General features: G+C 41.3%; 1 protein-coding gene across 1 annotated transcript; it reads right to left on the reverse strand.

Annotated features, from left to right (window-relative positions):
* Window positions 1-1602: 1602 nt before the first annotated feature.
* On the reverse strand, window positions 1603-52205 carry ELOVL7 (ELOVL fatty acid elongase 7). Its single transcript, XM_077816290.1, has 10 exons — window positions 52136-52205; window positions 48577-48687; window positions 47331-47391; window positions 18447-18543; window positions 14170-14360; window positions 11024-11104; window positions 10173-10229; window positions 7887-7992; window positions 3292-3428; window positions 1603-1922 (listed from the first exon to the last, which is right to left on the reverse strand). The coding sequence occupies exons 4-10, from the start codon at window positions 18508-18510 to the stop codon at window positions 1713-1715; spliced, it is 846 nt and encodes a 281-aa protein (XP_077672416.1). The 5' UTR covers window positions 18511-18543; window positions 47331-47391; window positions 48577-48687; window positions 52136-52205; the 3' UTR covers window positions 1603-1712.
* Between the last annotated feature and the right edge of the window lie 19884 nt (window positions 52206-72089).

Consider the following 72089-nt stretch of genomic DNA (forward strand, 5'->3'; position numbering starts at 1 on the left):
AGCACTGCAGCATTGTGATCTATTTTGTTACAAGAAAACAGTATTAGAAATGTATGTCTAATAGTCCTCAATTAGCAACTAAGTCCCCACATGCCACTTTAACATTGTAGGGATACAAGGCAGAAAGACAAGAAGCAAATCCCTGTTTATTAGTTCAATAAGGAAGACTCAGATATGTTATTTTATAAGAAGTCACTTGCAACACTATTGTGGTAATCATGTCCATATAACAACAAAACATGCCTTTTTGGAGTTCTTCAAACACTAATACAAACAGGTGGGTCAGAAGACATGTTAGAGAACATCACAGCTCCAGCAGATCAGAGCAGAGTACAAGATAGATTTCAACCCATCACTTGCGGGAGTTGTCACAAAAACAAATCAATGAATCAATGCTGTATGGTGTGCATCTCAAGGCAGAATATAGCTCCTAGTTTAGTTCTGCATAATACAGTCATTCCTTGACCATCTCACGGAAGTAGAGAGATACTATCTGCATATAGCTCTAGGTCCTATAAATTGCTACTAAGCCAGCTGACATGTCTCCCTGACCAGTCCCTGGAGATACCTTATCAGTTCATTCTGCATAGTTCAGAGTTAACTATACTACACAATCATCTGTCCTTTCTCCCTCTCCATAAAACTGTGTCGTTTCTAATCTCTTTAGACAGTTCATTTAGTACCACAGGGCAAAAACAAGGCACTAGTGCTATTAACAGAGAAACTTAACCATGAATTATACAAAACAATTTCTCATTAGGCACCATTCATTTCCACAGGCAGTGGAAAGGAGAAAGAATACAGCAAAATAAAGTAATGAAACTGCCATTTGTATTTTACACAAAACCTGTTCTAAAAATGTAGTAAGGTTTTGGTTGTTGAATTGCATGGTGTTTTTCCCAGTAAAAACATTCCTATTTGCTGATATCAAAATACATCCACAGACAATTTTGAATATTATTCTACTTCAATGAATCAATCACTATTTTTTTGACTGGGATGTTAAATCAAGAGACAGTTTTTATGATTATAATGTTCAATTAACTAACAGCAAACATTTTTAAAAGTTCATTAACTTAAATCATTTTAGTAAAAAACACATTATAATCCAAAAATCCATCTTTTTTAAAAAACACATTCTAATCTGCCAAGGTTTTATTTAACTTACATTCTTTAATATGGTACAGTTTGTACAAAAATATGAATGTTTACAGGTATTAACTATATTAACAATGTGTTTTAGTCTCTGTAAGTTATGCATGTAACAATGATTTTTCATTATTTTAATAAAATTAAAATATAGTTTCAACATCTTATGATATTAAAATGAATGCTCTTTATACCCTTTCTTAGTGCTCAAAGTATTCTGTACTTATCATAACATTTTCTTAAAGAAGATCTTTTTATTTATATGCATCTCACCTGTAAGAATGCAATTAAATATTCATTTCTTCTAGGCACAAAGAGAAAAATTTCTTTAGATACGTGCAGCAAGTTGCTGAAAACCTGCAAATCTTTAACCAGAAAATTACCCCTCCCGCACCCCTCTGCAACATCAGAAACCCAAATAACTTATTGTAAAAATACAAGCTCTTTGTTTTGGAAAAACATATAAAATGTACACATTGTAGTGTGCATCTAAATATCTTGATTGTCAAGTAGTACAAGTTACTAATCTGAGATGTACACATTCATATAGATGAGACATTGCTTCAGTGATCTTTGCTTTTGCTGATTCCGTTTTTCATAGTCTTTGGTGGTCTCTGGCCCCTTGTGTAAGCATGATACCAGAAGTGGAGAAACAGGATTAAAAACACAGAGCCATAGAGCCAAATAATGAATATGAAAACTGGATACTGGTATGGACAATCATCCATAAAGTAGATTTGTCCTATGTGAACTGTAACCATAAGAAACTGAACCTGGAGGAAACAGACAAGGAAAAATATGCTCAGTTATGCATTACAGGTTTAAAAATGTAAAAAGATATACTTGAGAGAAGTTTAAATAGTTATCAGCATAATGTGCGCACACACAAAAAGGGAAGGTTGGTGAGAAATAGAATTTGTGTAGTCCTGCAAAACTCCACTCTCCTACTTGGCCAGGGAGAGGTGTTTTTTTGATGAAGTAACTTTTTGTTTTTGTTTAAGTTATAAACATTATCATGGTGCAAGGATAGGGGAGCAGATCCATATCAGGGAGACCAGGGAAGGAACTCTCCCTAACAGTCATTCTCTTGATAAAAAAAACAGAGGGAAAGGCCTGGCTGGAGCTATTTACAAGGTGGCATATTCTCAGAGGGATTGATTCTGCCACCCCTTAAGTTGACTAGTCCCACTGACTACTTGCATGATAATGTGGTAAACTAAAAGTATTAGGCCATTGAGCAGAGGCATAAACAAACTTCTCTTCCTATACAAGATTTTAATAGTTAGGGATTACATCTGTTCAGTTTAGAGAAGAAACAAAAATGGTAACGTCTAAAGTATATAAAATGGAACAGAAGATCAGTGGGGTACTCTTGTTCAGTGCAAGAGCAAAATGGCAGCCAAAAGAAATTTAAAGGGTAACCAAGTTAATAATGGTTAAAAAAAAAATTTACTTGCTTTCCCCTTTCCACACGCTGATTTATTTGGAGAACTCAGGGCCAAATAATATTGAGGCACAGAATCTAGAAGGGTTTTTTAAGAAAAAGATTTTCATATGAAAATCATAATGCACAATTACAATAGCTATGATAAAAATGCTTGAGATAATTCAGTTATTTCTTCATAAGGCCAAATCCAAATTAAAAGAGATATCATCAACTTCTGTAGACCCAAATGTTTACCTTACTTTAAAGTAAGATAAATCCTAAGAAATAGTCCTTGTAACCTTTTGTTTTTAAATTTAAACTGTTACTCTATTTAATACTGTTTTGCAAATTTCTTTTTAAAAAAACACTTTGTTCCTAGTGTAAGTCCATACTCCAACAGTTCTTAAATGGACAAATAGTTCTTTATCAATACACTTAGAGTACAAAGCAATTAAATACACTGAGTACCTACAACTCCTACTGACTTCAGAGAGAACTGTGGGTTCTCAGAACCTCTGGAAAACAGGTCAACAGATTTTATTTACACAGTTGACTGGTCTCATGATTTCTGCTGAGCTCAGTTGAAAAATGAAGGTAAAACTCTTCTGTGCCATTGTAAAAATAATTCTTAACCACGTTCATAGAAGTGACATTAAAAACTCACTCACATACAGCTTGACTAACTGCAAAAAGTCTGGCACAGACACAATACTCACAAGCTGTATAGTTGTCATGTGTTTTTTCCACCACAGGTATTTATAATAGGCTGGTCCCAGTGAACAGAGTCCATAGTAGCTGTACATGATGACATGCACAACACAGTTTAACAGAGCATGGAATGTTCCTAACCCACCTGTAGAATAATAAAAATAGTTCAAGATTGTTACACCAGTGATCCTAAAAAAACCCAACCCTGTATCTAGCTACCAAACAAGGTTTTTGCCTTGCGTTAGTTAAGTAGAAAACTAGATAAAAGCATGAGGCTCTATTTGGAGGGGTCTCCAACTTTCACTAGCACATAAAATACAAAGATTCAAGTTAAGCTCTGTAGTCACCAACTCTGAAGGATTTCAGCAGTTCCCTCTTTTCTCAGCAAATGCTTATGTAAATATTTTAGCCAATACCCTAGTAAAATGCTGCAATGTTTTAAAATCAATTTTCCAAAGCTGTAATAAAAGTCTAATTAGTGTAACTGAATGCAAGTAAGTTTTTTGTTAGTGTGTTACATGAAGGGGACTCAAACACCTCTGCAGCATCACACCTCCTGCTCTACCTCTTTTCTAGATCCCATGATTGGCTTTTCATGAGTCCAGGGGCTGCAACCATGTAGCAATCCTCTAGCCCTTAGAGGTTCCTAGTAAAAGTACTACAGCTCAAGGCTCTACTCTCTATTCTTTTGAGTCACTCTCTGGGGACAACAAGGAGTCCTTGTGGCACCTTAGAGACTAACAAATTTATTAGGACATAAGCTTTCATGGGCTGTAACCCACTTCATCAGATGCATGGAGTGGAAAATACAGTAAGCAGGTATAAATGTACAGCACATGAAAAGATGGGAGTTGTCTTACCAAGAGGGGGTCGGGTCAGTGCTAACGAGGCCAATTCAATTAGAGTGAATGTGGCCCATTCCCAACAGTTGACAAGAAGGGGAACATTACTTTTTGTAGTGCTAACGAGGCCAATTCAATCATATGGATGTGGCCCATTCCCAAACAGTTGACAAGAAGGTGTGAGTATCAGAGAGAAAATTATTTTTTGTAGTGACCCAGCTATTCCCAGACTTTATTCATGCCTAATTTGATGGTGTCCAGTTTGCAAATTAATTCTAGTTCTGCAGTTTCTTGTTGAAGTCCTTTTTTGAAGGGTTTTATTAAAAAAGCTGGGGACAGCTCCAGAGCATCCATGTTCCCAGGACCAGGGAAGACCCAAGGGGCAGAGGTGTGGGACCTCAATGTATGTGACCTTAGCTGCCCATGCAACCCTCAAGTTTGGGACCAAACCCATTAAACAGAATGATAATAAAGGAACTTGTTGTCATTGAGGGGATCCATGCAGATATTTCCTTCTCCAGAACCCTCTCTCCTGCTCAGTTTCCAATAGGGTTAAATTATCTTAGCCATAGTAGTAATATTTAAGAAGTGAACTGAGTTTTAAATATAGCTGGTCAAAAAATGGTTTAGAGAGAGAGACAGAGAGAAAAGCATTTTGATTATTTGGTGGAAATTCAAATACAAAACATTCTACATTTCCAGGTGAGAAGTGCATGAAAAAACTTAGCAAAAAAATAAATTTGGTTGAAAGCCCAATTAGATATCAAAACCAGTTTGAACTAGCCTTAATTTTAAAATCTAAATGTTTCTTTTATTACTGATTAGAGCAGTTAGTGGAGCTTTCCCCCTCCACAAATGACCATCATCAGTTTCACTTGCAAATTCTCTTTGAAAAGTTGTGTTTCTAGGTCACATATTCCCAAACAATTTGACTGCTTTTCTGAGACTAATGCATTTACTTTTTTAGGTTGCATAGTGAAAATTCATGGAAGAAGCCTCAAAATGAGTTACATTAGAAAAAAAAGCTACCTAGACATTACAAAAATACTGTTACACAAGAAAGTCACTGCACAAAAATGGTTTTCAATTCTCTATGTCAAGTCCTAAGAAGGAGAAGATCCCCATCTCTTCACAAACTCATTTGGATGATTTGGAGTAAGAACAAGTTCAGAAGGGTGGGCAGTAGACAACATAATGCCATTATTTAAAGGAAAAAAACAACTAGGAAATGAAATACAAGATAAACATCAGTTGTACTGAAATTCTTGGAAATTATTTTACGGCATCAAAGAGAACATTTGGAAAGATTAGTTTAAAGACAGGCAATAAAGCTTTGAGAAAGAAACACAATACGCTAAGATTACATGAGGGAATATTACTGACTCAAGCCAAAATGGATCTCTCACTTTGTGGAAAGCATTTGCCAGATTACTACAGAAGAGATTTAAGTCTGAGATGCCTTGTCATGGAACAAGTACATGGCAACTAAAGAGCAGGAAATTAACAGTATGGGTAATGTAATTTTTTTTTGGTGGGGGGGGGGGGGAGGCGACGATTGTTAAGTGCTGGGAATACCAGATTAATGTGTTTTATATTAACAGATCTAAAATGGTCTGATTTGTAAGCAGAGGAAGATAATTCCAATTTTAGTACTACCGTACCACTGATTTGGGGAAAAGGATGCCGTTCAAAACATGAGAGTTTCTTTATAGGGGGTTTCAAAGAGGATGGCTCTAGACTGTTCTCAGTGGTAGCAGATGACAGAACGAGGAGTAATGGTCTCAAGTTGCAGTTGGGGGAGGTTTAGGTTGGATATTAGGAAAAACTTTTTCACTAGGAGGGTGGTGAAACACTGGAACGCATTACCTAGGGAGGTGGTGGAATCTCCTTCCTTAGAAGTTTTTAAGGTCAGGCTTGACAAAGCCCTGGCTGGGATGATTTAGTTGGGGATTGGTCCTGCTTTGAGCAGGGGGTTGGACTAGATGACCTCCTGAGGTCCCTTCTAACCCTGATATTCTATATATTAGAAATTGGACTCAAAATACAGTGAAAATGTAGCAGTCTCCTTCATTAGCTAACTGCACATTAGACAACTTTTCATGGAATCCATGCAAAGCTTTTGTACCTCTTTCAGAACATATTTTTGTATGCATGCAACTAATATACACAGGAGGGATCAGGTAGGCAAAGGTTCAATCCTTCAATTAAGCATCAAAAGCTGTGGGGGAAAAAACAATGCCAAGGAAAATGGGTGAAATGTTACAGAAAAGGAAACTATGTCCAGACAAGTACTGCTGTTGTCTCCACTGATTTTTCAACTAGTAACCTCTTCCAGACACACCACCACTAGGAATACAATCCAGCACCAGGGGTTCCACCAGGTTTCCATTCTCTCTGCAGGTTTCAAGCTGTATGCTCTTTTTAGGCTATGTCTACAATACAAGCAAGGGGTATGATTCCCCAGCTCACGTACACATTCACAGTAGCTTGAGGAGAGCTAGCACGAGTATAAATAGTAGCGTCACTGTGGTACGATGGGCAGCAACAACACAGTTTAGCTAGTATGTACCCACTCTTTTCAGGAATGCTTATACTCTTCATGGCAAGCCATGCCCGACACTGCCTGTCTGGCTGCAGTAAGGTTACTATTTATATGTGCACTAGCGCTCATCAAGCTACTGCAGGTATATGTATGCAAGCTGGGGAATCATACTCCTAGCTCAAGATGCAGCCTTAAGTCCATTACACTGTAAAGCCCCAGGTTAGAAAGACCACGCATTCTACGAGCTTCTTATGCAAGGATCTCTCTGGATTTTTGTCATTTCTGCTCTGTGGAGAGATTATTGAGGAGAGTGGAGGGATTTGTAAGGCTAAGGTAACAAGAGAGTATAAAGACCAAGATGAGGGAAAAACAGCAGAAGGTTTTCCCCAGTTCCCAAACATTTGGATGCTATCTGGCCTGAATTTTCAAATCTTTTACGTTGCTGGCCCTTCACAGACAGATATCACTATATCTAACTAGCTCTGGAAAAGTTACAGCATTACCTCTGGCTACATTTCTGCTCCCAAAGGGCAGTCAGAAATAGTTGCAACAAAAACTAAAATAATTTCTAAATAAAATTAAGGTTAGAGAGAGAAACGATGAGAAAACAACTCTACCCTCTGATTAGATCGGTGTGTTCCAAGGGACAATGTCAACGTGAAATCTACTCTATTTTTTGACAGGTTTCAGAGTAACAGCCGTGTTAGTCTGTATTCGCAAAAAGAAAAGGAGTACTTGTGGCACCTTAGAGACTAACCAATTTATTTGAGCATGAGCTCTTGAGCTGTAGCTCACGAAAGCTCATGCTCAAATAAATTGGTTAGTCTCTAAGGTGCTACAAGTACTCCTTTTCTATTTTTTGAAGTAGTTTCAATAATGTACCTGCCCCATAATTCCCCTGCTGGGTTTTACAAACCACAACCTCCCGCCATTGGTATGCCATCCCCTCTGCCCCTAGCTGCCCCCCACCTCCACCCCCAGCAACAGGGGAAAATGACTGTATACAAAGTGTTTTCAAATGAGCCAACTGGAAGATTTCCCCCCCCTTATAATCTAGTTCAGGTACAGTAATCTTTGGGCATTGCTTGTAACTCTAGTAGATACAAATTATGACAAAGTAATTTTTTTTTAATTGATGGTGTCCATTTGAACATGTTTTTCATTTAGAGTATGGAGGTTTTACTACTACACGTAAAGTATCATTTCAGCTCTCGACTACCTGCAGCAAATTTGACTCCAAACCACCAGGTCCACGGCATGATTGAGTGATGCAAGACATGCAGGAATGTAATCTGGCCCTCTTTCTTTCGCAAAACAAAAAAGATCTGAAATAGTTTTAAGAATAAGAGATTAGAAAAGTCACATGTGAAAGTAGTTTGCAGTTAGTTGTACGCTCAAACATAGGTTGCTCAATACAGTACATTAAAATTCTTTGCACTTATGCTCATTTTATGTATGTGGAAATTGAGTGACAGATTGAGGGGCTAATTTTCAAAGGCACTGAATAATCTAAACTTCTGCTACAAATAATGCAAGCTGCAGAAGACCAGCATTTCTGATTAATCATCAGTTCAGATGTCTCAACTCCTAGCTCCATGCTCAAGCCACTAGACCACAACCACCTCTCCTAGGACTCTTCATCCACACTATTACAAAACTGTCTATACAAGATATTTCCAAAAAATATTCATACTAGTTCACTGTTTCATCACTGTAGAGAGGGTCTGAAAATCAGGCCCGGGTACCCCCACCATGCTTCAATTTCTGATCTGTATTAGGGTTATAATGGTATTCACCTTTTTAAAGTCCTTGAGATCTATGAATGAGAAACATTAAGTTCAAAATGGAATTGATGTGAAGCATATAGGCAAGGTTTAGAAAGAACTGTAAGCAAAAGAAGTGTGGCTTTCAACATATTTAGCAAGGAAGTCAATTCCAGATGCAGCAATCTAAATCAAAGTGACATCCGTTTTATGGTGGCTAATTACTGGGAAGGAACTTAAGAGGCCAAGACCTAGGAATGAGAGTGTGCCGGATGAAGAGGTGGATCTGAACTCAGAGGGTTGAATGAAATAAATCCATAGAGAGTCCTGAAAGCCAGAAAAGGCACTTAATACATTCAGGGATGGCTAAGAAGCCAGTGCAAGTGATGGAGGGTGCAGGAAAGATGGCCCCAATTCCAGGACCAAACTGTCCAGACAGAGTATTTTAGACCTCTTGAAGTTTGGGTATAACAGGTTGAGAAGAGTATCGGAGGCAACTGAAAAGACAGGATGATTTAAAGATCTGACTTTAAGGCACAGAAGAGGTACACAGAAGGCAGAAAAGATTAAATCAGAACCATCATGTAACTAAAGAAAGACTATCTAGCGCTTGACATGTTAAAAGCACTACAGAGACAATAACTGCCCAAAGATGTGAAGAGGAAGGTGGGATAGTATTGAGAGGGTTGAACGTGGATATTCTCTATGGACATAGTGCTGCCATAGTAAATGTCCATCAATCTGCTGAGGAAAACTGTTAAGGGAGAAAAGGGCAAAAACATTCTAAAAGCAGAATCCAATAGATGGGAATAAATGTGGGAATGAGAAGAGCAGAGTCAGATGGCAAGAGCAGATAGAAGATGGCACCCAGAAAGAGGGGAATAGAGTGGTCAGATGTGACAGAGAAAACATACATACGAAACTGTTTTCATATGGCTAGAAACAGTAAATTAAGCAGCACAATAGTAACACGTTAGAATGTTGCCAAAGTTCCAAACAATTAAACTTCCACAATCAAACTAAAAAGAAGCTGAGATATAGGTACCTAAATAATGAGAAGGCACAAGGGCAAGTATACAACTAGAAAGATTCAGATGAAGAAAATAACTTTTCAGGTCCAGGACTAATTCAAGGTCACCAGTCAGTAGATAGTAGAGATGACAGGAAGGTCACTCAACTTCCTTTTCCAGCATTCCTGGTCCCTCCAACAGGAGATCGGAGATCTAGTTAGTTGGGCCTTAGAAACAGTCCAGAGTGGTCAGGCTAACATTGTGTTATTACTCATGACTGCCAGGATGGGTACTTTAAATTGAGGCAGGTGGCTACTGTTGGCTATGCCATACCCCTAACTGCCAACGTTTGAGAAACAGGATGGAAAGTTGTTGGGGAGGAAGTGGAGGAAGACGAAGTATAACCAGCACTTGTTTCCAGCCCACCTACCCTAACAGAGTATTTCCCAGGACAGTTTAAAAGAGACATACCATGCTATCATTTTTAGATACTTCCCCTTGTAACTAATGGGGAGATATGCTTAAAAGTTTGTGGTACAGAAATGCCTGAAACATTTCTCCGCTCTCACTGTTCTCCATTACTAACGGATTTTGTTGATTGAATATATGAGGTCTGATTAGTAAGCAAACAGAGTAAAACTACTGTGTGATCCAACTGCTATAAACACCAGTGTCCTTTTTTCTCTATGGAGATCACAGTATTTTTACCAGGTTGAGTCACTACATACTTACAGTGTCTAATAATTCAATGAATTTGGAGAAGTAGTACAGCCAACAAGTCCGAACCATCTAAGAAATCCAAAAAATACACAGGGTCAAGTCTAATGAAGTCATTAGAACATCAGTCTAATTTTTGTTGGTTTTCTTTAAAAACAAGGAAGCAAAACAAATGCCTTTTCAGCATCAGGGAACTTTAAAATGTTGAACTGAATAAGCGAACACACTGGATAAATAATTTTTTTTTTTTTAAATAAACCATTTTAATGAAATCTGAATGTCACACAAGATATGTCAAGTCAACACTTCATATAACTTCTTAAAATATTTGAATAAAAAAAATAAATATGCTGAATCCATGAGTCTCTATCAAAACCTTTGAGTTAAAAGCTGCTTTTCCATAAAAAGAAACAATCTGGGGAAAAACTTTTGATTTTGAGGTCAAGCTTTATAAATATGGCACAATACATCATGTAATGTATAAAGGGCTTGTTTTGTTTACAAACTTATGTACTCCTAGGTAGAAAGAGATATATCAAATCTAGCATAAAGGTTCTATTTAGTTGTAAATCAACATGTTTTAAGGATTACATGAAGCAATGAAAATGTACCTTTAGAAAGCAACTGAAGAACAAATAGAAAAGTTGATTAATATTGAAGATTTAAATCAAGGCTTCCACTTGGTGATTTAAGTCACTGATTTAAAATCAAACCACCTTGCTAGCACAGGTTGCCTCCAACATCCCTTTCATCACCCTTTATAGTCACTTACATACTCTTCATTACGCATCAAGGCATTTTCATTAAAAGCATTTCAAAAATATAAGTTAATGTAGCATAACAATTAGCTTCATTTGGTTACTTACTCTCAGAGCTGTAGGTGACCTGGAGTAGTCAACAAGGTCACATCGGAACGAATAACCTGTGGCCCAACCAGACATAAGAAACTGTAACAAGGAGAAGGGGGAGAGGAGAGATTTAGTTGATCACTTGAGAAAATTCATTAATTTCAGTTGACCTTAATAATCATGTAATGATTAAAAAAAGCTTGTGAATTCAGTCAGCTTGTCAGCTATTATCTACTTCAATGTGGGATGGCAACACTATAAAAAACTCTGTTGCTGTAGCACTGTAGAGAGATTTGAATCTCATAACTTGACAATATGGATGAGAAACCCAACTATACCCACTTCAGGGTACCTAACCCTCAGTGCCACAAGAGAAGAAATAGTTGCTCCCCTGAACAGACTTTAGATCAGTGTCTCTCTTCCCACTATGGGAAGCAGGTGATTGAAACAAAAACTATCCCAAAAAAGTGAGTATTGGTATTGAATCCAGGCATTTCAATACATAAGACACTTTTAAAAAAAAGGGTCAAGTACTAACACAGAACCACACTTTTATTATTTAGAAGTTAAGTAACTCAATTCTTCATAGATTTTCTACAAATGGAAACACAGTATATGCAGGACCAGGGAATTCAGCTAATTAAGTCTTTGTATTACAATTTAGCCCGTTCACCATGTATTTGTGACTGACCAACAGTGTAATAAAATAATATCACACCATGATGAGGAAATCCTAACAACAAGAATTAACATCCAAAGCATTTTGGGCTCATTAGAAGTTACTATGTCCACATAGAATTAGAACTGCAATTTTTATGTTTGCCAGAGGTCCCCTATGCACTTAATGATTCTGGCCAATTCACATGCCAGGTTGAACTGCACATAGTTTCTTAGATCTATTTGCAACAAGTCCATAAAGGGGGACAAAAAGACCATAAAAGACAATCCAAAAAAAGTTTTAACCAAAGTAAATCATGTTCTGCCATGGGTTTTCCCCACCTCCATTTACAACATCCAGCTGAACTTTAGTGTATACACATACAACCTCTGTTTCAGCAACTGTTTTAATGAGTTTGATTGTCTGTAGCCCACAGAAGGGGCTTGAGGCTAGAGAAGAATCAGCACTGGACTTTTTATTTGGTACCATAAGTATCTCCATTTCTTGTCAAAAATATTTACTCTGTGATGCAAGTTAGACTATAACTGTCAGAAGAAATGGGGAGCTGTCTTCAGATCACATGCAGATGTACAGTATCAATGGATTGTAAGAGGCGTCACATCTAATACTCCTTCTATTACTATATTAAAACTCAGCCAAGAGTAGCACTGTAAATATTATATTTCATTTGCGTCTTCTCTCTTCCTCTCCCTACCCCAAATCCCAGCCAATACTATAAAAACTCCACTTGTGTTGAATGAGTATTCGTTAATTAATCATAATTATCCATGCATGATTAATAGGAAACCAAGTTTTCCTGGTAGGTGAAGAGTTGTAGTTTCAATCAAACATCACTTGAATAAGACAAGTAAAAGATTATCCATTTAACAAAATCAGACGCCGAAACCAACAGGATTTCAAACATTGTAAGTGAACATAATCCCAACACACCCACAAAATGGCTTATATCCAGTGAGGAAAAGAATTAATTCAATCTGGTATACAGTATCTGTGCATTCTTTTGCGGCATTTTAAATAAAGGCTTAATGATCGGCAAATCAAATATGTTAGCGTCAAAAGTGAAAGAGGCAAGTGTTTATTTTTTTAAATACTCCTAAAAAAGCACAATACTAACAAGATCTGTAGAAGCAGGAAGTGCAAAAGGAAAGCATGCTTTTCATCCTTCTTTGCATTTACGGTATTTGCACAACAATTATTAGCCAATGCATCAGTTTCTTTTTAAACAACAAATGTAAAGATCTTGGAGCACTGTTTTTAAAAGCAAAAGCTCAGTCTAATCCATTATGAAGGTTATGGGAACTGGGTCAACTGAAGTACAGCCAATTTGGCAGCAGTATCTGAACAATTCCCTAACCAGTATGCCAAAGATGAAAATAGCTACCACAATAGTGTTGTTTCAGCTGGCCAGTTGTAGAAAACTATCAGGCAGCTGCTTGTAGTATTGCTGAGTATCCACACTGTTTATTGCAACAGTGTCCCAATTTAGTCTCTTTAGACACTTAAAGAAATGCCAGTTTAAGAGTTAACTCTAAATGACTATTTGTAGGTGCACACCATGTACATATAATAATTTATTTTCTCGATCATTAAACCCAATGCATCTCACTTGATCACGGTCTAATAAAAACGTTCTTTTCTCCTAAAAAGCCTGGCTTTTTGTTGAGCCACAAGTTGAGGGGGGGAAAAAACAACACCCCAGAACTCTTCTAGGAAAGATTTTATTAATTATTCTAAAAACCTTGTTTTATATGGATTGAGACCCTAGACTAAATTTTGTAAATAAAAGTATCATTTACAACATTAGGAAAGTGTGATTGTGCAATCTGAAAACCAAAAACTAATTGAAGAGGATCTTGCACGTAAATATTCCCTGTGCAGTGTGAAAGATGTCAACATATTCTATCATGTGGCAGCCAAAAAAGTAAAAGACTATAAACAAAGCATGCAACCTGCCAGTCTAGTTCAACTTTCCTCACCCAAAGAAGTTCAAAAACTAACCATCTAAATACTTTCCAGACTTTAAAGCAGGGGTTCTCAAACTGGGGGTTGGGACCCCTCAGGGAGTCACAAGGTTATGACATGGGGGGTCGTGAGATGTCAGCCTCCACTCCAAACCCTGCTTTGCCTCCAACATTTATATTGGTGTTAAATATATTAAAAAGTGTTTTTAATTTATAAGGGGGGGGGGGTCATACTTAGAGACTTTCTATGTAAAAGGGGTCACCAGGGACAAAAGTTTAAGAACCACTGTTTTAAAGTGTTCTATTATGGTCTTTCTAATATAAAATATACAATCACCCTCTTGACTGTGTTCAACTTTCATTTACAGTCATTGTTAAATTTCTTTTTTGTGTCTAACTATATCTGTAATTCGAGGTTCTCTCTAATCTATTATGCTAAATGTCGCTATTACCATATCCAAAAAATTACATAATAGTAGCTGAGCTAGCTGAAGTTAAAAAAGTATTTATAGAAAAATACTTACTTCATAAGTCATATACACTGAAAGGGCTACTACACCAAAATTGTAAAATGCCATTATTTGCCTGAGTTCAAAAGGTTTTCTGTTTTCCATGAGTTTTGGTCCCAAAGAAGTGACAAAATAAACATAGGCTCCAATGATAATAGTCTGTGGCACAGGTGAAGACATGAGTAGGAAGCCTTCCACTCTTGGATCTAGAAGAAGGGGAAAAGTCACAGGTATTTCATAATGCTTTTTACATCTACATTAACTTAACAAGGATATTCTTTTCTTAAATTCCTGATTAAATTTGATTAAATTATTTTCTTAAATTGTTTCTGCTTTCACTGCTCAGGTTTTAGAATCACTTATTAGCTTCAGGTTCTTATAACTTGCTTTAACAAGATTTAGTGCCTCCAGGGTTCTTAGCCTCTTCGTAAACCAACATTGGTCCTTGCCAGATTTTTTGGAATACCACTCAAGGTAAGCAATTAAAGCCGCTGCTACCCTTGACCACAATCTCTGGAGACCAGAGGTCAATTTATTTCCATTCATCAACTAGCAGTGATTTATTCTCAGTTTAAGTCTTCACATTCAACTCAAATTTAAAAGGACATTTTATTGGCAACGTAGAGAAAAACATTAATATATACTCAGCTACACTAATACTATAAATTGCACCATTAACCAGGCACAAAAATCTTACACTTAAAGTTTACACACGTGCTCACCTCTACTGCGCACCACATCATCCTCTCAGGTACAATTGACTGTTCTGTCCCACACATTAGTACAGATAGTCATTAAAGGATATTGCCTAATTCCCCACTTCCAATCTCATATGCACCGTCAGGCAATTCTCAGTCCAAACCTTGAAGAAAATTCTCGCCATGCTGGCTAAGCAACCCTTGCCCAACAGACTCATATGGAATTCTAAAGCTATTTGCCCAGATAGAGTCATCCTTCACATACTCCTCCCTTGCCAAAATAAAAACCAACAGAAATCTATTAACAGGTATACTCTGCAGATTTATTCATCCATAGATGGTAAGCAGAGTTCACCCTCCCCCCGCCCTTGGTCTATGGAGTTTGTTTCACTTGAAGTTACCCCTTAAACTCATCTGGCACACAGAGTTATGTCCTCTGCACATATGACATTTGTAGCGTTCCTTCTAAGACATTTTCGATGCCCTTTCTTGGTGCGACGGTCTTCCCAGCAAAGGTTTTGGTTAGTGGGGATCAGCAGGGCTTCCAATTAATCTGGCTATGGAGTGACTTTCAAGGTTGTTTGCTGGTTGTCTTTGGGATGAAAACTCCAGTTATTGGATGCTGTCAATTGGAGCCCAAGTTTTGACAAAAAAAACTTTAGAAGCAGGGTTTCCATGCTGATAAAAGTGTGTCTCACATCATCACTCTCCTCCAACATCCATTCAGACTTGTGTGCTAGACTGGGTCTGACACCCACCACTCACCTCAATCTCCACCCCATGGAAAGTATGTATTGTCACAAGACTATGTAGTTCAAAAGCAAAAAGAGGAAGAGGTCTTGCAAGCAACTAATCCAGGCTGCATATGAGTGAAATTGAACTCTTTTGGGAAAATGTGAACATTCTTAAAGAACTTCAAATTGTAAATTGGGAAATGCCCCTATTTTTAAGAACCTTGTCCCTTCTTGTGTTTAATCATACTTGGGTTACTAGTTTGGAGAATGGCTTTAAACCTGGAAGTTTTAAGCAGATGATTTGACCTACTCCCTACCACTTGGAGAGCCATAACATAGTGCCTGTTAAATCTTACAATTCCTGAAAGTTGTCCCCACCCTTCTCTCAGAAATATCTGGTTTTGTGCAGGGATTGGTAGGTCCAGAGTTGAGTCTGCACGGTAAACAGGGAGAACTCACATTAAAATTATCCATATGGAGAAAATGCTGTGATTCCCTCCCCAGGTAGCTTACAAGGATGTTAAGTGCTGTGTCTAGAGTTGCTCCATACAAGCCCCATTTCCCTCATTAACAGTTGACATTGGTTGGAGCTACATTCAAGCTTTTGACAGTGACATCATCATGGGGATCTGGAAGTCTTGACTATTTCCTCCTCACTGGGAAGCGTAGTCACCTGGTTAGTTGTTCTGGACCCCTGCTTTTACCAATTACCTTTGGGGGGGGGGTTAGGTTTTTGAAAAATACCAACATGGCTTTTGAATTAGTATTCTGCTGCTTTTGTGGCTTGCTGCCATATTACTGGAGTGAAGTCACGAATCCAGACCTTCAACTTACTGTTGCAATGTTTCAAAAGAACTGCTCAATTCTCTAATTTATTTGTTCACATTTACAAAGCATTAGTCAAGTGCTCTAGGCGCTATACAGAAACAAACACTAGATAAGTAATCAGAACTGTAAGGGGATCACCACACCCTCACAACAAGCCACTCCCTTTCGCCCACTCCACCAGCTCCTTCCCACTAATTGATCCCTGAGGGAGATCAATTAACTCCTTAGTGTACCCCTATTCCAGTGACGGGCAGCAGAACAAAACCCTAACACAAGCAGTATACAACAACATTAGCAGGGAGACCCGGTCTTGGTCATCTCCTTCGGGGACCCACACAACCACTTGTTAAAGGGCTCAAGTTTTAATTCAGGTATTTTATTTGTCTTGTTTCCTAACAAAGCAGTTTTAAATTTCAGTACACACAATCAGAACCTGACAAACCATATACACTCTTAAAACCTTACTGCTCAAAAGAGAATTAGAAATCTCCACTAACCCACCCAAAATCCTACATAAGGCTGCCATCTTAACACTGCAGAAGTCAGAGTGTTAGACGAGAAGCTTCCATGTTAGTTTACCAGGTTATTAGGTTCTCTTGGTGCGGTATCTGCATCTTCACTTCATGGTGTATTTTTAGGCTGAAGCAGAACTCACTCTGTGACACCCCTGGCTCCAAATAAATTTTCTCCCACTCTAGGTCTGTAGTCTTCCAGTTGCTCTGCCTACATTGTCCTTATCAACTCCTTGTTCTCATCCTGATCATCCACTTCTGGAGATTCATCCTCCTTCTTTGGTCCATCAGAGCTATCCTCTGGGCTAGCATCTCCATTCACTTTCAACTAGCCCCCTGGCACAGCTGTGCCCAATTCCCACTGATGATGGTAAAAAAGCTATGGTACTAATCTGAACTCATTCATTGCAGTCTCAGATGTACAGCATCTTTCAGCCATTCATATTTACAGTGAATTTCTGTTCAGATTTCACCATATTTGTCCAGTTCAAGGCAACATATGCTCTACAGCCATGGCATTTTCCATTGCCTGCATCTAGTTCCATAGCTACAGAATTATGAAAAGTCAGGCTATTCAACACCTACAAGTTCAGAATAGGAACTAAGCAGATATACAGCACTATAAAACATTCACAGTAAACCACAGAATGATTTATATACTTATTTCCTGAACTTTGTGAGAGTATGAATTCTCCCTTTAAAAACAGGAACTTGATGCAGTGAATCACTTACAGGAGTTTGCAACATACAACGATAAATTATCAAGGTTTACATTTTCTTTCACCTGCTACTTTAGTACCAGGAAGAGCAAAATACATCACTTTGTAACAGAATACTTTAATTCAGTTAACTAAGAAAATGTAACTCCATTTATAATTAAATAAAATTAAAGTTTTAGACTGTCCCAGTAGAATTTCAAAATGTAAAGTGCAATTCTGCTGATAGTAGAGATCTTTTTAGGAGAGCCATTCTGTACACATAGGGCACGTTTACACTTACCTCCGGAGCGATCAATCCAGCGGGGGTTGATTTATCATGTATAGTGAAGATGCGATAAATCGACCGCCGAGTGCGCTCCTGTCAACTCCGGTACTCCACCAAAGCGAGAAGCGTAGACGGAGTCGACGGGGGAGCGTCAGCAGTCGACCTACCACAGTGAAGATACTGCGGTAAGTAGATCTAAGTACGTCGACTTCAGCTATGTTATTTACGTAGCTGAAGTTGCATAACTTAGATCGATCGCCACCCCCCGCCCCCGTGTAGACCATGCCGTAGTGCCTGAAGTTTTAAATCCTTAACAAATCAACTTTTGTAATTGCAAAAGTTACACCTCTAAAGTCTGCATGACATTATACTACTTTTCTTTACAGTTAGACATGTGAACATTTAGCTTGACAACTTAGGTGTAATTAGAGGAAAACAATGCTATTTTAAGTTAGCAATACAAAATTATGCTTAACACAACTCCACATCTGTTGAAAAGCCTTAACATTAGCGGACATTAGGATTTAATGACTCACCAGCACCTTTAATCCATTCATCATAAAGCAGTGCAGCTTTTGATGTCAAATTGCTAAAGGCCATTTTCGTTGGGATAAGTGGATATTATGACTTCTCCTGCAAAAAAAACAAAAACAAAATTTTTTTTTTTAAATCTATGCTGAAAAGATCAAGTATTCTTGGTGGAAGATTTTCAAAGGCAGCCCTGAAAAGAATGTAACAGGGAAGGTCAGCAGTACACTGATTAATTAGATTAGTGAGCATTAATTAGCTAACTGCATTTACTCTGCTTGATGCAACATGTAACCTATTCAGCTAGTACAACCATATTATTTGTTAATCCCGTATACTGAAGTGTTATAATACCACAAGGCTCTACAGCTGAAGAAGCCATGTGGTGGTTAATCATTACAGGTAAGAGAATAATAAGAAGCAGGTGATCTTACTCACGCTTATCATTCTTCATTTTAAAATCCAACACAGTAATTTTGCAACTCTGCTCTCGTAGCATCACTCATCTTCATTTTCCAGCTGGAAAATATATGGAGGACATGGCAGGAGAGGAGCTCGTCCCTCCCCACACTTCATTTACATGTGCATTTATAACTAGTATGTAAATTACAGTCTGCCAATGCAGATTTAATCACTGTTTTTACTGCAAGATTCTCTCCTGGGATTAGCACCATTAAAACATGCTACTTACCCAGTCAGAATGAGGCAGGAGGATGATTCACACACACCAACTATATTAATTAATAATGTGAGACTATAGATAGGATTTCTACAGAGCTGGAGAATGGATGAGTAAATTATTTGCACACTGCCTAACCAGGGTAGAGAAAAATCAATGATTTTTTTCTGGGTGGGGAGGAAAAGGAATCTGATTTTATTTAAAATTGGAGTTTTTTTATTCTGTTATTTAAATTATAAAGAGTATTTCCTTTAAAAAAATAAACCTGTTTAAAAAGAAATCTGAATTTACTACAAAATATGTTAAGGCCTAAATGTATAATAAGCTCTTAAAATATTTAAATAAAAATAAATATGCTGAATCCATACGCCTCTAACAGAACACTGAATTAAAGGCTGCTTATCTATATAAAGAAATAATCAGGAGAAAAACCATCTAACTTCAGAGGTCAAGTTTTCTAAATATGATACTATAGATCATATACTATATTAAGGACTTGATCCTGTGGGGGACCTAGGGGCTGTGTACTGGGTGCAACAGACTGGCGAATTCATCACAGTTGTTGGAACCAGGCCCCTGCTTCCAGAAGACACCATCAGTTATCTCATCAGGATCATCTACTGAGCCCACGTGCATAGGATGACCACCTTTTCAAAATGCAAGAACAGGACACATGCAGGAGCCCTGACCCCAGTTGTGATCCCACTCCTGCTCTTCCTCTTCCCCCTGGGGGAAGGAGGAGGAGGAGCAGCAGCAGCAGGGGGTGGCACCTCCTGGCTAGGGGTGCTAAGGCCCACCTCAACCCCCTGACTGGGAAGAGATTGCTGCCACCCCTAAGCCACAGGCAGGAGCAGAGTGGTGCCAAAGGGAATCCAAGACAAATGCTGTCCTGTAGTCATTCAGCCTGGGACCAGGACGTGAAATGTCCCACCCAATTAAGGAGGGCTGGTCACCCTACACCCGGGTGGTCTCATACTTCTATTTTCTAGCTTCTTCCTACAGGAGCTCTGATTGGCAGACTTCTCAAATTATGAACAGTGCTGCAACTCAACATACCTCAGATCACAGGCACTGACTCATTTTTCGGTGTGGGTGCTCCACCAATGCTTCAGCAGAGGCCTCGCCCCCACTCTACCTCTTCCCCCAAGACCCGGCCCTCACTCTCTCTCTTCCCGCCCTCACTCCAACCCCTCCCCCGCACCTCCTGCCAGCTGATCGGCGGGGCCTGCCAAACAGCTGTGGCAATATTGTTTTCCATGGATGCTCCAGTCCCAGATCATCCACAGAGTCAGCGCCTAGAATAGTAAATTACCTGAACAATGAAATAATAATAGGAATAAGACTTTCTTCATTATCCAGTAAAACCGTGGATGAGTTCATTATCAGGATCAGCAAATTCCAGCAAGACTCCATAGATGAAAAGATTGCAATAAACTCTCCCTTTCATCTTCTTCAGAACAAACATTTCACTAACATTGGTCACTCATTACAACCAGATTACACTCCACCCAGTGGAGCAAACATTGCTGGAAGGTTGCTGGATACAATATCTGATAAGGAAATTGTACGGTGTACAAAAAAAAACTATGATAGGAAATTCATTAATAGGAGTCTTGATGGGTGGAGCAACAAACAGAAGCACTTATTATTGGATCACTGTGTAACACAGAAGATGGGATTGTCTATCTTACAGAAACAATTGAGACATCTGGAGATGCCCATACAGAATACTTAAAAGTAGCAGCAGTAAAAGCTATAACTAAACAAAAATTCCAGTGTGTAGTTTTGTCACAGACAATGCTGCAAATGTAGCGAAGATGAGAAGACATCTAGAATGAGGTAAAGGGAAACCTGAAACTTACAACACAGGGGCGCAATGCTCATTTGATGCATCTTTTAGCCAAAGACCTCTTCAGTACAACTCCAGGAAGAAAGAAAAATGTTGAAATTGCTAAATACTTCTGGTAACAACGACTTGGCTTCAACTTCACTGGAAAGAACAGGAGGATGCAAACTAATTCTCTGCCCAAGACATATGATGGAATTCAGTGGCTGACTGTTTTGAGCTACTTAAGCTCTGGTCTATTCTGACAATGTCACAATCTCAGGGGTTCTCCAGGGAAGGCAGATTGGCACTGTATGTGGCTAACACTGTTGCAAGCATCACAAAGCATTTTGGGGAGGGTCAAAGGTGTGTGAGTGGAGAGTGGAAGGTTCCTTTGCAGAATACAAGAGGCCAGGGGAGGAGGAGGAAGAACAGAGCAGAGAATGAGTGAACTCAACCCTGGAGCGCTAGCTCAGTGAGAAGATAAAGATGCTGGCCCCCGCCCAAGGACACTGTTCACAGCCGAGACTTAGCTGACGGCCGAGAAAGACGGGGGCTTGCAGGTGCCCGAGCAGCCGTGAGAAAGAAGATTTCAACTGCACAAATCTGCAAGACAGCAAGGTCAGCACAGAAGACAACTAAGTCTAAGACTGCAGAGATGGAAAACACTGGCGAGAGGGAGCCAAGCCTTGAGTCCCGGAAGCCGAGGTGTTTTGGGAAGCTAAAGAACCCATGGACAGCCGGCTTGGACTGGCACGGAGGGCACCAGGAGCAGAGGTCCCCAAATGGAACGCCAACGCCTCCGCCCCTCCCGAGGGGCCAGAACTTAAAACCCTCCTGAGAGCTGGAGCAATTTGGAGAGCACAGCAGATCCTTGGATGGCCTGGGCCCAGGACAGCACTCCTGTTCACCTTCCCCCCTGCAAACCTCTTCTTCTGGCGTTACACTCAGACTTGGCCAGTCTGGGTCTTGCGTATGAGAGTATGAAAGTGGGTTAGGGCTTGGGGCATTAACGCTTTCTTTCTTCCTCTGAGTGACGTGGGAGTGTTCCAACACTCTCCGCTGTTACATTAATTTTATTAATAAAGCTTTAAAATTTAGACACTTGGTGTGCCTTGTCATCTCCTCCCCAAAAAGATCCTGTGGCCCCAGCCTGATCAACTGTGGCCCCAGGCAGATTGGTAACGAAAATCTGTCACAATAACAAGCTGTGAAAAAAATCGTGACAAAACAGATGGAATTATCATAGCCAAAGTAGTCAACACTGGAGTAAAGAGAAATGTAGAAGATACAATGAATATACTGAAACCTATTTCCATAGCCTTTGCAAGCTGCAGAAAGATTCCTGCTGTACTGCTGTTGCTCCTGAAATTTCAAAAGAATTGCCAGAGCCATTCAAGAGTTACCCAACAACAACATTATACTGCAGGCAGTTAAGCAGCAGATGGCTCAAGCACATACTCCACCTCATTTTCTTGCCAAGTCTCAACCCAAAGTACCAGGATAGATGCCTCATTGTTACAGAAGATGCTGCTATGACATGGAAATCTAATAATCACGCATCAATCATAATACATTTCAGGACTGGAGGCAAACCATTCAAGCAGTACACGTTTGCTGATGAGGTTTTAAAGAAAGTCACACCTCTGAACCGATGGAAATCCCTAGCTAAGCACCTGGAACCATAGTTTGTTAGATGGTTAAACCAGCTTGTGACAGAAGTAACCTCTTCTGAAGGCAGAGAAAGATGATTTTCTTCATTTGGACTAATTCATTCTAAGTTGAGAAACTAACTGGAAGTTGAAAAAGTAGCAAAACTTATCTCTCTCTTCTAGTCTATGAGTAAAAATGAGGAGGGAGAGGATTTGGTTTACTAAAAATAAAGTTTATATGCTGTTTGTGTGTTTAAATAAATTATAGTTACCATCCTAATACAGCTTGACACAAATCATGAGCAAACAAAAATTAGTAAATAAGCAATATTCATTCACCATTTTCTAACATAATAATGCGCAGTTAAAAATCTGAAAATAATAAGTATACATTTAAGCAATTATGTAATAGTTATAGTACTTAGCAAAAAGATGTACCAAATCTTATATAAAGGCTCGATTTAGCTGTAAATCAACATGTTTTAATGGTTATATCAACAAATGAGAATGCACCTTGCTTTCAGAAAATAATTGAAATATGAAGAGAAAATTTATTAAATTTCTCCAGACTATGCCGAGTGCCACTTCTGGAAGTGGTTTCCCTGACCTTGCTCTGACCCGGTCTCAAATCACTCTTTACTGGTTTCTTCTCGTACCTCTGCCCCCTCCTTCAATGTCCCACAAAATGTCACTTCCGCCTATATCTCCGCTTTAATTTTCCTCCACTCCCTCATATCCTATATTGAGTTTTGAGCACCTGGAAGCATGCTAGGTTCTTCATCACAGGAAGCAGAACTGACATATCCCTTCCCCCAGAGACCTTACAACATACCTTCTTCTCAACTCAACTCTTACTGTTTGCTTACTCTTCTTTGCACTTCCAACTTTGTATCTTCTGTCATATTGCTTCCTATGCCTGAAACTACCTCAAATTTCTTGTCTACCAAGAATTCTCCCATTACAAATTTTTCCTCAGAAGCCCAGAAATACCCCCTCTGCCTTCTCCTCCTCCCCAAATCTCTTCATAATCTACCCTTTCCAGAATCACTGACCAATATCACATCTTATCTTTTTCTTGTCCATGTTCTTTAGTATCATTTTTGGTACAGGGATTATTTTAATCTAGCTTTTTTAAGTGCTATGTTTATTTACAGTGCTACATAAGTAACATTTAATGAAAATGTCTATAAATAAATGTAGTGATATTTAATTACGTAAGGGCTTTATTTATTCATAGCGGCTATCTGAAAGGGTACGTCTATGCAGTAGAAGCTGCGCATGGCTAGCCTACCCAAGCTAGCTTTAATCCAGGTAGCACAGGTAACGATAGCAAGCAAAGACAACACAGCGTGGACTTCAGAGTGGGCTAGACAGTTGACTATGCACCCAGAATACATGCCAGGCTTGTATGACCTGCACTGAAGCCTGCATTGTGCGGTCTTCACTGTTATTGTAACCCGCGCTAGATTCAAGCCAGCTCGAGCAGGCTAGCTATGCACAGCTTTCACTATGCGGACACACTCCAAGACATTATACATTAGATATTTATTGCACCTGAAAGATCCTGCAAGCTTATTCTGGGATGCATCTGTAACATGAATGCTGACCCAACAAGACTGTTGTCACTGGCAGAGATTATCAGTCTCATATTGTAGATCACTTTAAAGAAGACACAGTGAAGATATTTTTCCTTCTCATTTCTAGATAAACCAACAAAAATAGTCACCATGGTAACAGTTGTGCATTGCTGTAAACCAAGTACTGTACTGAGCCAATGAACATCATAATTATCGTTAGACTGACTCCCCACTGCTCACCCAAAAAAGCAAAACAGAAAAGACAGACTACAACGCAGAGGATTGTCTCACAAATCCCTAGGAAAGTCTGTTCATCATACTGCTGAGTTCACAAAAGTAGCTTTCTATTGTAGTGCTGAACTGAACTCTGATGTCAATTTATTCTCCTGGGCAAATAACTTGTATATGGAGAACTGCAGAGATAGTTCAGAGCATGTAAATCTTTTAAACTCAAGACAGATCTCACTGAACACCACCAAATGTCACTGTTTTGCTTTTGTATGCATGTGTAGATGAATCAATTATTAGGTAAATTCTACCACCACCATTGATCTCTATTAGGCTCTTAATATTTATATGAACGCCTATACTGAACTGGTTTCAGAGCAGCAGCCGTGTTAGTCTGTATCATGCATCCGACAAAGAGAGCTGTAGCTCACGAAAGCTTATGCTCACATAAATGTGTTAGTCTTTAAGGTGCCACAAGTACTCCTTTTCTTTCTGTAGTGAACTGTGACTCTAAGCATATTGCTTCACTTATGTAAATATGGTTTGCTTATATGGATAAAACAGTACAAAGCCCTAACCAAAAAAACAAAAAATGTGATATACAGTAGGGGATAGAACCAAGTGAAGATTCCCCTTATTATGTTACAGGTCAGGTATAAGCATCTGCTGCCCTCAGCAAACTTCAAAATGTACATCCTCCATAATTGTAGCTGGTCTCACCAAGCCCCAACTGCTGAATTCATTCACAACTGTAATACATGCACATACATCTATACACTCATCTCACCTATTCGTCTATCAACACACTCGCAAAGTGCATATATTTTCAGATCAGTGTGCTCTGTTCTCTTAATCTTTTAAGAAGTATGATGTTTTACAAAGCATTCTAGATTATTATAAAGGTGACCATTATGAGAAGGATAGGGATATGAAAGTGGTAAGTGGTAAAAGCCATCTTCTTCCTACTCCCCACAAAGGAGGAAGAACAATGGTTTCTTCCTCTTTGGCACTGGCTACCCAGGCAAGGGAACAGAATTTTCCTACCAGAGACACATTACAAAATGTGAACATCCCTGCTGTCTTGTCTGTAGTTTTGCTGGGTACAGCAACACCCAACACAAACCCTACCTCTTCTGAAGCACTGAGCCCACTACAAAATTCTTAAAGACTCATGTACAACACAAGTGAGTGTGTTCTCGTGGTGTGTGTTTGTTCACTCTTTCTCCCTCCTGCCCTTTATACTATTTACATTACTTAAAACTATTAAAAGCCTAACTTCATACTCATCCATTTCCATTTTATATGAGCACTGTATTAATAGGCAAGTGAAGGATACCTGCGTTAGTAATATGGCAGATAACTATTTGTGCTTCTATTAAACCAAATGCTATCTTTTTTGGTACCCAATGAACAGGTTTTAAACAAAAAATTATGTTGCTCAAAATCATGTTCCATTTAAATTTAGCAATGCCTTTTAAAAAAGTCAGTCACTCACCCATATATACGCTGAATTCATCGCATATCCACAGGCTGACACAATGGAAACAGAAACCTTATTGCAACACAGATTTACGGACAGTCATTAATTCATGTAACATTTTAGTAAATTAACAAAGATTTCAATTACTTTAAATAGAAACTTAAAAAGCCATAGCACTTGGGAAACAGCTACTGCTGCCAAAGTGGTTGCCATTTATATGGTATTGTTTTTGCACTAATGCAAACACCCCTCATTCCAACAATTGCATTGTAAATGCACACATGATTTATATTCATCTTGTCAACACTGTTTTAGTTATGTGTTGGAGCTAGTGAAATAGTGTGTCTAGATTTAAATGGTCTTTTATATGCCTGCTAAACATTGCAGCCAAGAGCAAGGGGGTTTTTTTGGTTTTTGGTTTTAACCTGGAAACATCAACCTCGGAGTGCTTTTAATATATAGCCTCTGACCTACACAATGAACCTGCAGTGGATGAAAACATTTCTTTCCCACCCTCCTCAGTCCATTCCAATAGCAAAAAGTGTCTCCTTCCTGGCCCTGGCCCTGGCCCTCCCACAATGCTGGACTGAACTCTGTCCTTCCCTCTGTTCCATAATTTAAAACAGTTAGAATGCAATGCTGCTGGGATGCCTGTGGGAGAGACTGAAGCAGGGGCTCTTCTCCTTCAAAGTCCACTTTGTTTCTAGCCTAGCAAACAGGCAGGGATGTGACTCTAGAGCAGCTGCTTAGCTATTTGGAGGGCAGCAGCCTGACAATTCATCTACTCTCCAGAAGGGAAGGAGAGTCCAGTTGGAGAGCAGCCAACTGCCCAGAGGGTGGGCTCAGCTCCAGAGCAGAAGAAAGAAAGAAACTGTTCAGCAGCAGGTGGGTGAACTGCTAAATGGTTGAGCAACTAGGGTTGACCCAGATGTCAAGAAACGGCAACAGGCTGAGTTTAAGATATCCGATCACATGAAAAATTGGCATTAACAAAATATAACATTGGGACTGAAACAGAGTTATGTTTTGCTTAACAATTCAAACAAAGGTCAGCAAACCACCTTGCAGGTTAAAGGGCTAAGACACAACTTGATTTTATCAGATCTAACCACCTACCCAGATTCAAGGGACTTCTCTATAGTATTACAAGGTTGAGGGAAAGGAAATCATTGTCTGCCTCGGCTACTAGCCATCATTTATTATTGGAGGAGCAGAAACACATGAATTTCATATAATGATAGCAATGAAACCAAGTCTGAATTAAAATTACATGGCAGAAATGGATTTGAATGGAAGTTGGATTGTAATGCGGATTCAACATCAAGACGAACTATGAATAGGTCAGGGACAAGTTCACTAACAAAGAGAATCCAAGCTCAAATCTGGAGTTTTAACAGTGAGCAGGGGGGTGGGAAAAGAGAGGGACAACACTTGGCAGCAATGCCAAGGTTGAGCACTCCAAGAATATACAAATATTCTTTTGCTTAAATCTAGCAAGGCTTTTAGGAAGACCTTAGATTTCATAATGCATAGCTTCGATTTCTCTCTAGACTTTTTAAATAAGGTAATGGTTATTTAAAAGGTGACTTTGGAGCTAGGCAGTCACTAGAGATAACCAATGAGAGTAGTGGTAAAAAAAAAAAAACCAACAGGCAAATCAACTTCTGATCTTTAGTAAGAAGCAAGAGGTACCTGGCCTGAATCTCCTGATCAAAGGCATAGGCCAGTATGATGCCCATTCCCAAAAGGTGATGCTAAGACAAGATGTGAGATGATTTGGGTGCACAGGAAAAGCCTAGTAATCATCAGGAGTAATAGGAATGGGAATCTGAATGTTGCATCAAGTAGCATGAGATTCGAGCAAAATCTTTCAGTGTTATAGACTTCAAAGCAAAGCTGAAGTAGTTTTACCCAACAGTAAATTTAAAATTGCTGGAACAGGTGGGAGATACTACAAAGAGATGCTACAGTAAGAGGCAGAGAAAGTACATTAACACTATATTCAAAAGACTAAATCTTCACAGAAAAATCAGTTTGCATGTACGTATTACTTCTAAGCTGCCAATGGACGACTTGCTAAATGTTGAATGAATACATGAAAAAACCACCTCAGATTACTGCCTCTTCAGTTTTTTAACTAGTCTGTGTCCAGTGTAATTGTGACATTTTAGCAGCACACCCAAAGCCATCAGAAGGTATTTTCAGATCTCTCTAAAGTTGGCTAGCTGGAGGGAAGGGAGCAACTCCTGCACAATGCTTTTTTCTAGAGCTTTTTATGTAGGAATTGCACTCACTGCCTGATACTACAAAGGTTGCTAGCATGACACCACCTTTTCATTATTGAGCCTTATGTGACACTAACATGCCTTGTCTTTTCTATTTAAAAAGGTATTCAAGGTAACCAGCTCTCTATCCCATTCAGGGGTTGACCTCAACTTCAGTTTTACTACAAGTAAAGTGCCTAGTCTCTGCTGAGTCTTTACCTCAGGAACGTTAGTTACCCCAAGGTAACAAAACTTTTTTTTTAGCAGTGAAGATGTGGCTTGTGTAACATTAGTGCTCCGTGTTACTATCACAGGCAGCAGAAAACATACATGTGCACAATAGCCCTATGACAGCAGCCTGCATATGCAGCATGAAGGGTACTGAGATAGTAGTCAGTGTCTTATACAGTTGAACCTCAGCGTTATGAACACCTCGGAAATGGAAGTTCATGGTTGTTCTTTCGAAAGCGTACAACTGAACATTGACTTCATACAGTTTTGAAACTTTGCTACGCAGAAGAAAAATACTTGTAGCTATCTTAATTTAAGTGAAACAAGCACAGAAAATTTTCTTACCTTGTTAAAAAAATTTTTTTAAACTTTTCCCTTTAATTTTTGGTAGTTTACATTTAACACAGTACTGTACTTGCTGCTTCAGGAGGAGAGGGGGTGTCTCTGTTCCTGCCTGATTGTGTACTTTCAGTTCTAAAAGAGGTGTGTGGTTGACCGGTCAGTTTGTAACTTTGTTCATAACTGAGGTTCTACTGTAAAAAAAATTTGTAACTTTCTCTCTGCATTCAATAATTGGCCTTGAATTACAACATGTGATGATCATAAAACTGATCCAGAGAACATCAACAGTTTTTACTGTAATCAAAATTTGTATTTCCATTTCACCCAGACTAGATCACATTTGGGTATACCCTAAAATAAAGCTATTCATTCTGTCCAGTCCTACTTCTGCCCCAGTCACATTAACCTTGACAGTTTGGCAGCTTAACAAAGAGAGAGAGCATCTGTGCTTTCCAGAGTCCAAAAAAGAGAGATGACAATGACAACTCCATCTCCTACTTCTTAAGAGTGTAATACGGCTTAAAAAGTGTCCCTCACCATTTGGTATCAGTAATCGCCAAACTAGGTCACAAGTAGGGTCACCAACATTGTATTTCAAAAAAAGACTTATTCTCAGCACCCTCACCCCACCCTCCCCATATTATTATTATCAGCAGCAGCAGCAGCATTATTAACAACGCTGATAAAAATAATAAGCCATTCTCCAGGTGAGATGCCAGCTGGGGGAAGCTAGCACCCAGCCCTGCCCCTTCTGCCCTCCCCCACTGGAGCCCAGAGCCCCCCCATCACCACCACCACCAGCCCCTGCCCCAGGCTAGCACCCCTTTAGGCCCCCCCGCAGTGCCAGGAGAACTGGCGGTGCGGCCCCGGCCCCAACCCAAGCTGGGGCTACCGCATGGGGGAGCCACAGAAGGGGACCTTGGGGCAGAGTGTGGGCAGGGCCGCTCCTGGCTGTTTGGGGAGGCACAGCCTCCCCCAGCCTATAATACCCGCCGCTCATGCTGTTCTCACCTACATTTGCCAGGAGCATTTCTTGCTGATTTTTGCAGCACTCAGCAACTCCCGATCTTGTTGTACAGAGATGAAAAAAATAAAGGGATGTCCCTTGACAACTCTAGCACAAGTCATCTCAGCAGATTCTCTCTTCACCTTCTTTAAACATTCAGACTGCTCCCTAATTTGCTCACTTAGATACCAATGTGTAAGTAAAGAGATACATTTAAAGGCACACCATCAGCGGGGCCCACATATCACCTTATATAACTATACGCAGAAGCATCTTGAGTATTAATATTACATCTACATATTGGTATTTGCTACATCAGCATTCTCTCCAAAACGTATAGAGACTTTGAAAGAAGTAAATGTGCATAATTACTGTAATACAAGTCACACTTAAGTTATCTTTTACAACTTATGCCATAGATATAAAACTTATATTTTGATCTCAAAATGTAAGTTTATTTTTAATAAGGCTATTTAATTAATTCACAATTGGATCTATTCTACGCCTTAAAAGGGGCTAATTACATCAGAACTTACTAATGAATTCTAGGAATAGGAGTAATGTCTGTACAGGGCTTTAGAAGAAAGGATAAAATAATGACTTTTTAAATAAAACACCCAATGCTTTAATTTTTAAATTGATTTTTCTGTATATGTTGCTAGTTCTTCACTTTCACCGCATTTTCTGTTCAAAATTACTGAAGTCTATGTTTTGTATTTGTTTACTACTTGTCAGCAGAACTGCAGTTTTTACATAGAGATTTGAAAATTCAATATATCACAAGGTGGTATGGGTTGCAACAATAGCACGAGCTATTTGCTTTTCAGATTTATGTGTATTTATGTTCTTCTCATAAGAATATTAATAAGGCCCTGGGCTTGCCTTGTTAAACATAGATTAGTATCTTGAACGTGAAACACCTTTACAAAAAAATCTCTGTGGATAATATGATCACAGTTGTTCAAACCAGTAAGTAAAAATGTACATACATGTCCTAAACAAGGTACTAATGGCAAAGCAAACCTTAGTTAGGAGGTCATCTTCTGATGGAGGTTCCCATGTAAATACAATTATTATATTTCAATTAGCATGATGAAACTTAGTGAAGATTAGTGTAATTAGAATCACTGGCATGCATAGATAGCTATTGCTTTTTTAAAAAGGGAGCAAAGAATTTCTGACATTCTTTGCTTAAACAACCCACATAACAAATATTTGTCATTCTTTATCCTCCTTTATTCCCCCTACATAACATTTAGTGTAAAAGGGCTACTAAAAATATATATCTTTTTTAAAATAAATTAAAAATACCCCACCAAGGCAATTTAAACACAAATATTTGCATCCCTATGATAAATGTTTGGGGGGTTTTTTTACAATCCAATTGTTTTGGGAAAAAATTCTTCTGCCCTATTGAGTGAAAGATCCACACAAGCAGCAAAACTGACTATACAAAGCAGACATACGCTTTTATCATAATCTCTTTCAGTGTCAAATATTTGTATGACCATAGTGTTTAAAGGCCCTAACAAGGACCAGTGCCTCAATGTGTTCAATGCCATACAAAATTAAAGATGCTTTCTCTTGTCTTGAGAACTTAGAATCTGAGGCCCTGATCCTGCAGACCCACATGGGCACAGATAGAGCCCAACTGAATTCAATGGATTTTGCAAAACCATGAGGGTCTACCCATGTTGATTACAAGATCAGGGCCTAAGGGGCAGCCTTAATACTTAAGTGTCATGACACGGGTGCAAATTCTGATGTTCATAGTGTCACTTAAACGAAAGAGCATAGTCAGTTGTGTGCAAAGGACAAAGCTCAAAAAGCAAATAAATCTAGACACTTCAAACATTATCAGCATTACCCAGAAAACATTAACTCCACCCTTTCTTTCTTATAAGGTCAAGTAGTTATGCTATTTTAACTGCATCATCACCTCACGTCACAGAGCACACAAATGAAGATCATCCGCAATTGCAGACTAGCCGTATTATTTGTACTGTGTAACTGATTCTAAATTTCAATTGGGTGCTGGCTGTAACTGCTGGTTTTATTGAGAGCAGTTCAGTTTTCCCTCTGATTGTCTTTTTTCTAATTGTGGAATATTTCAACTCTTGGCCACGTTGGCTAGTGTCTCTTCAGTTATATTTTTTAGTTCTGGTTAACTTAGTTAAGTGTAGAAAAAGTAAAGCTAATAGAGGAAAGACAGCAACAAGTTCTGTCTCAGTGCTTCCATGGCCTCCCCCCACTAGTGTAGCCAAGCACTCAGGAGAACTGAAGAACTCCAGAATTACTTCTAAATTAAATGGTTTGCAATTAAGAGTCATAACTAGAGCTGGTCAGGACTTTTCCCAGAACAGTTTTTCATCTGAAAATGCCAATTCTTCAAAACCAGAGTGTTTCAGTGTGGTTTCAACGAACTCTAGATGAAATACAGACAGTGCTTTGACAGAAATCTGCATGGTTCCTCCACCAGCTTACCTGCTGGGTCACTGGAGATCCCAGGTTTTCCAGCTCCCTGCCACAGAGCCAGGAGACTGGAAGCTCTAGTTTTAAATGGGGCTGTCAGGATCTAGGCTCCACAACAGAGAGCCTGGTAGCTCAAAGCCACAGCTCAGTATGGGATTCTCAGGGCTTCTAGGCTCTGTGCTCCACAGTGGGGGACTCCTCTGACTCCTGGAGTCTGGGGAATCCCCAGGAGCCAGAAGCGGCCAGCTGCTCTGTTTCATTTGGTGGCAGAGGAGAATAAATCCAAAATGTTTGATTTTTCTGAATTAAAATATTCGCAGAATTTCATTTCTGCAGGAAATTAAAAAATAAAATAAAATAAAATAAAAGCTTTAATTTTTGCTCTGAATCAGAAAGATTACTTGTTTGAAATGCCAGACTTGCCTTAGAATTTAATATTGCTAACGGTTTAAGCTGAACGCTAACCTGTTATTATTCAGTTGGTTTTTTCAAAGTTGTCATTCATTTTAATATTTCATGCAGTATCTAAGAAACACTCCTCCTGATGTGCTTGCTTTTCGACAATGGTGGGCCCCAAACCAAAATGGAGTCACATATGCTAACTTTTCCTTAACATTCAAGAAGGGATTATCCTATTGTTAAGGCAGCTGTTTGGGATCACTGTATTCACCACTGGTCACAGCTCCCAAAAGGGAAGAGAGACAGGTACCAAATCCAGTTGGCCCTGCTGAGTACTCTTTGTGGTGCACAGGGGACTGTAGCTCTGGGCCTAGTACGAGAGCGGGAGAATCACAGGGTTCTACCCTAGGAAGACAAAGGAAAGACCCATATCTGAAGGCGGTGCATTCAGAAGAAACCATAAGGGAAAGAGATGCAGCTAGCTCCGAATTGTGATACAACGTAACTGATTTAATAGACAGAACAGATGGTGCTGGGCTGTTGCATTACCCTTATTTATTTTAGAAAATAATTTGCTATAGTATCCCATGACAGCCCAAGAGTGGCAAATCCAGTATCACAATGGATGGAGGGAGAGGGAACAGTATACAAGTAAGGAGCATTATGCAAATGTTCTGCACTTTAGCTGCATCTTTACAACAGATAGTGAATAGCACATCTAAAATTTTACACCAGCAATAATCTTCCAGGTCTTGTGGCCTTGCAAAAAGGCAAGTTTTCTATCAGTTCATTGCTATCTTGGATCAACTTTCAAACATACATCAAAAGCTAGTCCATTTAGAGCTCTTATTCATTGTAGCGCATCAACAATATTTCACCTAAAGGAACAAGGCAAAGAACATTCTGCAGTAGCTGGAGTTGGAGGCAGAGTAGCAAATATTAACAATGAGCAGATGTTGCTAAAAATTTTTGTTACACTAGGGCAGAGTTTCAGTAATGGCATTGGGAACAGCCTCCTTTCTTTGCCAATATCCTCTGTTGCTGGTACTCAAGAGACCTGATGCTTACAGGTACATATAGTACACAGCAGTTGGTTGTTCAAGTTGACTATAGTTAATTTGTTGAAATATACACAAAAAAGCAATAAACAGGGAGGCACTTTTCCTGCAAGCACCTAATCTGTCACTTAGATTAATACGTAAAAGCAGCAGTAAATGGCAGAAATAGCCAACACATACTTCATTTTAGTCATACTTTACTATTCACTTCGTTCTCTCCAAATCCAATGGATTTTATGTTCTTGTGCCTCCTGGGATGTGAAAGGATCAGCTCATGGTCCCCTCGCCCCCTGCCTATAAAGTCAATTGTTAACAAGATCAATATTTAAGTTATCTTTCAGAGGCAGTCTAATACCCCACCAATGTAAAGTAGTAGGGATAGGCTGAGAAAAGCTGAGTTCACACATCTTATGGGTACTGTTTCAGGTTCTCTGGCTGCAGCAGATTCAGCACTAGTTTTAATTCAGGCCTTGGCTACACTTACAGATGTACAGTGCTGTGAGTTAAACCTGCCTTCGCACAGCTGAGTAGGGAAATCACTTCAGTCTGTCCACACTGACAGCTGCCAGTGCACTGTCGTGGCCACATTTGCAGCTGCACTGGGAGTGGTGCATTATGGGCAGCTATCCCAGCATTCAAGTGGCTGCAACGTGCTTTTCAAATGGGGGTGGGGTGGAGTGTGACAGGAAGCATGGGGGGAGAGAGAGTGGGTTTTTGGGGTGCTGAGAGTGTGTCAGCACAGGTTTCAGAGTAACAGCCGTGTTAGTCTGTATTCGCAAAAAGAAAAGGAGTACTTGTGGCACCTTAGAGACTAACCAATTTATTTGAGCATGAGCTTTCGTGAGCTACAGCTCACTTCATCAGATGCATACCGTGGAAACTGCAGCAGACTTTATATATACACAGAGAATATGAAACAATACCTCCTCCCACCCCACTGTCCTGCTGGTAATAGCTTATCTAAAGTAATCTTCAGGTTAGGCCATTTCCAGCACAAATCCAGGTTTTCTCACCCTCCACTCCCCCCCCACAAATGGTGGAGGGTGAGAAAACCTGGATTTGTGCTGGAAATGGCCTAACCTGAAGATTACTTTAGATAAGCTATTACCAGCAGGACAGTGGGGTGGGAGGAGGTATTGTTTCATATTCTCTGTGTATATATAAAGTCTGCTGCAGTTTCCACGGTATGCATCTGATGAAGTGAGCTGTAGCTCACGAAAGCTCATGCTCAAATAAATTGGTTAGTCTCTAAGGTGCCACAAGTACTCCTTTTCTTTTTGTGTCAGCACACTGTCTTGTAAGTACAGACCCCCCTCCCTCCGCTGCCTCTCTCTCTCTCACTCACTGAAAGCAAATGGCAGCTGTTTCTTTTTTTCTCATAGACGAGATAAGCAGCCGCTCCCCGAAACAGACCCCAACCCCCCTTCCCACCCCCTCAAGCAAACATTAGCTGTTGGCACTCCAAACGGAGCCCCCCTGCCTACCTCTCACTCATTCAAAGCACAGTAGCTGTGTTTGTTTTTTTTGATAAGCAGCCCCCCCGAAACAGAGCTTTGAAACGGCACTTCCGCGTCCCGAGTTCACAACAAAACAAGAGAGGACGCTTCAGTTAAAAGTCTTATGGGGAGTTTGCAGAGGTCAATCAGTGCATAACAACGTTACTCCCTGTTTACACTGGAGCGTCTCAGCCAATGCGCAACAGCTGTTAATCCTCTTGGGGAGGTGGAGTACCAGGAGCGCTCCATCCAGGGAGTCAGAGCACTCTACGTGCCTTGCCAGTGTGGACGGGGAGTAAGGTAGAGCGCTCTGGGAGGCTTTATTGTGGTATAACATGCAAGTGTAGCCAAAGCCTCAGTTCCTATGTAGAAGGTTTTCTTCACAACCACAGGGGATAAAAATCTTTAATTTTAAATTAAAAGCTTAGATTCTGCCGATGCTGATGAAACTCGTGAGGCAGGGGGAGAGGGGAAGGTTTTCCTTAGTCACCCATGTCTGAAAAATAACAAAGTATAAAGCAGAACAATATGTCTGCATCTACACTGACCAACTCCGTTAATTTAATTCACCATCAGTACAGCTTCATTGGTGGTAGGAATGATATAAACTCTACTCTATACAGGACTGGACTTTTTTTTTTTTACTGTGAAGTCTGCTAGCACTGACAGTCTAAATGAAAGAAATGCTAGCGAAACGTGTACAGTTTATAAGAATGGTCAGAATTAAACATTTAAGTTAAATTATTTTAAATAAACTAAATTAAGTTTAAGCGAAAGTACAAAATGAGAACCCACTGGCTAGACTATCAACCAACACACAGACACAATACTCTATGTATATTCCTATGAGAGTAAACATAATGAAGGACTTCACCAAAGTATGGATGTTCTTATTGTTCTTACGCTGTTGTTGTAGTCATGTCAGTCCCAAGATATTACAGAGACAAGGGGGCTCAAAAGCTTGTCTCTCGGACCTACAGAAGCTGGTCCAACAAAAGATATTCCCTCACCCACCTTGTGTCTCTTATGGTCTCAGTATTTCTGGGGCTGTTGGCAATATATGAAAACATGATCGATGACTGGTATGTCTAGACTGCACACTTCACTAATACTTAAGCAAAGCACCAGTGTCTGATATCAATTCAGGGGGCAAATGTAAAAGCTGCACTGAAAGACAACATGCACTGTTTATGTCAAAACACAGTTCTTGGCCACTACACTCATAGGAAAATACTGGTCTTCTACTTATGAAGCACAAACATTTTAATCCATAAACAGGTGACATACTGTAACGATAATACTGAAAAAAGGTCTAGATGAGTTAGAAAACAATGTACTGACTGGATTTGTCTAGACTAAAAACCAATCTCCAAGGTGCCCGACGAGATTACAAGTTACTATGTTGGTAGACTTGAAATATAATGAATGGGATGACTAGGTCTCTGTAAAACAGGGATAAAGCATTTTACAAGGAGGTCAGTATCATTAAGATCTACTGGTGAACAGTGCTTATACTTGGGGACAATAAAAGACATTTAATTGGACATTTTGGTAGGACACTGAGTCAACCATTTCCCTGCTGGGCACTTCTTTTGGGGAAGCATGTGGAATGAACATACAGATATCAATCCACAACACCTTTCATGGGTTTCTTCATACATCCTGGCTATACGCATACTATGAGAAAACTAGAGATCAAGCCAGGGACGCTTACCACCAAGACTCACGTAAGCTTTATAATTCTCATTACCTCTTTCTAGCATATCATTAAACCCCATTCTATTTTATCCACTATCTTTTCTGCCTTTTAAAGAATTTCTAAATTGGTCAGTCTTGGAACAGACTCAGCTTCTTTGTACCACTGCTGTAATCAACATGGCAGCTAAACACTGCACAGATGTGAGAACTTGTGGAAAGACACTAGACGACCGCCTCACATCATCCCAACATGGGTAGCTGAGCTGTAACTCAGAGACTAGAGGTCCTGTTTATGATTGATCTGTCCAAACAACAGGCCAGCGAAGCAAACATCAGAGACTGACCTTTTCTATCCTCCATCTCTTCCTCCTGTAGGAGTTTAATCACATCTGTCCTCAGAGGCCGATTCATTTTAAAACTAAATTGTGGGTCAACAGTTAACAAGCTCTCTCTCTTTTCTCCTCCCCTTCCCCCCTCCTCACTTATCCAAGGAGCACATTTGGTATTATCCAGAGGCTATGGGAAAATCCAGATAGAGAAACACTCTGTGCAAAAGAGGAAGGAATTTCTCCAAAATCTATATTCCTTTAACTTTTGATTTCCAGGTATGTGTCATAATTGCTTTTATTTAGTGCATGTTTAATCATTTTTAGAGGATATTTTTGATTGGTTGCTTATAAGTGAACAAAAGTCCATTAAAAAACCTTCCACCTAAAATTATTAAGTGTTGTGGTAGTAAATAGGTGACTAATTCCATCTTTGAGTTCCACATCCAATCAATACAACAGCAAGAACTGTTTGTTATTGAGAACTGGTGGAATCCTTAGTTTCTGTTTACTCATCATTTAGCAGAAGAATGAAACAGATACTCAAGTTGTTACTACAAGGGTGCTGCATTCCTTACATAGTGAGAGATATGCAAACCTGAGATACACCTATGGGCAGAGATTACTTATCAGTGATTCCTATGATGTGGTAAAGATGAGCAGCTTCATTTTCAAAACTATCTTGTACCCACAAACTTCACTAATGTCAATGGGATCTCTGGGTACTCAGCACTTGTGAAAATCATGCCATAAATCTTCATAAACTGGTTTTGGGGAAGGTGGTGTAATGTGTAAGAACTCTTCTGTAGCTGCCAAGATATAGGATTCAGAGTAGCAGCCGTGTTAGTCTGTATTTGCAAAAAGAAAAGGAGTACTTGGGGCACCTTAGAGACTAACAAATTTATTTGAGCATAAGCTTTTGTGAGCTACAGCTCAATGAGTAGCAGCTGTAGGGAGAACAAAAAAATACAATTGCCATAAAACACAGAATTATCTCGTGGAATGGAGAAGGCAGAGACAGATGCCAACACCCTTGTGAGAGGGATTATAAGTGACTTTATGTTAAGGTCTTATCTACAATGTGGAGTTGACCCACTTACAACCACTGGTGGCCAGCAACCATTGCAGCTCCACGGTCTAAACCTAACGTAAACAGAGTAACGCGCTATAAGCTATGATTTGCGCCAATTCAGTTTATGCTTATTTCAAGCTAGGTTTAAGCAGCAGTGCAAATTAACAGCTTAGTTTGTCTGCACTGGGGCCTAAGCCATTGCATCAATGCAGCTACACTGGTAGCTGGACACAGATGGCTGAGATCAAGACAAGTTCTATATAGGATTTTGAGAAAGTGCAACACTAGAAACTTTCTAGCCCATCTAGTGATATTTATTAATATTAGTCTGTGGCATGTTTATGCTCATCTCTATTTTCTTCTAATAAAAAAATATTAAGTAACTCAGCAGAGTCCTGTTCATTTTAAACTAGAGTTAGTCATTGCTAGACCTTCCGGAAAGAACAAAACTCACTTCTCATCTTTGGAAAGGTGAAATGTCAATAAGGCATAATCACGGAAGACCTATTACCCCACTGCTCAAGAGAGTTCTGTGAAGATGCTGGTTGCAATTCGTTGGAGCATAGGGAAAAGCTCAAGACCCAGAGGATGGAGGGAGTTGGTTACAGGGAGCACAGAACTGGAACACCAAAAGTTGAAATACAGATCAAGATTGCCTTGACATGACTGGTACATCTTAGTCACCCTGAAGTCTATGGGCCCTCAGCCAGTTACTTCTACTAAACCTTCCCCCCAGACACATTTGACATGCATTATCACTACATCTCACAGATCAAGTGGTGCATAGAGCTGTATGTCTAATGAACGCACTAACTAGAATACAGAGTAACAGCCGTGTTAGTCTGTATTCGCAAAAAGAAAAGGAGTAGGGTCCTAATAACATCAGCCACACTATCAGAGGCTCGTTCACCTGCACATCCACCAATGTGATATATGCCATCATGTGCCAGCAATGCCCCTCTGCCATGTACATTGGTCAAACTGGACAGTCTCTACGTAAAAGAATAAATGGACACAAATCAGATATCAAGAATTATAACATTCATAAACCAGTCGGAGAACACTTCAATCTCTCTGGTCACGCAATCACAGACATGAAGGTCGCTATCTTAAAACAAAAAAACTTCAAATCCAGACTCCAGCGAGAAACTGCTGAATTGGAATTCATTTGCAAATTGGATACTATTAATTTAGGCTTAAATAGAGACTGGGAGTGGCTAAGTCATTATGCAAGGTAGCCTATTTCCTCTTGTTTTCTCCTACCCTCCCCCCGATGTTCTGGTTTAACTTGGATTTAAACTTGGAGAGTGGTCAGTTTGGATGAGCTATTACCAGCAGAAGAGTGAGTTTGTGTGTGTATGGGGGTGGGGGGGGATGTGAGAAAACCTGGATTTGTGCTGGAAATGGCCCACCTTGATTATCATGCACATTGTAGGGAGAATGGTCACTTTGGATGAGCTTTAACCAGCAGGATAGTGAGTTTGTGTGTGTGGTTTTTAGGAGGGGGGTGAGGGGGTGAGAGAACCTGGATTTGTGCAGGAAATGGCCCAACTTGATTATCATGCACATTGTGTAAAGAATTGTCACTTTGGATGGGCTATCACCAGCAGGAGAGTGAATTTGTGGGGGGGGAGGGGAGGGGGGAGGGTGAGAAAACCTGGATTTGTGCTGGAAATGGCCCAACCTGATGATCACTTTAGATAAGCTATTACCAGCAGGACAGTGGGGTGGGAGGAGATATTGTTTCATATTCTCTGTGTATATATAAAGTCTGCTGCAGTTTCCACGGTATGCATCCGATGAAGTGAGCTGTAGCTCACGAAAGCTCATGCTCAAATAAATTGGTTAGTCTCTAAGGTGCCACAAGTACTCCTTTTCTTTTTACTAACTAGAATAGGATCAATGGAAAAAAAACTAAACGAATGCAATCTCATGGCTGATGTTATACAGTCACAGGAGGTAAACATTAAGTTATATTTCCCATCTAGAAAATTCAGATTGAGTTCCTGATTCTATTCAAACATTCCCTGTCCATTATTTTCCCCAAATGCTCATAACTTCCTTGAACAATTCTTTTGGGGCCAAAATTTTCCATTTTTGGCTTTGGTTCAAATGACTTTTTCCATGCAAGTTTGAACAGAAGTAGTTTAATTCTTGGAGTTAAAAAACAAAGATCACGCACTTTGCCCACATGTACCAATCATAATGACATTCTGGTCACTCCATTTGAAGCTTCCAGCTTAGCTTGCTTTGTGATCTCATGTACTGAAGTCCACTCAAATGTGAATAAAATCAGTTCAGTAGTTTTAAGTTACAAACGTTTGAAGTACAGAATTGTGCATGAACATGAGTCTTTGCAGGAGAGATGGAGCAGAAGAACGTATTTTCAGTATCAGAATACAGTCAAGCCTACCACGAACTCAGGCATTATACAAGGTACCATATGTGCTCAAGGGAGCAAAACTTTTGCTTCACTAAGCAAAGCTGCAACCTGACTCAAGTGTGTAAAATGTAAAACAATATTACATTTTTAAAAACTGGTTCTCACTATACAAACTCAACTGTAAACAACAATGCCTGCTGTCTTTGTCCAATATCTTATCAATCAATATGCAGCGGTTAGTTTCAAACAAAATGCAAAGTAGGTGATATTTAGGAGAGGGAGGGCCTTCCTAGAAAACAACAAAAAGTAGGTGGACAAAAGAAAAAAAAAAAAAAAAAAGACATGCATGGCTGTACAAAACTGTTAGTGTCCATTAAATTTTCTAGGTCTAATCATCTAAAATATCCCTGCTAAAAGAACGATTTAAAAAAAAATACCGTTATCTAAACTAACAGGACAAAACTATGCAGTAATAAAAAAATATACACATTTAGTTAGGTATGTTTTGAGACATGAGTCTATCAGAGAAAGGTATGTGATATTTTCCATTTCATAACACAATCCTCAAGAGCACACAATTGAAATTTAAATGTTTATGCTCTTGCTGAGCACTTAAATGCCACAAAGGACTGCGTTTATGTCTCCACAGTTTAAACAGCTCAACTTACACTGATATAATACAAGGACGAACCTGGTAGATCTGGGCACACAGAAACATTGCATTTCCTAGGATATACTGCACTGTGATTTCCCTTCCCCATACCCCAAGATGGACAAGTATAAATAGCTCAAGAAATTCATTCAAACAAAAGTATGTCAGGAGATGGATATGCCATGTTATCAGAACATTACAGACGACTGTTATACTTCCAAAACACATCCTTGATGAGAGGACCAAGACACACTTAAGTTGCAAAAAGAAAAGGAGTACTTGTGGCACCTTAGAGACTAACCAATTTATTTGAGCATAAGCTTTCGTGAGCTACAGTTCACTTCATCGGATGCAAGTGAGCTGTAGCTCACGAAAGCTTATGCTCAAATAAATTGGTTAGTCTCTAAGGTGCCACAAGTACTCCTTTTCTTTTTGTGAATACAGACTAACATGGCTGTTACTCTGAAACCTGACACTTAAGTTGGCATTCGGCATTGTAATATAAGTCTATATTGTTGAAATCAAATATGTTCAGTAAAAACGCCAATGTGCTAGAAACAGATCCTGCTGGGCAAGGGTTTAAGTATCGTCTAATCCCATTGTTCCCAAATTTGTTACAACACTGCGACTCCTCAACAGATATTTTAAATCTTGGGTGGCGCCCTACAACCAAATTCTGTTTAAAAAAAAAAAAAAAAAGTCTCATGTTACTAGAGTCAAGAGTTCAGGACACTAGATTCAAGAGGGACATGAGTTTTTCTGACTATTCAATTACATGCAGTTTAATATTATAATATTAATATAATCTTATATATTCTACACTAATTCATGGTTTTAATATGGTAATTTGAAAACATGGATTTTTTTGCACGTTCAGATACAGTCTAAGATTCTAGTGAGAAGAATGTGCCTGTTTCAAAATTCATAGTTGTGTTGGGTTGAATCTGATAGTGCTGGAGTTTAAGTTGTTTTCATAGAACATCAGGGTTGGAAGGGACTTCAGGAGGTCATTTAGTCCAACCCCCTGCTCAAAGCAGGACCAATCCCCAGTTTTTGCCCCAGATCCCTAAATGGCCCCCTCAAGGATTGAACTCACAACCCTGGGTTTAGCAGGCTAATGCTCAAACCACTGAGCTATCCCTCCCCCCAAGTTTAAACCATTTTTATGTTTAGTTTTCACAGAAATCACTGCTGAAAATCCAGACTCAGAATTGGCTGGAAGCACACTGAAACAATGTGTATTCACTGCCTGAGATTTTAGAATATTAACATCAAGGGCCTTATGTACTTCAGGATGCAATTTCTTTGATACCAAAGCTTAACAATAAACCATGCAGTGTATCCAAATTGCTGTTAGCACTTTCTTCACTCACGCTGCAACCCCACTGTTCTTTCAGGTCATGGTTACTGCCCCTACAGTGCGTAGCCCCAAATACACAGACCTACATCCACTACAAATTTATCAAGGATCTTGAATATTTCTTCACCAGCTGTTTGGACTCATATTGCTTTGCCAAATAAAAGTTTTTCAGCTATTGTACCTTTTTGACAAATATCATGTAACACAGAAGCTGAGCCAGGTTGGTTATATCTGTGAAATCATCAAGCTGCAGTGCAAAATATTGACTTTCAACACATCCGACTCATTTTCTGCAAGGTCATCAGTGCTTCAATGGATGGTATTATTTGCCACAGGAATGGTTTTCAGTGCCATAACTGCTCGTTTCCCAGTCATAATTCTACATGCCTATTGCCACTGAAATTAGGAGCATCTCATCAATAGCGAGGGTTTGTTTGCCTTTTGCAATTTACTTGACCACAACATAAGATGCTTTTAAGGCTTTCTGAGGAACAGCTGATTCTTTAGACATGACTTATTACCACTTTTAACTCTTTTTGTTTCTGAAAGAAAAACATCACAGTTCTCGTTCCAGGTGTTTGGTTTCTAAATACCTACTTAGTTTTTCTGGCCTCATACTTCACAAATGACATGTTGTGGCTGTGTATTTTCTGCAGTAGTATCAAGACACGAAAATCTACACATAAATGAACCTACCATGTCTGCCAGTGCTGCTGCTGCCACTGGGAACATTCTTATCCTTTCACTCCAGCAGGGGGCTTTTACCAGAAAGCCTTCCTACTGAATGTTTCCCCTATAGGAAGTCTCTCTGCTGAAGGCAGCCCCTGCAGGAACAGAGGGGAGAGAGATGCTCCCAGCCCCATAGAATATCAGGGTTGGAAGGGACCTCAGGAGGTCATTTAGTCCAACCCCCTGCTCAAAGCAGGACCAATCCCCAACTAAATCATCCCAGCCAGGGCTTTGTCAAGCCTGATCTTAAAAAACTTCTAAGGAAGGAGATTCCACCACCTTCCTAGGTAATGCATTCCAGTGTTTCACCACCCTTCTAGTGAAAAAGTTTTTCCTAATATCCAACCTAAACCTCCCCCACTGCAACTTGAGACCATTACTCCTCATTCTGTCATCTGCTACCACTGAGTTTGGGAAGCACTGGTCTAATCACTGTGGAACAGGTGGGGCAAAGAAAATGTAAAATGTAACATGAGCCTCTTTTTACAGTAGCAAAAATACTTAAAAAAAAAAAAAAAAAAAGCTTGTTACAAAGAGCTTACAGCAGCTCCTTCAGGATTCTAGATACTTTTAGAGAATGCCCACAATTGCTAGAGCCCATGTCATAATTGGTGTCCTACAGTATATATTTCACTTGCAAATTCAGTGAAATGGGATGTAAAAACTCCCCACATACACCGCTTCCCAGCAGCTGTCAAAGGGGATAGACAAAAAGAAAACTGAAGCTTTTCCCTCCAACTAGAAAAACAGAGCTTCCTTTCCATTCTCAGGAAGGTAAGTTTGTCTTTATACACACATAATGTAACTGCAAAGTTATTCAACAATGTATCCCACAAAGACTGCTGTTTTAAGTGGTTACAGCAGACTTGGGGTCTATCCCTCCTCTGCCACTGACGTGCTAAGGGACTCAAGATCACACAATTTCCCCATTTGTAAAATGGATATCTTCCCCATCTCAGGGGATTGTTTTAACTTTTAATTCATTATTTGTCTAATGCTCTGGGTCCTTGAACGAAAGCTACTGTTGACATGCAAGTACATAGTTTAATGATGCAGAGAAAGTCTCCATTAGGAGGAACGAGGAGCAACAAATTGCAGGAGTCCCATGCATCCAAAGACAATTTTCCACTGGACCATTTGAAAGGTAGGTCAAAATTTGGGCCTGAGCTACTTAGTTTTAACAATGCAGTAGAAGAACTCACAGGAATAATGTTGAGTTGAGAAGAATCCAAAGAGCAAATTGGGGCAAAACTCATTTTCCTATTCACATTTTAGAAAGTGGTGGTGGGTTTTGTTTGCATTTGTTTTTTGTTGGTTGTTGTTGTTTTTTTTTAAACACAACTTATAAACAAATTCCTCAAATTGCTTGTTGTCCAATTACATCTCATGAGAAGAGGTGCGAGGTTAGGTTGAGGGATCTCCTCCCAGCCTGTAATGATTCTCTGCAAGGCTTTGAAGCGAGATACGGAAAGTTCCTACAACTTGTACATTTCAAATTTTCAGAGTTTATTTTTAAATGACTACTATAATTTAAAAGTTGTGCTCAAGACTGGATAAAGAACATGTCAAAGGAGTGAATTTACAATACACCAAAGATATACAATAAGTGATTTCCAAGATTCTCCTACCAGTAGTTTTATTAGGTCTCAAAAGGAAAAAAGTTCAATAGATTTAAACCTAAGGAGACTTCTTTTTAACTACCTAGTTTTATATGTAATAAAAAGCTCCGTCTTGTTGGTACATTAATATCAATTTAAGTGACCTAAGGAATTAATTTCAGCAGAAGCAGGCTGAGAATACAATTTTTGGCCTCAATTAAAAAAAAAAAAAAAAATCTGTTAATTAAATTCACACAGGATCCAGGTATCACAATGGTAGAATTTAACTATAAAAAAAACAACCAATATTCCTTAGGAACATTGTAAAACTCAGGGTACAGAAAGTAACTTTGGCAATGAATTTGCAATCATTAATAGCTCCACAAGAGAATCTAAAGCAGCTTTATACCATTCCTCAGAATATTTACATGGAAGAGAGCAACATGCAGACTTCTGAATCCTTAAGGCAGAGTCATCCAATGATTAGAGTAAAGTGCACTTTAAAAGGACCTCAACTTGAAAAGTATTTCAGCATTCAACAATTTACAATTTTCAATCTTCACCTTAAAAAGAAAAAATACACTATCAGTGTTCCCACATGATTACCAATGACCTATTCACAGAAGCCTCAGGATGGAACAAATATATGTCAGACAGCATAAAAACTAGCAGGTCGTAACTGTAACCCTGTATTTTGATATTTCAGCTAACACCTTTCCAATAGGCAAAGCTTGTTTCAGAAAAGAAAACAGGACAAGTTGCATAGGTGATGGCTGATTAAGGGCTGTGTGAAGTGTATAAATGCACATTAGAGATGGTTGAAAACGTATTTCAAATTTTAACAAAAACTAGGGATAAGTTTTCCACAAACTGTTTCATGAAAAAATATCCCTTATTTTTCAAACCAGCTCCAAGAGTATATTTCAAAATCTTTTACCTGTATTCCTATCAGTTACAAGTCACAAAGCATCAATTCTGGCCACTTGTAAACACTTCCAGTTTTTCATACTCCAAGTGACATGACCAAAAAAAAAAAAAAATTCACTTACATGAAGATTAATTTTAGGAGCTCAGGTAAATGGAGGGTTCCAACATGGAATATATCCAAATAAAAAAAAAAAAGAGCACATTAAAATACTAAATCAAATTAATCCGGCATTAGTTTAAGCCATTTTTGGATTTTCACTTTATAATCCAAGTTATTGCCAAGTCGATAACAAATCAATCCTTGGTGTTTCAGACTTTGAAATGGGAATTGCTTGCTCCTTTCTTCTGTTAGAAGATGAGAGTAACAGGGAGGGAATTCTTCAATGTAGCTGTGTTCTTGTCTTGGAGATATTCATAGACTACAGTAAACAATTATGTAAAAGTAGTATTTTCTCAGACCCCAGTCCTGCAAAGACTCACATATATACTTAATTTCATGAACTGTGAATAGCCCTATTCACTTCAAAGCATTTCTTAAGCATATACATAAACCTTCCAAAATTATAACCTCACTCAACACATCTATTCTCTGGGTATTCAGAATCATTTATTTTATAGTAGTGCCTAGAGATCCCAGTCAGGGATCAAGGTCTCATTTTGTTAGGTGCCGTATACACATAAGAAAGATAGTCCCTGCCCCAATAATACACACCTGTAAAACAAAGGGACAAAACATAAGAGGTGTGAGGAGGACAAAGTAGCAGCCAGATTACATCAGCTGCATGACCACTGTCAAGTGATTTGCAGACATAGCAAAATTGAGTGTAAAAATCTATAGAGCCACTACAAAGAGCTCCTCTCAAGTACAGAGCATGCGGGCAGGATGGGAGAGGGCTAGAGGGCCATGTCCCCATCAATTTTTTCCTGCCTTAAGGATGAGCTACAGGGGTGGGGCAGAGAGGAGTGAGCAGTGGGTAGCGCCCCGGGGAAAAAAGGCGGAATGAGGGTGGTGGGGCCACGGCTCAGGCACCGGAGGGCCCCCCCCGCACTTCTCAGGATCTTCCAGCACTCCTGACAGAGGGCAGCATCAGTGAAAGATAAGCCTGGTTGAGGGAAAGTTAAACGAATGTGCAGTAATGGTAGCACTGTTTCCACAGAGGAGGCAGGGTTGTTCTGTTTTTCTTTTTTTAATTTAAAAAGTACATTTTTACTGCTTTGTACTTTTGTTAGCAATGCAGAGCTAATGCAGTTAAGAGCTATAGTCTTGATTCCACTCCTTCTTGTGAATCATCAGAACAATTCACAAAGTTCCGTTCACTGACACCTGAGTTTGAACAGTTATCATAATGAGAACTACAGGGCTGCAAAGTTGGAACCAAGGGATTAATCTGGCCTGGATAACCTTTATTATGAGTAATAGTGCATGAAGAGACCCTACCTGTGTTTGCTTCAGTGACATTTAGATGAATATCTTGGTGCAGGGGTATCCTCAGAGGAGCCTAAGAAAAGTTAAAAGAAAAGGAGTACTTGTGGCACCTTAGAGACTAACCAATTTATTTGAGCATGAGCTCATGCTCAAATAAATTGGTTAGTCTCTAAGGTGCCACAAGTACTCCTTTTCTTTTTGCGAATACAGACTAACACGGTTGTTACTCTGAAACCTAAGAAAAGTTAGGCACCCAAATCCCACTGAAATTCAACCCCTGTTGGTATTCTGAGCACATTTACATGGAAATCAAGATAATTGATAATCAGTGCTATTTTTACAGCGCTGCTTTTCAGAACAGAACAAAACTAAGTTATGCTAGTTACAGGCCTTAAAATATAATGGTCGTTTTTCATAAAAAAACATCACTTAAAATGTGTATGCATCTTAGCCCAATTTGACCTTCATCTGCATTAGGAGCCAAGATGTAGCTAACAAAGTTGCATCAATGTATGAAACCAATAAAATCCCATTCCAGATATACTCCAGCAGTGCACACGGAACAGCTTTTACTATATTAAACATGTTTTGAGTGAAACAATACTACCTCTGCAGCAAGTAGAGTTATATTCTGAAACCAAAGAATGCTCAAACAAGACGACAGCATTCAGACAGACTAGTCTTTGTCTGAGCTTGCTTTAAGCCAGTGGTTCTCAAACTTTTGTCCTGATGACCCCTTTCACATAGCAAGCCTCAGAGTGTGAACCCCCCTTATAAATTAAAAACACTTTTTTATACATTTAACACCATTAGAAATGCTGGAGGCAAAGTGGGGTTTTGGGTGGAGGCTGACAGCTCACAACCGCCCATGTAATAAGCTCATGACCCCCTGAAGGGTCCCGACCCCCAGTTTGAGAACCCCTGGACTAGTAGCATGACCCGGGTGAAAAACTGCAGATTTTGCATTATCTTAAATAATCTCTATTATTCTTGGATTTTACCTCAATTTTCTCCTCCTTTGTTATTTAACTATTATATCATTCAGTTCTGTAAAGCACTTTGAGTACAGCATGCATGACAGAGAATATGCAAAATAAAGTTGTCTTGTATTACCCTTCCTGGCTACTGTTTTCTTGCTCAAAAGATTAACTTAACTAAAGAAACATCAGTTTTACAAAATAAATTATCTTATTTGTTTTAATAATCCAATAATACAAAAAATGTAAAGTTTACTTTTCACCATTAATGTTGCATTTACCTTTTTTATCACACTCAAGTTTGGACAATAAAAGTATGTTGGCTGGTCAGTTTCACTTTCCCCTTCTCATGCACAAGTACAATGCTGTCTGTCACCTTCTGATTTCCAGGGCTATAAGGGAATGCATAATAACTTAGTTTTTAAGTTACATTAAATGATTTCATTTAAAAAAATTTATAGAAAACTATTAACGTTAAATGTAAAATAATAATGAGGCTTTGACATATTTTAGATCTGTTTTATAGCAACAATCATTCTTGATACTTAAAAACCCTTTCTACCAGGATTAAGGTTCTGATCCTTGTGGTTGCAAAGAAAACTTTCCAAATTCAAACTTATTAGTCTCCTCCTGAATTTGCAGATAGACATAACAGAGCTTCTGTGAACTACAGCAAAGTGAAAATTGTTCAGTGTTGTCAGTTTTCACTGTTTTTCAGATCCCCACAGTAGTCAAACTGACAAATCTTATTCCAATTCTACTCTGCTATGGCTTTAAAACAAAACAAAAAAAAAAAGGGGGGGGGGGATTTCCAGCAATAGCAGGCTAGTGCAGGTGTTAAAGCTGAGTGGGAAAGGTAGAGTAGCAGAACCTCCCTTCCCATTGCACTAGTCAGAAGGAGGTGTAAAACAGTGAAAAACCCCACCTCCAAATCATTTAACAGGCTCTGGGATGCGGGAAACCCTATGAGACACCTTGGTCCTCCTGTTTTTTTATAGCCAGCTAGAGTTGAACAGAGACGCTGTAAATTTATCAGGCACCTACTAGCTCTGGAGGCTGATATGAAAGTTAGAGTACCCAGTAAAGTTCAAGGTAAGCATCCCAGCACTCTGCTGCTTCCTACACAAGGAAAGGGCATCAGGACTGACTCCATTCCTGCTGTTCCCCCTGCACATTTTGTATCAATCTATGGCTAATAGAGTTGAACTCACTCTGGCTTTTAGGCAAATTTCAAAATCCTATGTGTGAATGCACAAATGGGGATGAGCAGAAGTGACTGATTAGGTAAGTTAGAGAAAAGAAGTGCTGCACAGAAGGAGGGCTTGAAAGAAAAGAAAAATAAGAGATGAAAAAAATATAGTAACGGATCAAAGGGGAAAAAAAAAGAGGAAAGACACTGATGACAACTCACAAAAGCATATACAATAGATTACTGTAGTAAAAAGAGTAGAGTGAAGCCAAGAAGGAAAAGGAGGTAAGAAGAAAAATATGTATCAGGGAAATGTACTAAGTAGAGCTGGTCACATAGTGCTGAGAAAAATCTATTTAGTTACTTTTACTGATACTTGACTACTTTGATTAATACTTTGTGGTATGCAGCTACCTTTATAGCTGGTTAAATGCTAGTCAGCAAGTAGTAGTAGATTAATACCAACGGAATTTTTAAAATACATTCCATGGATTACCTGCTATTCAACCTGCCCTACTGTACTAATAAAATTTAAGAAGCATTTAATAGGAATGTTGATGGACAATGGTACAATGAAACAACATACAATTACAGGTTTCAGAGTAACAGCTGTGTTAGTCTGTATTCGCAAAAAGAAAAGGTGTACTTGTGGCACCTTAGAGACTAACCAATTTATTTGAGCATAAGCTTTTGTGAGCTACAGCTCACTTCATCGGATGCATACAATTGTTTTACTCCTTTCTGCTGCAATGGGTACAGCCTTGGAGGAGCAGAGCAGGCACAGGTTTCAGTTTTAGACCCTGGATTTTTCTGTACAGGGACACTCAGGAAAGTTAATACAAATACACTAAAAGTGCAAAGTTAGTTGTCAAAAGTTAAACTAAACTCCCATGTGCATTAAACTCCCGTGTGCGCACCAATTCAGAAGTGAAATGGCATTAGTTTGCTGTAGCTTAGGTCTGGCATACACTAGAAAATTAAGTCAGTTTTAACTATGTAGCTCAGGGATGTGAAAAATCCATAGCTCTGAGCAGCATAGTTAAGCCGACCTAACACCTAATGCTGACACTGCTTGGTCAACAGAAGCATTATTCTGTCAACCTAGCTACCTACTCCAATGGGAGAACCCCTCCTGTTGGTGTAGGTAGTGTCTATGCAGAAGCGGTGCAGATATGCTGTTGTAACATTTTAAGTGTAGACGTAGCCTTAATCTTCCTTGGATTAAGGCCATTTCACTTCGTTAATTTATGCCAATTAACTTCACACCTTTAGTTAATTCATTTTAACTCCCCCATACAGAGAAGTCTGGTCTAGCTAATAGGTAGAGTCCTCAGTCTAGTAAGTGTCAAGTATATTTTTCAAGCCCTGAGCTAGTTAGTTCTATGTTAGTATGGTGGAAAGCAAGGCACAGAGAAGCTAAGTGATTTGTTCAACAAGGTCAGACAAAGTCTACAGCAAATCCAAGTGTACAGGCTCTCAGTGCTCTACCTTAACCATACCCACCATCCTCTTCCTCCCTCCTTCCCTCTCCCTCCATTTTTAGCCTGTTGAGGAGGCTTGGATCTACAGTCTCTCCCTTGATTTTCTCTCTTTGGGCGGGGTCTGGAGCTTGTCAAAGCCAACCACACATTTCCCAGCAGATAAAGCTACTGATGTAGTCTCTTGCACAACACAAGTGTTCCATTCCCCTCTCCCATCCTCGGCATGACTTGTTTTGCAAGTTGGGCTTATTATCTCAATGCACGCTGCAGTTTGGAGGAAAGAGAATGAGTTAGGGATATTAAGTAAGCTCAACCCACAGTTTATACCAGCTTCATGAGCGCACAGCTACTGTAGGAGCGTGGGGGGAATGGAAAGAGAGATGAAGAATTCAGACCAGTACTGGGCAGGAGTGGGACGGATTCACTCAGGAAAAAGCTCTGCTCATAGGGTGAAAATGTCCCGATTTGGGGGGCTTTTTCTTATATAGACACCTATTACCCCCTACCTCGATTGTTCACACTTGCCCTCTGGTCACCCTATCTGCTCATTTCCAGTGAAAGTCATACATTACTCAGCGGGCGAAGGGCTTACGACCTGAAACTGAACCGTGAACAAATACACACGCCGCACCTGTCTCTCCCTCTCCTGCCCTCCCGGATGGGCAAACACGCGCGCACTCCCAGGGCAGGCGATTTTAGCTGCAGGCAGCCATGCTGCCGCGGCTTCGTAGGTCAGCCTAGAAACACTTTTTTGTCCCTTGCCTTCTGCCTGTAGCCGCTGCGGTTTCAAGCCCATCAGTCAGCAACCATTTGTTAGAGCGGGGCCCAGGCAACGAGCACAGTGTCAGCAGCGCACCCGCCCCTCTGCCCGGAGCCGGACGTGGGTCTCACCTCGCCCAAAGCCGGGCGGGGGGGGGAAAGGGGGTGGGTCCTTCCCCAAATCCACCTCCTATTAGACCTGGCCCCCCCGCAAACCCTAACTCCCCCTCCCACCCCCCGCAGCCCCTACGATCCCCCCATTCCTACCACCCCCTTCCCCCGCCTCTCCCCTAGCCCGCCTCGCACAGCGGGTGACTGGGAGCCACGTTCCCCCGCCCTGCGCGGCCCAACCTCACTCCCCGGCCCGAAAGTTTGCGGGAAGTTGCCCGGAGCCCCCGCGCGGCCACTCACCAGCGCCGAGACCCGAGCGCGGACCGCACCTGCCCCGGCAGCCAGCAAGCGCGCGAGTGGCAGCGGCGCCGGCCGCACACAAGCTCCCCAGTGGGCGGGGAGGGGGAGCCCTGAGTCACCTTCCCCCCGCCCATGTGACCGGCCGCGCTGGGCTGCACCCTGCTGGGCCAGCCCAGCCCAGCGCCCGCCCCTCCGGCTGAGCCGCGCGGGCTGCGGCAGGTAGGAGGGAGGGGGCCCTGGGGGAGGTGTCCAGAGGGGCGAGCCGGGGCGCGGCCCCGTCCGGCGTGAGCGCAGATTCCAGAATGGTTCCAGACGCCCCTAGGCGCCCTTCCCTGCTCCCAGGAGAAGCCCTGCGGGGGTTGGGGAGGGGGGGACTGGTAGATGGCTGGACCTGAACCGGTCCCCTCCCAAGCATCAGGGATGGCCCTGGTTGGAGATGGGACTTTGGACCCAGAAAGCCAGAGCCCTGCCCGTGGCATGGAGCACCCCCCCCCCTCAGGTGTTTGGTTCAACCCTCATACACTCAGGGTCTAACTGCTGACCAGATGTTGGGTCAGAAGGAATTTTCTCCCAGCTCAGATTGGCAGTGACCTTGGGGTTTTTTTACAACTTCCTCTGCAGCGTGCAGGTCACTTGCCAGGATTATCTGGGTGTATCTCACTTAATCATTTCCTGCCATTAGGGGGCCCTCAGGAACTGGCACAGTGGTCCAGCCTAGTCTCTTCCTGAGGCACATCATAGTCAAGTTGTAATATTGTGTTCTAGTTGGGGTTAAGCAAGAGTGCTGAGTAAACGTCATTTAGCTGTCAATGAACCCTCAGCATTGACGGGTATGAAAATCGTGGGATTGCACATTAGGATTAATGAAAGCAGCCTTACTGGGATGCTCCAAGCAGGAGCTGGCCGAATTCAGTTTGCTAGGAGGATCATTAGCTTCCCCGCACTGTGGTAGGTGCTGACAGGAGATATGACGAGAATGTTGATCCATTGCCACCCAGAGTATCCTATGCCAGTATTCAGAGTAGCAGCTGAATTAGTCTGTATCCACAAAAAAAAAAGGAGTACTTGGGGCACCTTAGAGACTAACAAATTTATTTGAGCATAAGCTTTCGTGAGATTCATCCGATGAAGTGAGCTGTAGCTCATGAAAGCTTATGCTCAAATAAATTTGTTAGTCTCTAAGGTGCCACAAGTATTCCTTTTCTTTTTACAAATTTATTAGAGCATAAGCTCACTTCATCGAATGCATAGAATGGAACATATGGTAAGAAGATATAGATTATACATACAGAGAAGGTGGAAGTTGCCATACAAACTGTAAGAGGCTAATTAATTAAGATGCGCTATTATCAGCAGGAGAAAAAAATCTATGGTTAAGGCTGTCACCAGGACATGACAATACATTCCTTGTGGCAGGAAGACTGGCGCTTAACATCAACCACCAATCAGTTCCTTGTCACAGACCCTACTGCTCACCTGCCCAGCTTCAACCTGCCACATCATCAGCTGGCCCTTCTTAACCAATTCTGACCGCACACTGTTGGGGTCTTTGAGACAATCCAAACTGCAGCACAGATCAAACAATGATATACATTGTCGAGGAGAGTCCGCTAACCAAACTCACTTAGCCTTCCACAGAGTGCTAGGTCATCTGCTACAGCTTAGAAAAGAGCAGATAACACACAGACCTGCAAGAGCAAGAAGATGTGAGGGTAGAGTTGCAAACAGTGGGAAGACGGGGCAGGAGAGGTTTGATACTTTGTTAGACCAGAGAAAAGGTTGTAATCGTGGATAGGATTTGATAATCAGCCTCCAGCCACCCCAAGGAGAGAACAGAAGGTGTAAACCCAACAAATAAGCAGTTAAATCAATTGATTGTACTATAAAATAGATCAAGTAATGTCTTTTATGAAAGCTTGTAATATTCTGACCTTGATACTCACTATGTAATATCCATACAGACTATGATTATGAATTTATGTATATAGAAAACTGGGCTCATAATCTATGGGTCAACTTCAACTACACCTCACAATAGAGCAGTCAAGCAGGGAAGGGCACTTCCGAAGCCAGTTATTCAGAAGAAACTTGTTTCAGATTAATGCAAATACATCCGATGAAGTGAGCTGTAGCTCATGAAAGCTTATGCTCAAATAAATTTGTTAGTCTCTAAGGTGCCACAAGTACTCCTTTTCTTTTTGCGGATACAGACTAACACGGCTGCTACTCTGAAACTTGCTTCAAATAATTATCCATTGTCCAACCCAGGAAAGGACAGTGGTGGGAAACTGTTTAAGGCAATATGTAACTTGTCTTAAAAAAGGAATTTTATCTAATTTGAAAGTATAAAACCCGAAGTTGCATCTATGTTTATTTTCTGTGTAATTTGGATATGTTTGCTTCCTTTACTATTTCATCATTGACTCTGTGGTTTTTCTGTTAAATAAACATTTTGTTTATTTTCATCCCAAGCAGTTCGCTGGTGTGCAAACTGTCTGGAGTGTATATACCAATGTAAGCTGGTATCAGAGGGACTGGTGTCATGCCTTTAGGGAATATGAAGCAGAGCAGAGCAGAATGGTCCACTTGTCTGGTAGTTTGGAACTCAGGGAGGATGTATTTGGGGAGACTCAGGACTGGAAGAGCTATTGGTGCCACCATACAAGGAGTAACTAGGCTGATGAGAACTAGGGGTGAGACCTTATGCTTGGGGGCAGGCTACTGTCATCAGGAATCTGCACCATAGCTGCACAGCACAAAGCTCCCCAATGTCACATGGTAGGTGGTGATCTGGAGAGGAAAAGACTACTCGAGGAGGAGAGATGGATGGATGGAGCTGGAGGCCAGACATCACAGTGAGGGGGCAGAGCTGGATCAACAAAAAGCTTGCTGAGCAGGACAAACACCGGCAGCTTGAACAGAAGAGGTCAAGGCAGTCCTATGGACCCAGGAAGGAAGGACATACAGATATGCCTGATCAAGAACTAGCAGACAAACAGATGTGGATGAGATGGACCCCATCGCTCAGACTGTAGCCCGAGTCATTATGGACTCTAAACTTGTTCTGAGATTCTGACAGTGGTAATGTGGGAAGTTATTTTTCTTGACATGTTATTTCCTGCAATAATATAACAGGGTTAAACCCGGAGGACTCAGATACAAGGCTGCCATGGCCAGACTCAGTCGTCAAGGGTGTGAACTCAGTGTCTACTCTGGCAAGTGCTGAGTATGTTTGTGGCACAGCTGAAGGTGCTGTGACCCAGAATCTTCTGGGAGCAGGGAGTCACTGGTACAGCTAGGAAATGCTGTGGGCCAGAACTCTGTTGGCAGCAGGGAAGACTGCTGGGGGTGGTAAGAAACTGGTACAACTAAAAGGTGCTGTGAGCCAGAACACCACTGGGAACAGGGAAACTAGGCATAGCTGTTATGTGCCATGTCAGAGCTGCCCTGGAATGAGAAAGACTCTGGGTGATAAAAACACAGACAAACTCATGCTACCCAGTAAAGAATGGGAAGCAACCACTGAGAGAAGTATAGATGTTTAAGGAGAGGGAAAGGTTTCAGAGTAGCAGCCGTGTTAGTCTGTATTCGCAAAAAGAAAAGGAGTACTTGTGGCACCTTAGAGACTAACCAATTTATTTGAGCATAAGCTTTCATGAGCTACAGCTCACTTCATTGATGTCCCTTAACCTATGGGTTTAGGGTGGTCATTTGAGATGTAATTAAATCTGAAGGGGATGGAATAAAATAATAAGAAACATCCCATGGCATTTCTCAGCAAAAAACTTTCCCACTAAACAGAATTATTCGGTAATAAGAAATGAATGTTATGCTATACTGTGGGCTGTAAAGCAACTCAGACCCTACCTGTTCAATAGGTGGTTCCAGTTGTTAACAGACCACTCACCAATAGTATGGCTCCATAGAACAAAAGGAACCAACTCCACCTTGCTCTGCTGCAACATAACTTTGTAGGAGTAGGTTGTGGAGATTAAACGTGGGGAGGGATTGCAGAACAAGATAGCCAACACCCTATCCAAAAAAAGAGGAGCAGAGGTGAACCTTATGTCTTGGCCAGAGACCAAAACTCCAGCCTCAAACTCACAAGGGGCTGTGTAACAAGCAGTGTCAAGACACCACAAGGGGAGAACAGAAGGTTTACCCCAAAAATAAGCAGGTAAATCAGCTGATTGCATACAGTGTTATTGAACTATAAAATATATCAAGTAAGGTCTTTTATGAAAGCTTGTAATGTTCTGAACTTGATGCTTATTATGAGATATACAGATTATGGTTATGAATTTGTGTATACAGAAAACTGTACTCAATCTGTGGAGCCAAGTCAACTACACCCCACATCAGGATGGTGAAGCAATCAAGCAGGGAGGGGTATTTTCCAAGCCAGTTGTTTACACAACCTTGGCTTCAAGTAATTATCCATTGTAGGGAAAGGACAATGGTGGACCATTAGAGTTAATGGAAAGACATTGAGATAACCTACAGCTGAAAAAAAATACCCCTCCCCCCTCCCACTCCCCACTCCGCAGCATCAAGTCAAGAGGGAATTTCACTAATCTGAATAACCATTAGTTAATATGGTGTGAGAGGAAAAGAAAACCACCATTTAAAAAGAGGCTTGGAACAGAGGTTTTTTCATCCAGAACTTGAGGGCCAGTGTCCAGGTGGGAGGCTGTCTGTGAAAGCCAGATCCTGCCCAGTAGCCAGGTAGTACACTGGGAAACTGTTTTAAGATATTTTTATCTAATTTGAAAGTGTAAAGATTGGAAAGGTTGCGTCTTTATTTTCTGTGTAACTTGAGTACGTTTGCTTCCTTTACTGTCTCATCTTTGAATCTGTGTTTTTTTCTATTAAATAAACTTTGTTTATTTTCTTCCCAAGCAGTTCTCTGGTGTGCAAACTGCATGGAGTGTGTGCTCCAAAGTAAGCTGGTACCTGGGGGGCTGGTTTCACACCTGTGGGGTGACAAACCAGAGGGGAATGATCCAAGTTTCCCATAGTTAGGAACTGAGGGAGGACATATTTTGGGAGACTCTGGACTGAAAGGTGTCTTGGTGTCACCTTGTAAAGTATAACTAAACTGATGAGAGCCAGGCTGAGATAGGGTGACCAGACAGCAAGTGTGAAAAATCAGGACAGGGGGTAGGAGGTAATAGGTGCCCATATAAGAAAAAGCCCCCAAAATCGGGACTGTCCCTATAAAATCGGGACATCTGGTCACCCTAGGCTGAGACCTTATTCTTGCAGTCAGGCTATTGAACCATACACTACAGAACCAGACTACTGAACCATGCACAGCATTAAGGCCTGCAAGGTTACAGGGCAACAAGTGACAGAACCACTTACTGTCTGGGTGGTTGCCAAAACATCACATGGAGAATGAGAGAGGGAGGAGGTTTAGAAAGAAGCAATGCTGAGGCTGACTGTTCAGCAGAGACAGAGGAAAGGCCGAGGACAAGATGTTCAGACCGTAGGAACTCCAGGTAAATTTTTTAAAAGTGTATGTCCCATTTTCAAAAGTAATTTTGGCATTTAGGAGCTTAGGGGGAAAATTTTCAAAAGTTTAAATCATTGGCAGGAACCGAGTAAAGCACATAATTTGTTATTCATTAATGGGATTTACGGAAGGGTCTAAGAAGATTAGGTCCTACCTCAATGGAAGTTAGGCATCTAACCTGCTCAGGAAGTTTTGTAAATCCCAGTAGATACTTATCGGCATCTTTAGGCTCCTAAATACCATTGTAAATCTGGCCATTAAGGACCTAGGGGCTTCTCTGCACTTGCAGCTGCGCCATTGCAGCTCTTCAGTATAGATACTACCTATGCCAGTGGGAGGGATCGCCCATTGGCATATGCACTCCACCTCCCCAAGAGGTGGTAGCTAGGTCAACAGAAGACTTCTTTTGTTCAACTAGCATTGTCCATGCAGTGATTTAGATCCGCCTAATTTTGCCCCCCAGGTGTGTGGATTTTTCACACCCCTGAGCAATGTAGTTATACCAACTTAATTTTTGAGTTTAGACCAGGCCTGATTTCCATTAACTGTCAAAGAAATTTAGTTTCCTAGGAACCTAAATCACTTTTTGGAAATGGGATGTAGGCACCTAAATCACTCTGACACATTTGAAAACTAGCCCCTTCCTGGACATGAGAAAAAGTTAGTGGTGCTTCAGAGGTACAGGCTGATCCAAGAAGTGGTTTAGCAAATATGCAATGAGTTGAAGAAGACGAGTGGATGAGCCAGCCAAGCCACAACCTGTCAGGGTCTATGATATTCATATGAACGCATTCTGATGGACCACTAGAGATGCCAGCAGTATCAGTCAATCCTCTGCATCCAAACTCCTTGACTGGTTTCAGGCACTGTTCGGCAGGACCTGCAATCACACCACTTTCCACATGAACTGGCAGAGTCAGCAGTAAGCCACAGAGGAATGCTGTGCAACTGCAGTTTCGATCATTTCTGTTCCTCTTAGACGCTCCTCACCTTCCCCTGAGGGTACACAAGAGTATAGTGTGCCCTATACAAATAGAAAATCAATTAACTACATGAACATGCTGGCTGGCTGCAATATCAGGATGACCTGCACTGTTGTGTTGTTCAAGTATCTAGAAGAAAGAACGAGGAGTCCTTGTTGCACGTTAGAGACTAACAAATTTATTTAAGCATAAGCTTTCGTGGGCTACAGCCCACTTCATCAGATGCATGCAGTGGAAAATACAGTAGGAAGATATATATCTTAATCGATTGGTCTCGTTAAGAGTTGGTATGGCAAACCCCATTTTTTCACATTCTCTCTGTGTGTGTGTATATATCTATATATCTTCCTACTATATTTCCACTGCATGCATCTGATGAAGTGGGCTTTAGCCCATGAAAGCTTATGCTCAGATAAATTTGTTACTCTCTAAGTTTCCACAAGTACTCCTCGTTCTTTCTGCTGATACAGACTAACACAGCTACCACTATGAAACAAGTATCTAGAGTAAATGGTGGATTCTCTGTAACTTGAAATCTTTAAAGCATTATTTGAGAACTTCAGTAACTCAGCCAGAGGCTATGGGTCTATTACAGGAGTGGGTGGGTGAGGTTCTATGGCCTGTGATGTGCAGCAAATCAGACTAGATGATCATGATGGTTCCTTCTACCCTGAAAGTCTATGAGTCTCTCTCTTCAGGTAGTGATGTAGCCCTCACTAGTATAGTATCCGAGCATGGAGAATTACATAATTTTATCATAACTTCTTCATCCTAAAGAACCCATGACTACTGAGCCTCATTGAGGGCAGATAAATCTGGGAGAAGACAATGTTGCTGAATTTCTCAGATTTTTAATGCCATATCCAACATGTGCTAGGTACATTAGACTTGGCTCCTGTCCCAAAATGTTTACAATCTATATTTTCCTGTCACTGAGGCATCATAGATGCAGGGGATGACTGTGATAAAAAGGATAATTCCTAATACAAGGAAAATGAATAGAAAATATGGGGTAGCAGAGCATAACAAAGGGTTTACGAACTACAAACACGTTGTTAGTTTGCATGCTTGGTTTGCATGCTTCCTAAATGCTCTAGATATTTGGAGGGCTGGGGAGGAGGTTAAGAAGAACCTGGGTGGGAAGGTTATGAGATGGGGCAACTGAGTTGGAAAAACTTGGAAGAGGTGATGATCATCAGAGGAAAGAAGCAATGGGGGAGAAGAGATGTTAATGAGGAACAGAGAGGCCCTGTGAGAAGTGGGAGGGAAGATAAGAGAATGGAGAAAGAAAGAAATGATACGCGAGATGCATGGCAGGAAGTGGGCAGGTGCAGAGGGGGCCTATGGGGTAGAAGATAGCCCTAAGTTGGAAACAATAATAGAGAAAGAAGCCAATATAGAAAGTTTCGTAATGAGAGTCCAGATACCAACACAGACTGTTAGGGCTGAAAGATGGTCCAGAAGGGAAAGGCCATGTTGGTAACGGAGAGGCCACAGAACCCCTATGGCTTGAAGAAGTCCTTTATTAGTTCAGTCAGAGACCGGAAGGAGGACCTAGAGTGCCTGATTTTCTCCTATAGCTCTTGGTGGGACTGATGTTAGTGTTATGGGGAATGAAGACATTCTATAGCCTTTAAAGGGCACATCAGGAAGAGTTCTAGGTGTGGTGGGGAAGGTGTGATGTTCCCCTCTGGTGTTATCTAGACCTGTGATCTGCTAGGCCACTCCAATCCTTGACTTTGGGAGCCAACCTTACCCTGCTCTGCTGTAAGAACTCCCACTCCTGGGCTGTTCATGCACAGCCTCTGGCATGTAAGCTGCTCCCAGCTACTTGCAAGCAAATGACACTAGCCAGTATCTCCGGTCCCAGACACAACCCTAGGAACCTCCACCTTGCAGTCTCCAGTTATGTCCGCTGGACGCTGCAAGCTTATATGAGTTTGTCAATTTAACAAAAAAATGGATATGTACCAGGCTTGTTATCACAAGGGGAGCCTCTGACACACTTCAAACCAAATGCATTGCTTCAGATAGAATAGACAAACAAATTTATTAACTGTAAAAATTGACTTATAATCACTTAAAATCTAAATGTAAGTCAGATTTAGTCAAATGAAATAAAAAGAAAAAGCATTCTAAGCTGATTTTAACACTATTAATGTCCTTACAAACTTAGATGCTTCTCACCACAGGCTGGCTGGTCGCTCTTCAGCCAGGCTCTCCCCTTTGATCAGCACTTCAGTCACTTGGTGGTGGTGTCTGTAGATGTAGGTGGAAGAGAGAGAGAGCATGGCAAATGTCTCTCTCTTTTATCATGTCCTTTCTTCCCTCTTGGCTTTGCCCCCCACCCACTCCCTTTCAGAGTCAGGTGAGCATTACCTCATCACAATTCCAAACTGACCAAAGGGGGGGGTGACTTCCTTGAAAGTCTAACAGATTCTTTTGTTGCTGCTTAGGCCAACACCCTTTGTTCCTGTAAGGTTCGGCTGGGTTTGTCTCATCCACGCCCCAATGAGGTGTGAATTGCCCCTCTGCTTCTGCAGAGTCTTTGTCTGGGCTTGCTTTAAGCCAGTGGTTCTCAAACTTTTGTACTGGTGACCCCTTTCACAAAGCAAGCCTCTGAGTGTGACCCCCCCCCCCAATAAATTAAAAATACTTCTTTATATATTTAACACCATTATACATGCTGGAGGCAAAACAGGGTTTGGGGTGGAGGCTGACAGCTCACGACTTCCCTATGTAATAATCTTGAGACCCCCTGAGGGGTTCTGACTCCCAGTTTGAGAGCCCCTACTTTAAGCCATGAGGATATATTTTCAGCTTCATAACTATATACATGAAATTATAACCTATAACATTACTGTAACAATTAATATAACATCACAATAACAACCATGCTCAGTGCATCATGAGCCTTCCGAAGACATCTGTCAAGGTTCCTTCCCCACTCTGAACTCTAGGGTACAGATGTGGGGACCTGCATGAAAAACCCCCTAAGCTTATTTTTACCAGCTTAGGTTAAAACTTCCCCAAGATACAAACTATTTTACCTTTTGGCCCTGGACCTTATTGCTGCTACCATCACCAAGTGTCTAACAAATATAACAGGGAAAGAGCCCACTTGGAAATGTCTTTCTCCCCAAAATTCCCCCAAGCCCTACACCCCCTTTCCTGGGGAAGGCTTGATAAAACATCCTCACCAATTTGCATAGGTGAAGACAGACCCAAACCCTTGGATCTTAAGAACAATGAAAAAGCAATCAGGTTCTTAAAAGAAGAATTTTCATTAAAGAAAAAGTAAAATAATCACCTCTGTAAAATCAGGATGGTAAATACCTTACAGGGTAATCAGATTCAAAACACAGAGAATCCCTCTAGGCAAAACCTTGAGTTACATAAAGACACAAAAACAGGAATATACATTCCATTCAACACAGCTTATGTTATCAGCCATTTAAACAAAACAAAATCTAATGCATATCTAACTAGATTGCTTATTAACCCTTTACAGGAGTTCTGACCTGCATTCCTGCTCTGGTCCCGGCAAAAGACAACACAGCTTTGAAAGTATCTTATCTCCTCATTGCTCATTTTGGTCAGGTGTCAGTGAGGTTGTCTCAGCTTCTTAACCCTTTACAGATGAAAGGGTTTTTCCTCTGGCCAGGAGGGATTTAAAGGGGTTTATCCTTCCCTTATATTTATGACAACACCCAACAAAGTGTCACAGAAGGACCATGTGGAAGCTGTCTTACTTGGGGAAAAAACCTTCCACTTCCAGGAGACTGAAGCTTTCTGTTGGGTCTTTGGCTCATGTCTACCTCCTACCAGATTATGAGATGGGCCAACTGAGTTGGAAAAGATCCACCCAATTACTCAAAAGTCTTTGGTAACCGGTAACCTTAAGGCACTTCAGGATGTCTTGATCTATCCAGTGGGATGCAGTTCTATGGCTCAGAGAGCAGATGAGATATTTGTCATATTGTAATTTCCATGTTGCCATACCTGATAGGGCTGACATGGCTGAGAGAGTGGGAGGAGGCCTTGCCGCGGCGTACAACCCAACAAGACTATGACACAATATGATGTAGTTGCCAAAAAAAAAAAAAGCTAATATTCTGGGGTGTATTAACAGGAGTATTGTATGTAAGACACAGGAGGCAGGACTGGCTCTAGGCACCAGCAAAGCAAGCATGTGCTTGGGGTGGCACATTTCCAGGGGCAGCATTCCAGCCACTCTTTTTTTGGGGGGGCAGTTGTACTCTCAGAGCTTCGCCACTTAGATGGGGTGAGGGTGCCGTGCCCCTGGCCGCAGCGGGAAGGGGAAGCCCCAGCTCTGGGATGCTGAGCTGCCAGGGCCCAGCCGCTATCTGGGGAGGAGAGGGCAAGTCCTGCCGAGGAGTCGGGGCTGCACTGCCTCATCTGTGCACTGGCTACTGCGCTGCCTTGTGCCACCCCTTATATTGGGGCTTCTCTGTGCGTCCGGGCGGGGGTAAAGCCCCTGCAGGCACTGGGAGAAGGTGACATCACTCCTTCCGCTTCCAGCGCCACCTGTGAGCCCAAGCCCCACCTGAGCTTGGGGCAGCAAATTTTTTGCTTGGGGTGGCAAAAAATCCTAGAGCTGGCCCTGACAGGAGGTAATTGTCCCTCTCTACTCGTCACTGGTGAGATCTCAGCTGGAGTACTGTGTGGTGCCCAGAACTGGACACTTTAGGAAAGACGTGGACAAGTTGGCGACAGTCCAAAGAGCAACAAAAATGATATAAGGTTTAATAAACCTGACCCATGAGGAAAGGTTAAAAAAAATGGGCAAGTTTAGTCTTGAGAAAAGATGACTGAGGAGGTACCCAATGACAGTGTTCAAATACATTAGGACTGTTACAAAGACAATGGTGATCAATTGTTCTCCAGGCCCACTAAAGGCAGGACAAGCAGTAATGGGCTTAATCTGCAGCAATGAAAATTTAGATTGGATATTACATGAATAGGGTTACCACCTCAGATGTACAAAAGGCCCCTCGGATATCAGAGATAATCCTGAGCCTGCAAAACTGGACAGCTGGTAGTGTGTACTGAGCATCCTTACAGATTTCTCAAAATAACTACCTCAAAAAACGATGGTCTGGGGAAAATCTGTATAGGTTGCAATCCTAGCTGTTAAGGCTCCTTCCCAGTACCTATACACTTTGGATATGGGTAACAGATTTCCTCTTTTGCAAGAAATCAAGGAGAGAATAAATTATTATTCAGGGACTGGAACTTGCTGCTGACTGCAAGAATCTTATTCATAGATTCCGAAGTCAGAAGGGATAACTGATCATCTAGTCCAGTGGTTCCCAAACTGGGGTTCATGAAATGTTATAGGGGGTTCTTGGGAAAAAATTCCCTAATGGCGGACAGAGCTGTCCCTCGGGACCCCAGGCAGCACGGGGCCAGCAGTCTCGAGCGCCTGGACTCCAAGAGCTAAGCAGATCAAAGCAAACATATCTATCACATTGAGGAGATTTAAACTTCAAGACTCCTTAAAAGAAATGGAAAGAAAGATGGATATTTTTTGCTGTTTTTAAAATTAAATAGGCAGCTAGTATTGTTTTTAAAATTATTATGAAGAACAAGTTTAAGCTTTGTTGTAACATGCTTTGTTTGTCTGGACTGCTCAAGACCTGAATGCTTGTGTAGGAGGAACTCTTTGAGTTGACTTCTTAAATATCTTCATGCTGTTTCACATCTGATACTCCTTGATGAAACATAGGAGCCTTGTCTTATAACAGGCTTATTCAAAGTGATACAAGCTATGAAAGTGAGATCTTGGAAGAGTGTTGCTATTTTCATAATGTAATAAAATACTGTAATGATAAATAATAATAATAATATAGTGTGAAATAAGCATGTCATAAAAACAAATTTTATATTTCCGAGATCACTCTTTTTATAATTTATACTCAGGTAAAGGAGAAAATCCCTGGAAATATTCATTTTTAGAAGGGGGTTCACGAGACTTGACATTTTAATGAAAGGGATTCATAGGTTGTTAAAGTTTGGGAACCACTGATCTAGTCTGATCTCCTGTATAACACTGGCCATAGAACTTCCTCAAAATAATTCCTAGAGCAGATCTTTTAGAAAGAATATCCAATCTTGCTTTTAAAATGGTCAGTGATGGAGAATCCACCATTACCCTTGCTAAATTGTTCCAATGGTTAATTACTCTCATCATTAAAAATTTACACCTTATTTCCAGTCTGAAATTGTCTAGCTTCAACTTCCACCCATTGGATTGTGGTATGCCTTTCTCCTGAGATTGAAGAGTCCATTATTAAATATTTATTGCCCGGGTAGACACTTACAGACTCTAATCAAGTCACCTCTTAACATTCTCTTTGTTAAACTAAAAAGATTGAGCTCCTTGAGTCTCTCACTGTAAGGCATGTTTTCTAATCCTTTAATAATTCTTGTGGCTCTTCTCTGAGCCCACTCTAGCATATCAACATCCTCCTTAAATTGTGGGCACCACAAGTGGTCCCAGTATTACAGCAGCAGTCACACCAGTGCCAAATACAGAGGTAAGATAACCTCTCTGCCCCTACTCAAGATTCTTGTTTATGCATCTCAGGATTGCGTAAGCACTTTTGACCACAAGGTCATACTGCGAGCTTATGTTCAACTGATTATCCACCACAACCCAAAAATCTTTCAGTCACCGCTTCCCAGGAAAGAGTCCCCCATCCTGTAAGTATGGCCTATGTTCTTTGTTCCTAGGCATATACATTTAGCCATATTAAAATGCATATTGTTTGCTTGTGGCCAGTTTACTAAGTGATCCAAATTTGTACATATATTTCTTCAGACTGTTCTTACTTTGGAGGAGGTTACCCTGAGGTGGGTCCCCAAAATGCAGAGAAGGATTCTGTTCAAATAGGCAAGCTGGGACGATATCCAATGCTGTTGTTTGAACATAAGAACATAAGAATGGCCATACTGGGTCAGACCAAAGGTCCATCTAGCCCAGTATCCAGTCATCCAACAGTGGCCAAAATGCCAGGTGCCCCAGAGGGAATGATCAGAACAGATAATCATCCTGTGATCCATCCCGTCACCCATTCCCAGCCTCTGGCAAACAGGCTAGGGACACCATCACTGCCCATCCTGGCTAATAGCCATTGATGGACCTATCCCTCCATGAATTTATCTAGTTCTTTTTTGAACCATGTAGTTTTTTAATGGTGTCTCCAGAGCTGCTGTAGGAGTGGAAGGTAAACACCATCTATATGGGCACTCTGAAATCATCTATACGGGCATTGCTGTGCAATCTTCAGGCCAAATTAGTGCACTGCCATAACAGTAAAAACTTAAGCCAAACACCTATGACTCAACATAAATGCACTGCAAAGGAAATAGAATTCTGCAGTAACCCAAAGGGGGATGAGTGCCTTAAGAATCTTGTTCTGGGCCAAGGTGTTCGAAGCACTGCAGGCCGGCAGAGGTACTCTGAGAAAATGAGACCACACACAGCTAAGCAGCGAGTTATTGGCTTTATTGAAGGTTAGTGACACACCCGCAATAGGGACTCCAAGCGTTGCTGTCACGGAGGCGGAGAACCCAGCACACCGGAGCTTTGCCTGGGACGGAGTCCGACGAAGAGGCAACCAGCGAGCCATAATAAGCAGTACACAGAAACAGCTCATGAATATATAATTAGGTACTTCCCTAAAGGGGCTTTCCGCTACCTGGTAACGGGCCATGTAAGGCAGACAAAACCGGCCTAAAACCGGTTAAAGTTGGTTCTCCATGTTCTACAGTGACCGGGCAGCCACGAGAAAGCGGAAGTTCCCTAGCTAGGCCGTAACAAAGTCTTCCGCAGTCCCTTACAAATCTTATTTTTTTGAAGTGCCTGTGTAGCATGAGTTAGATGAATTACGTCGTAATACCTCACATTTGCTCACTGCTGATAGGAATTAATGAAACCATGAGTCACATACATGATTCCAATGTTTTTTCTTTTCCATATCTGCTGTTACAATAAAAGTGCCTTTCCTTCCAACCATCTGCTCCTTAACCCACACAATGCATTCAACTTGGCTGGGATGAGTTTGGGGGTGAGGATGGATCAGGCAGGTAGGAGAGCAAGAAGCCACCCCAGTAGGGGGATGTGGGAGAGGACCTAAAGCTGAAGCAGTGGTTGTCTTTAAGTATTTACAGAAGAAAGGGAATAGAGAATGTTTACATTCTCCAGGACAGCTGCCATTATGAGCAACAGGGGTTGGGAGGACTGGGTCGGGCGGCGGTTTAAAAACATAGAAAGAGAAGAGAGGGTAAAGCAACACAGTGATCTCCTGCTGACACTCTGAACAAAGCTGTTTAAGATGCCCCTGTTCAGTTGTACCAAGATATACAATACAATAATTACTGGAAGTGGTCCCCTCTCCAATTTGGATCCTCACCTGTGCTTCAGATTGAGCCACAAGTTGTGACTGAGGAGGGGGTGGGTGAGTCCTGGTGTCCACGACTGCATCTGTTTCAGGGTTCATCAGGCTGATAAAATCCTGTATTTGAGGATCAATCAAGGGGTCCACAAAATGCTGAAAATGAGTACTGGGTTCTCCCACAAACAAGCGGTCCAGCTCCTCATGGAATGCAGCTACCCTAAAAGCTCTCCTAGCAATTGTATTATTGTCCTTAGTTCTTATAGCCCGGTCACAGATCCACTGCCTTATTACAGCAGTGGCATGGGTCCAGTGGAGCCCCCTGTCCTGCATTTGTTGTGATTCCCACTTGCAGACCTGTGCTAAGTGAATGTCATTCAGATAGGCCTGATGGCCACTGTTATTGCTTCCTAGAGGAGCTGCAGTACCCTCCTGGAGTGTCAGACAACCCCTTGCCCATAGTGATACATTCACTTTATACAATGTAGCTGACTGGGCCTGTCAAGGTTCCTCCCCCACTCTGAACTCTAGGGTACAGATGTGGGGACCTGCATGAAAAACCTCCTAAGCTTATCTTTACCAGCTTAGGTCAAAACTTCCCCAAGGTACAAAGTATTCCACCCGTTGTCCTTGGAATGGCCGCTACCACCACCAAACTAATACTGGTTACTGGGGAAGAGCTGTTTGGACGCGTCCTTCCCCCCAAAATACTTCCCAAAACCCTGCACCCCACTTCCTGGACAAGGTTTGGTAAAAAGCCTCACCAATTTGCATAGGTGACCACAGACCCAAACCCTTGGATCTGAGAACAATGAAAAAAGCATTCAGTTTTTTACAAGAAGACTTTTAATAGAAAATAGAAGTAAATAGAAATAAAGAAATCCCCCCTGTAAAATCAGGATGGTAGATATCTTACAGGGTAATTAGATTCAAAAACATAGAGAACCCCTCTAGGCAAAACCTTAAGTTACAAAAAAGATACACAGACAGAAATAGTTATTCTATTCAGCACAATTCTTTTCTCAGCCATTTAAAGAAATCATAATCTAACACATACCTAGCTAGATTACTTACTAAAAGTTCTAAGACTCCATTCCTGTTCTATCCCTGGCCAAGCACAGCATACAGACAGACCCAGACCCTTTGTTTCTCTCCCTCCTCCCAGCTTTTGAAAGTATCTTGTCTCCTCATTGGTCAGGTGCCAGCGAGGTTACCTTTAGCTTCTTAACCCTTTACAGGTGAGAGGAGCTTTCCCCTGGCCAGGAGGGATTTCAAAGGGGTTTACCCTTCCCTTTATATTTATGACACGCCCCCCAAATCTCAGCTAGGGTGAAACACTGGCTGGGATTTCTTCCTGGAGCTCTAGGAAAAACAGAGTTAATAAGACACATGCATCTCTAAATATACTACCAAGTACATAAAGACTAACAATATTTTCCACATCTTAAGGACGATTTTAACCAGTTGATTCTGGGAAACTTTCACGGGAGAGTGCATCAGCCACTTTGTTAGAAGCTCCTGAGATGTGTTGGATGTCGAAATCAAACTCTTGGAGAGCTAAACTCCACCGAAGAAGTTTTTTGTTAGTTTCTTTGACGGTGTGAAGCCATTTTAGTGCAGCATGGTCGGTCTGCAGGTGGAAACGCCGTCCCCAAACATATGGGCGTAGCTTTTCCAGAGCGTAGACAATGGCATAACATTCTTTTTCAGTGACTGACCAGTTGCTTTCCCTCTCAGACAGTTTTTTGCTGAGAAACACTACAGGGTGGAATTCTTGATCAGGTCCTTTCTGCATTAAAACTGCTCCCACACCACGCTCGGATGCATCTGTGGTTACTAGGAACGGTTTGTCAAAGTCTGGGGCCCTTAGTACAGGGTCAGACATGAGTGTCGCTTTAAGCTTGTTAAAGGCCTTCTGACACTTTCCGGTCCACTGAACAGCATTTGGCTGTTTCTTTTTGGTTAGGTCTGTCAGTGGGGCAGCGATTTGGCTGTAGTGCGGTACAAATCGTCTGTAATAACCAGCCAAGCCTAAGAAGGATTGAACCTGTTTCTTTGACTTTGGGACAGGCCACTTTTGGATAGCATCCACTTTGGCCTGTAGGGAGCTGATAGTTCCTTGACCCACCTGGTGTCCAAGGTAAGTCACTCTGTTTAGGCCTATTTGACACTTCTTAGCCTTAACAGTTAGTCCTGCCTCCCTTATGCGCTCAAGGACTTTTTGTAGATGTTCCAGGTGGTCTGCCCAGGAATCCGAAAATATGGCCACATCATCAAGGTAGGCGACTGCATATTCTCCTAATCCCGCTAGGAGACCATCTACAAGTCTTTGGAAAGTGGCGGGTGCATTTCGCAGCCCGAAAGGGAGTACATTAAATTCATACAGCCCGAGATGTGTGATGAAGGCTGACCTTTCCTTGGCAGATTCATTTAGCGGTACCTGCCAGTACCCCTTTGTTAAGTCCAAGGTAGAGATGAACTGGGCCCGTCCCAGTTTCTCTAACAGTTCATCTGTGCGTGGCATTGGATAGTTGTCTGGGCGAGTTACAGCATTTAGCTTACGGTAGTCCACGCAAAAACGTATTTCCCCATCTGGTTTGGGAACTAGAACCACTGGAGATGCCCATGCACTTTCAGAGGGGCGGATTACACCCATCTGTAACATATCCTGGATCTCCCGTTCTATAGCAGTTTTAGCTTGAGGAGACACCCGGTAAGGTTGGACCCTAATTGGGTGAGCATTACCTGTGTCAATGGAGTGGTATGCCCGTTCAGTCAGTCCTGGGGTGGCTGAGAACGTTGGCGCGTAGCTAGTGCACAGCTCCTGGATCTGCTGTCGCTGCATACGCCCAAGGGTCATGGAGAGGTTCACCTCTTCCACACCACCAGCACATTTCCCTTCGTAGTAGACACCTTCAGGCCACTCAGCATCATCTTCTCCCTGGGCTGTAAACTGACAAACCTTTAATCCTCTGGAATAAAAGGGCTTTAGAGAATTAATATGGTACACCTTAGGCTTTCGGTTGGAGGTGGGGAATGCTATGAGATAATTAACAGCTCCCAGGCGCTCCTGGACCGTGAATGGCCCTTCCCACGATGCTTCCATTTTATGGGCCTGGAGCGCCCTTAAGACCATGACCTGGTCTCCTACTTTGAAGGAACGCTCTCTGGCATGTTTATCATACCAGGCTTTTTGCTCTTTTTGAGCATCCTGTAAGTTTTCTTTAGCAAGGGCTAAAGAGGTTCGGAGGGTGTTTTGTAGGTTGGTTACAAAGTCCAGAATGTTAGTTCCTGGAGAAGGTGTAAATCCCTCCCATTGCTGCTTCACCAACTGCAATGGCCCCTTAACCTCACGGCCATATACAAGTTCAAATGGGGAAAACCCTAAACTGGGATGTGGTACAGCTCTGTAGGCAAAGAGCAACTGCTGCAACACTAGGTCCCAATCATTGGAGTGCTCATTTACGAATTTACGTATCATGGCCCCCAAAGTTCCATTAAACTTCTCCACCATGCCATTTGTTTGATGGTGGTAAGGAGTGGCAACCAAGTGATTTACCCCATGAGCTTCCCAAAGGTTTTTCATAGTTCCTGCCAGGAAATTAGTCCCTGCATCTGTGAGGATGTCGGAGGGCCAACCTACCCTGGCAAAAATGTCTGCTAGTGCCTGGCATACACTTTTAGCCCTGGTGTTGCTTAGAGCTACTGCTTCCGGCCATCGGGTGGCAAAATCCATGAAAGTCAGTATGTACTGCTTTCCTCTGGCTGTCTTTTTCGGAAAAGGACCCAGAATATCCACAGCTACTCGCTGAAATGGAACTTCAATGATGGGGAGTGGTTGTAGAGGGGCTTTGACCTGGTCTTGGGGTTTTCCCACTCTTTGGCACACCTCACAAGACTGGACATAGGTAGAAACATCCTTGCCCATTCCCTCCCAGTGGAATGACCCCCCCAAACGGTCTTTGGTCCTGTTCACCCCAGCATGGCCACTAGGGTGATCGTGGGCTAAGCTCAAGAGCTTGGCCCGGTATTTAGTTGGAACTACCAACTGTCTCTGAGGATGCCAGTCTTCCTGGTGTCCACCAGAAAGAGTTTCCTTGTATAAAAGTCCTCTTTCTACAACAAACCTGGATCGATTAGAAGAGCTGAGAGGCGGTGGGTTGCTCCGTGCCGCTGTCCAAGCTCTCTGGAGGCTTTCATCTGCTTCCTGTTCGGTCTGGAACTGTTCCCTTGATGCTGGAGACATCAGTCCCTCATTGGATTGTGGACCTAGGCTTGGTCCCTCTGGAAGCAATATAGGGGATGGAGCTGTTTCTGTTGACTGTGAACCGCTCTCCGCTGGTGCACTATGTTGGGATTCAGGCTCCGGCTGAGCCTCTTGTGTAGGGTTATCGGCTGCTGCCAGTTCAGGTTCAGTGGAGCCCTCTGGTGTTGAGGTTGCAAGTACTGGATTCAGTGCTGACACAGGGTCTGGTGTTGGTTGTTCGGCTGGTTCCGGTTCTGGGACTGGTTCCGTCTGGGTCTCTGGGACTGGATCCACTACTGCTGTTGCAGACATTGGCCTAAGGTCCAGGTCCATCACCTCTGACTGGGTCCTGATAGCAGTTTCCGGAACAGAGCTAGGCCTCACGGCTTGTTTAGCCTGGCTGCGGGTGACCGTTCCCACCCTCTTGGCCTGCTTCACATGATTGGCCAAGTCTTCCCCCAACAGCATGGGGATGGGATAATCATCATAGACTGCAAAAGTCCACATTCCTGACCAGCCCTTGTACTGGACAGGCAACTTGGCTGTAGGCAAATTGAAAGAGTTGGACTTGAAGGGTTGAATCGTCACTTGGATCTCTGGGTTGATTAAATTGGGGTCCACTAAGGAAGCATGGATAGCTGACACTTGTGCTCCGGTGTCCCTCCACGCGGTGACCTTCTTCCCGCCCACACTCACAGTTTCCCTCCGCTCTAAGGGTATCTGGGAAGTATCTGGGCCTGTGGACCTCTGGTGTGATTCCGGTGCAATGAACTGTAATCTGTTGGGGTTC

The sequence above is a fragment of the Eretmochelys imbricata genome, chromosome 5 (assembly GCF_965152235.1).
Source record: "Eretmochelys imbricata isolate rEreImb1 chromosome 5, rEreImb1.hap1, whole genome shotgun sequence".
NCBI lineage: Eukaryota > Metazoa > Chordata > Testudines > Cheloniidae > Eretmochelys > Eretmochelys imbricata.

Coding starts and splice junctions, on each gene's coding strand:
- ELOVL7 (XM_077816290.1), bottom strand. CDS start 18,510: ATGGCCTTTAGCAATTTGACATCAAAAGCTGCACTGCTTTATGATGAA. Junction 11,105..14,169: donor CAGTGTATATGACTTATGAA/GTAAGTATTTTT, acceptor TCCTTGTTACAG/TTTCTTATGTCTGGTTGGGC. Junction 1,923..3,291: donor ACATGACAACTATACAGCTT/GTGAGTATTGTG, acceptor TGTTTCCTCCAG/GTTCAGTTTCTTATGGTTAC.